Below are 50,756 nucleotides of genomic sequence, written 5' to 3'. Positions count from 1 at the left end.
GGTTGGAGTGAGTAGGTTGGAGTGAGTAGGTTGGAGTGAGTAGGTTGGAGTGAGTAGGTTGGAGTGAGTAGGAATGGTGAGTAAGTTGGAGTGAGTAGGAATGGTGAGTAGGTTGGAGTGAGTAGGAATGGTGAGTAGGAATGGTGAGTAGGTTGGAGTGAGTAGGTTGGAGTGAGTAGGTTGGAGTGAGTAGGTTGGAGTGAGTAGGAATGGTGAGTAAGTTGGAGTGAGTAGGAATGGTGAGTAGGTTGGAGTGAGTAGGAATGGTGAGTAAGTTGGAGTGAGTAGGAATGGTGAGTAGGTTGGAGTGAGTAGGAATGGTGAGTAGGAATGGTGAGTAGGTTGGAGTGAGTAGGTTGGAGTGAGTAGGTTGGAGTGAGTAGGTTGGAGTGAGTAGGAATGGTGAGTAGGTTGGAGTGAGTAGGTTGGAGTGAGTAGGTTGGAGTGAGTAGGTTGGAGTGAGTAGGTTGGAGTGAGTAGGAATGGTGAGTAAGTTGGAGTGAGTAGGAATGGTGAGTAGGTTGGAGTGAGTAGGAATGGTGAGTAGGAATGGTGAGTAGGTTGGAGTGAGTAGGTTGGAGTGAGTAGGTTGGAGTGAGTAGGTTGGAGTGAGTAGGAATGGTGAGTAGGTTGGAGTGAGTAGGTTGGAGTGAGTAGGTTGGAGTGAGTAGGTTGGAGTGAGTAGGTTGGAGTGAGTAGGAATGGTGAGTAGGTTGGAGTGAGTAGGTTGGAGTGAGTAGGTTGGAGTGAGTAGGTTGGAGTGAGTAGGAATGGTGAGTAAGTTGGAGTGAGTAGGAATGGTGAGTAGGTTGGAGTGAGTAGGTTGGAGTGAGTAGGTTGGAGTGAGTAGGTTGGAGTGAGTAGGTTGGAGTGAGTAGGTTGGAGTGAGTAGGTTGGAGTGAGTAGGAATGGTGAGTAAGTTGGAGTGAGTAGGAATGGTGAGTAGGTTGGAGTGAGTAGGAATGGTGAGTAGGATGGTGAGTAGGTTGGAGTGAGTAGGTTGGAGTGAGTAGGTTGGAGTGAGTAGGTTGGAGTGAGTAGGAATGGTGAGTAGGTTGGAGTGAGTAGGTTGGAGTGAGTAGGTTGGAGTGAGTAGGTTGGAGTGAGTAGGTTGGAGTGAGTAGGAATGGTGAGTAGGTTGGAGTGAGTAGGAATGGTGAGTAGGTTGGAGTGAGTAGGTTGGAGTGAGTAGGTTGGAGTGAGTAGGTTGGAGTGAGTAGGAATGGTGAGTAGGTTGGAGTGAGTAGGTTAGAGTGAGTAGGTTGGAGTGAGTAGGTTGGAGTGAGTAGGTTGGAGTGAGTAGGTTGGAGTGAGTAGGAATGGTGAGTAGGTTGGAGTGAGTAGGTTGGAGTGAGTAGGTTGGAGTGAGAAGGTTGGAGTGAGTAGGTTGGAGTGAGTAGGTTGGAGTGAGTAGGTTGGAGTGAGAAGGTTGGAGTGAGTAGGTTGGAGTGAGTAGGAATGGTGAGTAGGTTGGAGTGAGTAGGGATGGTGAGTAGGTTGGAGTGAGTAGGTTGGAGTGAGTAGGTTGGAGTGAGTAGGTTGGAGTGAGTAGGTTGGAGTGAGTAGGCTGGAGTGAGTAGGTTGGAGTGAGTAGGTTGGAGTGAGTAGGTTGGAGTGAGTAGGAATGGTGAGTAGGTTGGAGTGAGTAGGTTGGAGTGAGTAGGTTGGAGTGAGTAGGTTGGAGTGAGTAGGTTGGAGTGAGTAGGCTGGAGTGAGTAGGCTGGAGTGAGTAGGCTGGAGTGAGTAGGAATGGTGAGTAGGTTGGAGTGAGTAGGAATGGTGAGTAAGTTGGAGTGAGTAGGAATGGTGAGTAGGTTGGAGTGAGTAGGTTGGAGTGAGTAGGTTGGAGTGAGTAGGTTGGAGTGAGTAGGTTGGAGTGAGTAGGTTGGAGTGAGTAGGTTGGAGTGAGTAGGTTGGAGTGAGTAGGTTGGAGTGAGTAGGAATGGTGAGTAAGTTGGAGTGAGTAGGAATGGTGAGTAGGTTGGAGTGAGTAGGAATGGTGAGTAGGAATGGTGAGTAGGTTGGAGTGAGTAGGTTGGAGTGAGTAGGTTGGAGTGAGTAGGTTGGAGTGAGTAGGTTGGAGTGAGTAGGTTGGAGTGAGTAGGAATGGTGAGTAGGTTGGAGTGAGTAGGTTGGAGTGAGTAGGTTGGAGTGAGTAGGTTGGAGTGAGTAGGTTGGAGTGAGTAGGAATGGTGAGTAAGTTGGAGTGAGTAGGAATGGTGAGTAGGTTGGAGTGAGTAGGAATGGTGAGTAGGAATGGTGAGTAGGTTGGAGTGAGTAGGTTGGAGTGAGTAGGTTGGAGTGAGTAGGTTGGAGTGAGTAGGAATGGTGAGTAGGTTGGAGTGAGTAGGTTGGAGTGAGTAGGTTGGAGTGAGTAGGTTGGAGTGAGTAGGTTGGAGTGAGTAGGAATGGTGAGTAGGTTGGAGTGAGTAGGTTGGAGTGAGTAGGTTGGAGTGAGAAGGTTGGAGTGAGTAGGTTGGAGTGAGTAGGTTGGAGTGAGTAGGTTGGAGTGAGAAGGTTGGAGTGAGTAGGTTGGAGTGAGTAGGAATGGTGAGTAGGTTGGAGTGAGTAGGGATGGTGAGTAGGTTGGAGTGAGTAGGTTGGAGTGAGTAGGTTGGAGTGAGTAGGTTGGAGTGAGTAGGCTGGAGTGAGTAGGTTGGAGTGAGTAGGTTGGAGTGAGTAGGTTGGAGTGAGTAGGAATGGTGAGTAGGTTGGAGTGAGTAGGTTGGAGTGAGTAGGTTGGAGTGAGTAGGTTGGAGTGAGTAGGCTGGAGTGAGTAGGTGGAGTGAGTAGGAATGGTGAGTAGGTTGGAGTGAGAAGGTTGGAGTGAGTAGGTTGGAGTGAGTAGGTTGGAGTGAGTAGGTTGGAGTGAGTAGGTTGGAGTGAGTAGGTTGGAGTGAGTAGGAATGGTGAGTAGGTTGGAGTGAGTAGGTTGGAGTGAGTAGGTTGGAGTGAGTAGGTTGGAGTGAGTAGGTTGGAGTGAGTAGGAATGGTGAGTAAGTTGGAGTGAGTAGGAATGGTGAGTAGGTTGGAGTGAGTAGGAATGGTGAGTAGGAATGGTGAGTAGGTTGGAGTGAGTAGGTTGGAGTGAGTAGGTTGGAGTGAGTAGGTTGGAGTGAGTAGGAATGGTGAGTAGGTTGGAGTGAGTAGGTTGGAGTGAGTAGGTTGGAGTGAGTAGGTTGGAGTGAGTAGGTTGGAGTGAGTAGGAATGGTGAGTAGGTTGGAGTGAGTAGGTTGGAGTGAGTAGGTTGGAGTGAGTAGGTTGGAGTGAGTAGGAATGGTGAGTAAGTTGGAGTGAGTAGGAATGGTGAGTAGGTTGGAGTGAGTAGGTTGGAGTGAGTAGGTTGGAGTGAGTAGGTTGGAGTGAGTAGGTTGGAGTGAGTAGGTTGGAGTGAGTAGGTTGGAGTGAGTAGGAATGGTGAGTAAGTTGGAGTGAGTAGGAATGGTGAGTAGGTTGGAGTGAGTAGGAATGGTGAGTAGGAATGGTGAGTAGGTTGGAGTGAGTAGGTTGGAGTGAGTAGGTTGGAGTGAGTAGGTTGGAGTGAGTAGGAATGGTGAGTAGGTTGGAGTGAGTAGGTTGGAGTGAGTAGGTTGGAGTGAGTAGGTTGGAGTGAGTAGGTTGGAGTGAGTAGGAATGGTGAGTAGGTTGGAGTGAGTAGGAATGGTGAGTAGGTTGGAGTGAGTAGGTTGGAGTGAGTAGGTTGGAGTGAGTAGGTTGGAGTGAGTAGGAATGGTGAGTAGGTTGGAGTGAGTAGGTTGGAGTGAGTAGGTTGGAGTGAGTAGGTTGGAGTGAGTAGGTTGGAGTGAGTAGGTTGGAGTGAGTAGGAATGGTGAGTAGGTTGGAGTGAGTAGGTTGGAGTGAGTAGGTTGGAGTGAGAAGGTTGGAGTGAGTAGGTTGGAGTGAGTAGGTTGGAGTGAGTAGGTTGGAGTGAGAAGGTTGGAGTGAGTAGGTTGGAGTGAGTAGGAATGGTGAGTAGGTTGGAGTGAGTAGGGATGGTGAGTAGGTTGGAGTGAGTAGGTTGGAGTGAGTAGGTTGGAGTGAGTAGGTTGGAGTGAGTAGGTTGGAGTGAGTAGGCTGGAGTGAGTAGGTTGGAGTGAGTAGGTTGGAGTGAGTAGGTTGGAGTGAGTAGGAATGGTGAGTAGGTTGGAGTGAGTAGGTTGGAGTGAGTAGGTTGGAGTGAGTAGGTTGGAGTGAGTAGGTTGGAGTGAGTAGGCTGGAGTGAGTAGGCTGGAGTGAGTAGGCTGGAGTGAGTAGGAATGGTGAGTAGGTTGGAGTGAGTAGGAATGGTGAGTAAGTTGGAGTGAGTAGGAATGGTGAGTAGGTTGGAGTGAGTAGGTTGGAGTGAGTAGGTTGGAGTGAGTAGGTTGGAGTGAGTAGGTTGGAGTGAGTAGGTTGGAGTGAGTAGGTTGGAGTGAGTAGGTTGGAGTGAGTAGGTTGGAGTGAGTAGGAATGGTGAGTAAGTTGGAGTGAGTAGGAATGGTGAGTAGGTTGGAGTGAGTAGGAATGGTGAGTAGGAATGGTGAGTAGGTTGGAGTGAGTAGGTTGGAGTGAGTAGGTTGGAGTGAGTAGGTTGGAGTGAGTAGGTTGGAGTGAGTAGGTTGGAGTGAGTAGGAATGGTGAGTAGGTTGGAGTGAGTAGGTTGGAGTGAGTAGGTTGGAGTGAGTAGGTTGGAGTGAGTAGGTTGGAGTGAGTAGGAATGGTGAGTAAGTTGGAGTGAGTAGGAATGGTGAGTAGGTTGGAGTGAGTAGGAATGGTGAGTAGGAATGGTGAGTAGGTTGGAGTGAGTAGGTTGGAGTGAGTAGGTTGGAGTGAGTAGGTTGGAGTGAGTAGGAATGGTGAGTAGGTTGGAGTGAGTAGGTTGGAGTGAGTAGGTTGGAGTGAGTAGGTTGGAGTGAGTAGGTTGGAGTGAGTAGGAATGGTGAGTAGGTTGGAGTGAGTAGGTTGGAGTGAGTAGGTTGGAGTGAGAAGGTTGGAGTGAGTAGGTTGGAGTGAGTAGGTTGGAGTGAGTAGGTTGGAGTGAGAAGGTTGGAGTGAGTAGGTTGGAGTGAGTAGGAATGGTGAGTAGGTTGGAGTGAGTAGGGATGGTGAGTAGGTTGGAGTGAGTAGGTTGGAGTGAGTAGGTTGGAGTGAGTAGGTTGGAGTGAGTAGGCTGGAGTGAGTAGGTTGGAGTGAGTAGGTTGGAGTGAGTAGGTTGGAGTGAGTAGGAATGGTGAGTAGGTTGGAGTGAGTAGGTTGGAGTGAGTAGGTTGGAGTGAGTAGGTTGGAGTGAGTAGGCTGGAGTGAGTAGGCTGGAGTGAGTAGGAATGGTGAGTAGGTTGGAGTGAGAAGGTTGGAGTGAGTAGGTTGGAGTGAGTAGGTTGGAGTGAGTAGGTTGGAGTGAGTAGGTTGGAGTGAGTAGGTTGGAGTGAGTAGGTTGGAGTGAGTAGGAATGGTGAGTAAGTTGGAGTGAGTAGGAATGGTGAGTAGGTTGGAGTGAGTAGGTTGGAGTGAGTAGGTTGGAGTGAGTAGGTTGGAGTGAGTAGGTTGGAGTGAGTAGGTTGGAGTGAGTAGGAATGGTGAGTAAGTTGGAGTGAGTAGGAATGGTGAGTAGGTTGGAGTGAGTAGGTTGGAGTGAGTAGGTTGGAGTGAGTAGGTTGGAGTGAGTAGGTTGGAGTGAGTAGGTTGGAGTGAGTAGGTTGGAGTGAGTAGGAATGGTGAGTAAGTTGGAGTGAGTAGGAATGGTGAGTAGGTTGGAGTGAGTAGGAATGGTGAGTAGGAATGGTGAGTAGGTTGGAGTGAGTAGGTTGGAGTGAGTAGGTTGGAGTGAGTAGGTTGGAGTGAGTAGGAATGGTGAGTAGGTTGGAGTGAGTAGGTTGGAGTGAGTAGGTTGGAGTGAGTAGGTTGGAGTGAGTAGGTTGGAGTGAGTAGGAATGGTGAGTAAGTTGGAGTGAGTAGGAATGGTGAGTAGGTTGGAGTGAGTAGGAATGGTGAGTAGGTTGGAGTGAGTAGGTTGGAGTGAGTAGGTTGGAGTGAGTAGGTTGGAGTGAGTAGGTTGGAGTGAGTAGGAATGGTGAGTAAGTTGGAGTGAGTAGGAATGGTGAGTAGGTTGGAGTGAGTAGGTTGGAGTGAGTAGGTTGGAGTGAGTAGGTTGGAGTGAGTAGGTTGGAGTGAGTAGGTTGGAGTGAGTAGGTTGGAGTGAGTAGGAATGGTGAGTAAGTTGGAGTGAGTAGGAATGGTGAGTAGGTTGGAGTGAGTAGGAATGGTGAGTAGGAATGGTGAGTAGGTTGGAGTGAGTAGGTTGGAGTGAGTAGGTTGGAGTGAGTAGGTTGGAGTGAGTAGGAATGGTGAGTAAGTTGGAGTGAGTAGGAATGGTGAGTAGGTTGGAGTGAGTAGGAATGGTGAGTAAGTTGGAGTGAGTAGGAATGGTGAGTAGGTTGGAGTGAGTAGGAATGGTGAGTAGGAATGGTGAGTAGGTTGGAGTGAGTAGGTTGGAGTGAGTAGGTTGGAGTGAGTAGGTTGGAGTGAGTAGGAATGGTGAGTAGGTTGGAGTGAGTAGGTTGGAGTGAGTAGGTTGGAGTGAGTAGGTTGGAGTGAGTAGGTTGGAGTGAGTAGGAATGGTGAGTAAGTTGGAGTGAGTAGGAATGGTGAGTAGGTTGGAGTGAGTAGGAATGGTGAGTAGGAATGGTGAGTAGGTTGGAGTGAGTAGGTTGGAGTGAGTAGGTTGGAGTGAGTAGGTTGGAGTGAGTAGGAATGGTGAGTAGGTTGGAGTGAGTAGGTTGGAGTGAGTAGGTTGGAGTGAGTAGGTTGGAGTGAGTAGGTTGGAGTGAGTAGGAATGGTGAGTAGGTTGGAGTGAGTAGGTTGGAGTGAGTAGGTTGGAGTGAGTAGGTTGGAGTGAGTAGGATGGTGAGTAAGTTGGAGTGAGTAGGAATGGTGAGTAAGTTGGAGTGAGTAGGAATGGTGAGTAGGTTGGAGTGAGTAGGAATGGTGAGTAGGAATGGTGAGTAGGTTGGAGTGAGTAGGTTGGAGTGAGTAGGTTGGAGTGAGTAGGTTGGAGTGAGTAGGAATGGTGAGTAGGTTGGAGTGAGTAGGTTGGAGTGAGTAGGTTGGAGTGAGTAGGTTGGAGTGAGTAGGTTGGAGTGAGTAGGAATGGTGAGTAGGTTGGAGTGAGTAGGAATGGTGAGTAGGTTGGAGTGAGTAGGTTGGAGTGAGTAGGTTGGAGTGAGTAGGTTGGAGTGAGTAGGAATGGTGAGTAGGTTGGAGTGAGTAGGTTAGAGTGAGTAGGTTGGAGTGAGTAGGTTGGAGTGAGTAGGTTGGAGTGAGTAGGTTGGAGTGAGTAGGAATGGTGAGTAGGTTGGAGTGAGTAGGTTGGAGTGAGTAGGTTGGAGTGAGAAGGTTGGAGTGAGTAGGTTGGAGTGAGTAGGTTGGAGTGAGTAGGTTGGAGTGAGAAGGTTGGAGTGAGTAGGTTGGAGTGAGTAGGAATGGTGAGTAGGTTGGAGTGAGTAGGGATGGTGAGTAGGTTGGAGTGAGTAGGTTGGAGTGAGTAGGTTGGAGTGAGTAGGTTGGAGTGAGTAGGCTGGAGTGAGTAGGCTGGAGTGAGTAGGCTGGAGTGAGTAGGAATGGTGAGTAGGTTGGAGTGAGTAGGAATGGTGAGTAAGTTGGAGTGAGTAGGAATGGTGAGTAGGTTGGAGTGAGTAGGTTGGAGTGAGTAGGTTGGAGTGAGTAGGTTGGAGTGAGTAGGTTGGAGTGAGTAGGTTGGAGTGAGTAGGTTGGAGTGAGTAGGTTGGAGTGAGTAGGTTGGAGTGAGTAGGAATGGTGAGTAAGTTGGAGTGAGTAGGAATGGTGAGTAGGTTGGAGTGAGTAGGATGGTGAGTAGGAATGGTGAGTAGGTTGGAGTGAGTAGGTTGGAGTGAGTAGGTTGGAGTGAGTAGGTTGGAGTGAGTAGGTTGGAGTGAGTAGGTTGGAGTGAGTAGGAATGGTGAGTAGGTTGGAGTGAGTAGGTTGGAGTGAGTAGGTTGGAGTGAGTAGGTTGGAGTGAGTAGGAATGGTGAGTAAGTTGGAGTGAGTAGGAATGGTGAGTAGGTTGGAGTGAGTAGGAATGGTGAGTAGGAATGGTGAGTAGGTTGGAGTGAGTAGGTTGGAGTGAGTAGGTTGGAGTGAGTAGGTTGGAGTGAGTAGGAATGGTGAGTAGGTTGGAGTGAGTAGGTTGGAGTGAGTAGGTTGGAGTGAGTAGGTTGGAGTGAGTAGGTTGGAGTGAGTAGGAATGGTGAGTAGGTTGGAGTGAGTAGGTTGGAGTGAGTAGGTTGGAGTGAGAAGGTTGGAGTGAGTAGGTTGGAGTGAGTAGGTTGGAGTGAGTAGGTTGGAGTGAGAAGGTTGGAGTGAGTAGGTTGGAGTGAGTAGGAATGGTGAGTAGGTTGGAGTGAGTAGGGATGGTGAGTAGGTTGGAGTGAGTAGGTTGGAGTGAGTAGGTTGGAGTGAGTAGGTTGGAGTGAGTAGGCTGGAGTGAGTAGGTTGGAGTGAGTAGGTTGGAGTGAGTAGGTTGGAGTGAGTAGGAATGGTGAGTAGGTTGGAGTGAGTAGGTTGGAGTGAGTAGGTTGGAGTGAGTAGGTTGGAGTGAGTAGGCTGGAGTGAGTAGGCTGGAGTGAGTAGGAATGGTGAGTAGGTTGGAGTGAGAAGGTTGGAGTGAGTAGGTTGGAGTGAGTAGGTTGGAGTGAGTAGGTTGGAGTGAGTAGGTTGGAGTGAGTAGGTTGGAGTGAGTAGGTTGGAGTGAGTAGGAATGGTGAGTAAGTTGGAGTGAGTAGGAATGGTGAGTAGGTTGGAGTGAGTAGGAATGGTGAGTAGGTTGGAGTGAGTAGGTTGGAGTGAGTAGGTTGGAGTGAGTAGGTTGGAGTGAGTAGGTTGGAGTGAGTAGGTTGGAGTGAGTAGGAATGGTGAGTAAGTTGGAGTGAGTAGGAATGGTGAGTAGGTTGGAGTGAGTAGGTTGGAGTGAGTAGGTTGGAGTGAGTAGGTTGGAGTGAGTAGGTTGGAGTGAGTAGGTTGGAGTGAGTAGGTTGGAGTGAGTAGGAATGGTGAGTAAGTTGGAGTGAGTAGGAATGGTGAGTAGGTTGGAGTGAGTAGGAATGGTGAGTAGGAATGGTGAGTAGGTTGGAGTGAGTAGGTTGGAGTGAGTAGGTTGGAGTGAGTAGGTTGGAGTGAGTAGGTTGGAGTGAGTAGGAATGGTGAGTAGGTTGGAGTGAGTAGGTTGGAGTGAGTAGGTTGGAGTGAGTAGGTTGGAGTGAGTAGGTTGGAGTGAGTAGGAATGGTGAGTAAGTTGGAGTGAGTAGGAATGGTGAGTAGGTTGGAGTGAGTAGGAATGGTGAGTAGGTTGGAGTGAGTAGGTTGGAGTGAGTAGGTTGGAGTGAGTAGGTTGGAGTGAGTAGGAATGGTGAGTAGGTTGGAGTGATTAGGTTGGAGTGAGTAGGTTGGAGTGAGTAGGTTGGAGTGAGTAGGTTGGAGTGAGTAGGAATGGTGAGTAGGTTGGAGTGAGTAGGTTGGAGTGAGTAGGTTGGAGTGAGAAGGTTGGAGTGAGTAGGTTGGAGTGAGTAGGTTGGAGTGAGTAGGTTGGAGTGAGTAGGTTGGAGTGAGTAGGAATGGTGAGTAAGTTGGAGTGAGTAGGAATGGTGAGTAGGTTGGAGTGAGTAGGTTGGAGTGAGTAGGTTGGAGTGAGTAGGTTGGAGTGAGTAGGTTGGAGTGAGTAGGTTGGAGTGAGTAGGTTGGAGTGAGTAGGAATGGTGAGTAAGTTGGAGTGAGTAGGAATGGTGAGTAGGTTGGAGTGAGTAGGAATGGTGAGTAGGAATGGTGAGTAGGTTGGAGTGAGTAGGTTGGAGTGAGTAGGTTGGAGTGAGTAGGTTGGAGTGAGTAGGTTGGAGTGAGTAGGAATGGTGAGTAGGTTGGAGTGAGTAGGTTGGAGTGAGTAGGTTGGAGTGAGTAGGTTGGAGTGAGTAGGTTGGAGTGAGTAGGAATGGTGAGTAAGTTGGAGTGAGTAGGAATGGTGAGTAGGTTGGAGTGAGTAGGAATGGTGAGTAGGTTGGAGTGAGTAGGTTGGAGTGAGTAGGTTGGAGTGAGTAGGAATGGTGAGTAGGTTGGAGTGAGTAGGTTGGAGTGAGTAGGTTGGAGTGAGTAGGTTGGAGTGAGTAGGTTGGAGTGAGTAGGAATGGTGAGTAGGTTGGAGTGAGTAGGTTGGAGTGAGTAGGTTGGAGTGAGAAGGTTGGAGTGAGTAGGTTGGAGTGAGTAGGTTGGAGTGAGTAGGTTGGAGTGAGAAGGTTGGAGTGAGTAGGTTGGAGTGAGTAGGAATGGTGAGTAGGTTGGAGTGAGTAGGGATGGTGAGTAAGTTGGAGTGAGTAGGAATGGTGAGTAGGTTGGAGTGAGTAGGAATGGTGAGTAAGTTGGAGTGAGTAGGAATGGTGAGTAGGTTGGAGTGAGTAGGTTGGAGTGAGTAGGTTGGAGTGAGTAGGTTGGAGTGAGTAGGTTGGAGTGAGTAGGTTGGAGTGAGTAGGTTGGAGTGAGTAGGTTGGAGTGAGTAGGTTGGAGTGAGTAGGAATGGTGAGTAAGTTGGAGTGAGTAGGAATGGTGAGTAGGTTGGAGTGAGTAGGAATGGTGAGTAGGAATGGTGAGTAGGTTGGAGTGAGTAGGTTGGAGTGAGTAGGTTGGAGTGAGTAGGTTGGAGTGAGTAGGTTGGAGTGAGTAGGCTGGAGTGAGTAGGCTGGAGTGAGTAGGAATGGTGAGTAGGTTGGAGTGAGTAGGAATGGTGAGTAAGTTGGAGTGAGTAGGAATGGTGAGTAGGTTGGAGTGAGTAGGTTGGAGTGAGTAGGTTGGAGTGAGTAGGTTGGAGTGAGTAGGTTGGAGTGAGTAGGTTGGAGTGAGTAGGTTGGAGTGAGTAGGTTGGAGTGAGTAGGTTGGAGTGAGTAGGAATGGTGAGTAAGTTGGAGTGAGTAGGAATGGTGAGTAGGTTGGAGTGAGTAGGAATGGTGAGTAGGAATGGTGAGTAGGTTGGAGTGAGTAGGTTGGAGTGAGTAGGTTGGAGTGAGTAGGTTGGAGTGAGTAGGAATGGTGAGTAGGTTGGAGTGAGTAGGTTGGAGTGAGTAGGTTGGAGTGAGTAGGTTGGAGTGAGTAGGTTGGAGTGAGTAGGAATGGTGAGTAAGTTGGAGTGAGTAGGAATGGTGAGTAGGTTGGAGTGAGTAGGAATGGTGAGTAGGAATGGTGAGTAGGTTGGAGTGAGTAGGTTGGAGTGAGTAGGTTGGAGTGAGTAGGTTGGAGTGAGTAGGAATGGTGAGTAGGTTGGAGTGAGTAGGTTGGAGTGAGTAGGTTGGAGTGAGTAGGTTGGAGTGAGTAGGAATGGTGAGTAGGTTGGAGTGAGTAGGTTGGAGTGAGTAGGTTGGAGTGAGAAGGTTGGAGTGAGTAGGTTGGAGTGAGTAGGTTGGAGTGAGTAGGTTGGAGTGAGAAGGTTGGAGTGAGTAGGTTGGAGTGAGTAGGAATGGTGAGTAGGTTGGAGTGAGTAGGGATGGTGAGTAGGTTGGAGTGAGTAGGTTGGAGTGAGTAGGTTGGAGTGAGTAGGTTGGAGTGAGTAGGCTGGAGTGAGTAGGTTGGAGTGAGTAGGTTGGAGTGAGTAGGTTGGAGTGAGTAGGAATGGTGAGTAGGTTGGAGTGAGTAGGTTGGAGTGAGTAGGTTGGAGTGAGTAGGTTGGAGTGAGTAGGCTGGAGTGAGTAGGCTGGAGTGAGTAGGAATGGTGAGTAGGTTGGAGTGAGAAGGTTGGAGTGAGTAGGTTGGAGTGAGTAGGTTGGAGTGAGTAGGTTGGAGTGAGTAGGTTGGAGTGAGTAGGAATGGTGAGTAGGTTGGAGTGAGTAGGTTGGAGTGAGTAGGTTGGAGTGAGTAGGTTGGAGTGAGTAGGCTGGAGTGAGTAGGCTGGAGTGAGTAGGAATGGTGAGTAGGTTGGAGTGAGAAGGTTGGAGTGAGTAGGTTGGAGTGAGTAGGTTGGAGTGAGTAGGTTGGAGTGAGTAGGTTGGAGTGAGTAGGAATGGTGGCATTGCACATTCTTGTGGCCCACTATAAGGAAAACTGAAAATTATCATACTAAACACATTGAAACCATGATGAATACTTAAACATAGTTCCTGTCCATTGTCAACAACATCTCACTTGGTGAATCAGAAAGATTATGCCCTACCATCTGGTCTCTGGGATTTACATGAATAAACCAAATTAGCTCAGTTTACTCAATCACATTTTAGATGTAATGAACAATCTTTCAAATAGTTTACCATACTTATTGATTGGAACTCAACCACTAAAACATCTGGAAGATAAAAATTATGTACAAGATTGAAATAAAGAGTTTATGATGAAAGAACACTGCCTATTCCAGATATTCTTTGGATGTATTGATGCATTTACTAATTCCAGCTTGTGAATGACAGTAAATGCATATGTAAAATTTCAGATTTGCTCACCATATTTACTGTATTGAAACACAAGAAGCGTGGTTAATTCACAGATGTAAACAACTCTTCCAGAAATGTATATTATTTAATCAGAATTGACATGAGGATTTATTTCACTGCTCTTTGTAGAGCAATAGTGAAAATGTGTGCATACTTCACAGTGCTAAGTTGTGATAAAATTCCACAATGTGGAAATGTAGAATACATTAAATGGTTGCAAACCTCCAACATATTATTAATTATTGTTCCAAGTTGTTCATATTTATATTGTCTTGGTGGTTGGCATCATCTTTTAAGAGTGACCTTCTAGATTTACTCACCAATATTCTGACAATTTTAATCCTGCAACGATCATTTAAAGTGGACAATTAAGCAGAACTGCAGATCATTGTATAATCCATTTAACTTTCACTCAATCAGTGCTTCCCATTAGAAATATTAAATGCAATTTGGCATTCAAGATTCAAAGGATTTAATAGAGCTGAATGGGACCTTTCAGTCTGTCCTTGCAATGATCCTTAATTGTCATGAACATAATATAGAATATTTGTTAACCTTTGCTTACTGTAACGGCACACAAAGAGGTGCCACTGGCCCGATGACCGACCAGTAAGAAAAAGGGAAGCAGAAGAGAGGCCTTTCAGAGATTCACCTCCTGCACTCCCACAACCTCTGTGGCCTCATGATCTCCTGTCCATTCCAGCAGTGAATCCGAGCTCCTGGTTCCAAACCCCTAATACGATCAGGAAGTTGTCAGCACATGAAGCCCTTTGGCAGCCCTACTTGCCATCAGCACCCTCCTGAATTTCCCAGTCTCCATCAGCCCACAACCTGGTGTGAGGTCCTTCTGCCTCCGATCCCATTGCCGCTCTGCTGCTGTCGTCTCCCTCCCTGTAGAGTTCTCTCCCGGACTTCTCCTTCTCGGTTGGGGTGTGGGAAGGGGAATGCTCACCTACTCTGGTGCCCTGTGCTGCTCTGCTAATCCCCAGGAGCCATGACCCTCGTGGTCCACCATCTCCTTGAGCATGGACCTCTGTGGTTAGCTGACAATAAAAATAAATTACAAGAAGAAAAGACCAAGTCCGTGAATGAAGAACGAGTAAGGAATGATCTGCCACATTTCTACCTCACAACAGTGTAAAACATGGAAGTTTTGCTTCATTTTATCTTCTTTTGCATTCATTTTAAGGGTGTGGACAGCACTATGTGCCCATCTCTCAATTATATTTTAGGAGGTGATGGGCATACATGACATCATATACAACACTTAGATTCTTTTTCCTGAGGGTGAGGCAGAATTACCACTTATTGGCATTGCTAAAAATAAATGGACTCAACGAATACATGTAAACAAATAAATAAATGTAAACAAACTGACTGTGCAATTCAGAGAGAGAGAGAAAAAATCAATAAAGTGTAAAACTAAGAGTCCCTGAATAAGTTTGTCATTGAGGAGTCTGATGGTGGTGGGGTAGCAGCTGTTCCTGAACCTGGTGGTGCGAGTCTTGTGGCACCGATATCCCTTTCCTGATAGTAGCAGTAGACCAGAGTGTGTGTTGGGTGGTGTAGATTCTTGATGATTGCTGTTGTACCCAGAAGTAACCCACGTGGGCACAGAAAGCGCCCCAGGTCACAGTTAAGCCCAGGTCTCTGTTGCTGTGAGGAAGCAGCTCCAATTGATCTATTTTAATGTTCCAATTTTTAAGTTTGTTCATTTACATTTTACATGGTTAAAAGTTGTCTTAAAGTCCAAATGCAATATATTCTCTGGTTCTCCCTAATCTATGGACTGGATATTTCCTCGATAAACTCCAGTCGACTTGTTCAGCATGATCCACTTATCGGAGACCATATAACCATACACAGCACAGAACGGGCCAGTTTGGCCCTTCTAGTCCATGCCAGAACAAATCCCCACCCTCCTAGTCCCACTAACCAGCACCTGGTCCATACCCCTCCAATCCTCTCCCCTCCATGTAATTATTCAGTCTTTCCTTAAATGTAAATAACGTCCTTGCTTCAACCACCTCTGCCGGAAGCTTATTCCACATCCAAATCACCCTTTGCGTGAAGAAATTTCCCCTCATGTTCCCCTTATAATTTTCCCCCTTCAATCTCAAACCGTGGCCTCTGGTTTGAATATCCCCCACTCTTAATTGAGAAAGCCTATCCACGTTGACTCTCTCTGTCCCTTTTAAAATCTTGAACACCTCCATCAAATCCCCCCTCAATCTTCTACGCTCCAGAGAAAAAAAACCCAGGCTGCTCAAACTTTCTCTGTAACTCAAACCTGACATCCTGTCAACATTCTTGTGAACCTTCTCTGCTCTCTCTCTATTTTGTTTATATCCTTCCTATAATTTGGTGACCAAAACTGCACACAGTATTCCAAATTTGGCCTCACCAATGCTTTGTACATAGTTTGATGTTCTCCAAAGCTGTGAATGTTTTCTAACTTCCCATGCTGTTAGATACCTTTATCTGATCTCCTCATAGCCTCCTGTCTGTAGCATCACTTGAGGGAGTCCATGATTTTTTTTTACACAGCCACTGCATGCCAAGAAATTATTGCCATTTTCCTGGAACACACGCTGTGTAAAAAGGCTGGAACAGGAATGAGGGTGCCATTCCCGTTCTGATATTTTTTATCTCCAAGACCGCTAGTAAATTTCCTGGAATGCCTGCAGTCTAAAGTTAACTACAGACATTCCCTGAACAATGGGCTAATAAATAGCGCAACTTAGCACTGTGAAGTATGCACACATTTTAACTATTGCTCTACAAAGTGTAGTGAAAGAAATCCTCATGTCAATTCTGATTAAATAATATGTTTCTGGAAGACTTGTTTACATCTGTAAATTAACAACGCTTCTTGTGTTTCAATACAGTAAATATGGTGAGCAAATCTGAAATGTTGCATATGCATTTATTGTCATTCACAAGCTGAAGTTTGTTAACGCATCAGCAGTGGTCTTATATTACCGCACTTTCGGTATGCTGTCTAAACTCGTGTAAGGAAACAGAGATTTCAAGTTTTTGTTGCTCGTGCATGAACGACCAATGCCGAGACACCAGACATTCTTCAGTCCAGTAAAAATCACGAAATGCTATATAAAAGAACATAAATGATGCCTCATGTTTCAGTGTTTCAATAGAAAGACAGCACCACTTTAATGCAGGTCTCTTCGTCCTTTGTTGCTCTTTCTGAAGCTTTGTTGTTAGAACCAGTCACACTTTCCTTGAGCTGAACAATGAGATCAATTAATAAGAATGAAAGGTGGTATATTAAAGAACATGGACTCCCTCAAGTGATGCTAATCCCACACCTGTCCCAAGTCCTGCATGTATCTCTAAGTCACAAACTTATTTAAGAACACTATCTGTTGCTGAAGTATAGAGCCCAAGGCATGGTTTCTGCATTGGGACATGATGTGAGTTTTGAAGGCCACATTTTGGAAGCTCAGGGGTGCACGGGAGCTTCACAGATGGGTACATTGTCCCTAAAATCACTCCTTGCTGGCATGCAGTACATACAGCAAGGTTGTGCACTGTTTTGGTGTCTACTTACACCCAAATCCAGAGAATATTGATACTTCTGGTTATCCCTACCTGTCCAAGATGAGGTCATCACGACCTTTCCTATTCTAATGTCCAGAAAGATGGGACCTCCTGAAATGCAGGACAGGTTACCAAGAACCAAGGGAGAACAGACCTGTGAGAGGTGTTATCCTTTGGTTGAGATGTTGGATTACACCCTTATTTGCTCAAACTTCCATACAATCACAGAACGCTGTGGCACGGAAACAAGTCCTTCAATCAACCGGGTCCATCTCAAGCACCCAGTTCACTAATCATTACTGAGCTGCCAAATTGTTGTCCGCCAACCGCCACAAATTTAAGTAACCCCCACTCCTATCCAGATTTCAGATTTATTGTCAGAGTACATGTATGGCATCACATAACCCTGAGATTCTTTTTCCTGTGGGCAAGGCAGAATTACCACTTATTCGTAGTTCAAAAAACTTGTATACAGCAAATACATGTAAACAAATAATGAAGTAAAGAAACAGTGCACTGCAAAGAGATTTTTTTTAAATCAGTAAAGTGCAATAAGTAAGAGTTCTTAAATGAGTCCCTGATTGTGGTTGAGGATCTGATTGTGGAGGGAGAGCAGCTGTTCCTGAACCTGGTGGTGCGAGTCTTGTGGCACCTGACGGTAGCAACGAGAACAGAGCATGTGCAGGGTGGTGTGGATCCTTGATGATTGCTGCTGCTCTCCGACAGCAGTTTTCCCCGTAGATGTTCTCGATGGAAGGGAGGGTTTTGCCTGTGATATCCTAGGCTGTGTCCACTACCTTTTGCAGGGGTATTGGTGACCCCACACCAGACCATGATGCAGCCAATCAGCACACTTTCCACCACACATCTGCAGAAATTTGCCTGGGTTTCTGGTGTCATAACAAACCTCTGCAAACTCCTGAGGAAGTAGAGGTGTTAACATGCTTTCTTCGCGATGCCAACAGTGTGTTGGGTCCAGGAATGATCCTCCGAGATAATGACTCCCAAGATTTCGTTCCATTGTTTCCATCTCTACCAGCTGCCATCTTCACATTTCTCTCCAACATCCTCCCTCCCCCTCATTGTCTCTTACTCCCCCTATCACTCCACCTCTCCCACCTCCCTCTGTCCAGTACCCCATCTCCTTTTCATCCCACCCCAGCCTCTCCTCATTTTGCCCCTCCTTTTACATTCCCTTTCCCCATTTTAGGCAAGATAGAGCATCCCAACCCAGAACGTGGACTGACCAGCTGCCTCCACAGATGCTGCCTGACCTGCTGAGTCCCACCATCTTCTCTTTGATCACGGATTCCAGCATCTGCAGGTTTCAGTGTTGTCCTTGGCCACCAGCCTTCCCCTGCTGCCCAGGGTGGTACATGGCAGGCAAAAGATGATGACCCACGCTTGCAAATCTCTCTGAATTACCAGTATTATACGTGGTGTGAATGTGCTGTGAAATTGACAGCAACCTTGGAATTTTGCATGTGTTTAATTTATTGAAGAACTCCTGAAGTTGCTCCAGATAATGATTTAGCAATTCCTCCCAGATGGTGTTGGTGAAATCAAGATTCAAGTTTCAAGATTGCTTTATTGTCATATAATAAAAACAGTGCAATATTGCACGGAATTAGCTTTAGTCTGCTATAAGGCAGACAGATTTGCCAACAGCAGAAACTGCCTGAAGGGCCCCTCAAGATCAGAGAAAGAAAAGCAAAAGAGAGTGCCCTCAGGGTCACCAAGTCCATGGATTCACCTCCAATGCTTCTGCAGCCCCTGCAGCCACAGAGTCCATTCCAAACCATCACCAGCCCAAGCTCCAAATCACAACCTCCAGCAGAATCAGAAAACCTTCAGCACCCTCGCACATCCAATACCTGCTACCCCTTCAGCCTGTCTCGAGCCAGTCTCCAGGAGTCCGCCACCTGGTGCAAAGCCCTTGACCTCAGTCGCCAGCATCCTGCGCAGGTTCCTCACCTCGAATCGCCAACAGCTCACCGTCTGTGTTCTTCAGCTGCAGAGCCCCTTGGTGGTCTGTCACCATCCTGTAGGTTCATCTCCTCTGCTTCTCTTTTTCAAACAGGGGTGTGGTCTCCCTGTTACTAACATGAATTCCAGGTATTTTTGAATTGAACCTATGGAAAAATAAAGTGATCTGAAAATCATGTGCTTAACTTTGTGAAATCTAAATAGAATTCTAATCAATATTTAACCATTTTATTTTCCTTGTGTGAATATTCAAAATATGCACTTAAATAAAAGGTAATTTCCAATATTTTACCAATTATTATCCATATTCCACTCTTCATATTGAGAATTGTGCAATGTTTAATATAGTAAAACTCCTGGTATCTTGGACCTCTTGGGATTAGTAGATGCCGGATAAGTGAATTTGCTGGTTCCTTGAGATTATGTGTTGTGTGGATTTGGAAACTGACTGCTAGGGGGTGCCAATTTTAAACTTTTGTATTTTTTTAACCTATTTATTTTTTCACAATTTTTTTTGCCTGTTTCTTGAGCATTTTACTGTACATTAATTGCACGTCGTACACTGGCCCCCAGGCTGTCATCCTTGAGATTACTTTAATGTCGTTAGCAGCCTGCCCAGTGTTACAGTTGCTGGGTGTCAGAGATCCTTAGAACTGACAGGTTGCAGCAAGGAAACATTTCACCAAAGGGTTTGCTAAATCTTTGTGGACAGCTTTCTTCAAGGTCAATGGTATGAGTACAGCTTCTCAAACACATTTAACCAGGTAAACAGACAGGAGAGGTTGAGAAGAATATGGGTCAAAAGCGCTGTTCCCTCAAAGGGCTGCATGTGTGTGCACGCACACGTTTTCTTCAGCTGCAGAGCCCCTTGGTGGTCTGTCACCGTCCTGTAGGTTCATCTCCTCTGCTTCTCTTTCTCAAACAGGGGTGTGGTCTCCCTGTCACTAACATGAATTCCAGGTATTTTTGAATTGAACCTGTGGAGGGGGAGTGGATGTGTGCACAAAAGGGATCAAAAATAATGTAATGATTATACTTATTGAACTAGTTTTATAGTTGAATGAGTTTTGATTTAATCATTTCCAACAACTTGAATATTAATAATCATAATCTGTGAATTGAAGGGTGAATTTGTTAATAATTTATTTAGACATTGCATCACATAAAAATAAGAAATAACCATTGATATTTTATTCAATGGACTACTGAACAAAGTAGTTCAAAGTAGAGAATAAATTCTTTTTTTTAATTATTTTAATTTCAAGACTCATGCAATCCAAGCAAACAATATAGTACATTTTCATTCCGCACAATATAATTCACATTTTCTTCTCTCACTTCCCTTATTCCCTCCCTCCCTTCTTCCATAACTTATACAGATTCACAATTACATAAGGAAAACAACCTGCTACTGACACCAAGTATTAAATAAACAATAATAGGGGATAAACAATGAAAATTCAAAAGGCCATGCAACATCTATAGGAAGCAAAGGGATCTAATCAACATTTCAGGCCCAAGCTCTTCCAAGGGGTCAAGTCCGAAACATTGGTTATATTCCTTCGCTTCCTATAAACTCTGGTTGACCCTGCTGATTTTGTTCAGTACTTTCGTGCATCGCACACTAGACTCTGCTGCTTGTTTGTGATACATACTCCTCTACCTCTACAAGTTTATGCTTATTCTCACATGTGCCTAAGAGCAGTGAAAGGTTTACTACCCAGCAAGTCTATCCATAGTTATGGCAGAATAGATCCGTTGAAACCTGTCAGACCTTTTTCCAATCTGTACTACTGCGTCCCCATCATCACAATCTGGGGTTATTTGATTCTGGAATATTTTTCATTTTTGCTAATGCCCTGCACTGTAGTTCTTGGCTTTTAACCAGCATTCCCACAATTGTGAGGATGGGAAACAAAGATGGATAATAGGTATTCCCATTTATTCTAATACATAGAAGTGGCAGCAATAGTGCAGACAGTCATTTTTGGTGCCTGGGAAGTCCTTAATTTGTGTAACAAGGGGAGGTTCAAGAGCCTGACAGCTATTGGAAAAAAAACTGTTCTTGAAGATATCACTGAAGAGAAGTTGTGACCAGGGTGATGGGGGTCCTTTCATCTTTCTTGAACAGTGCCTCACAGAGATGTATTCAATGAGTGGGAGGTCAGAGCCTGTGTTGGACCTGACTTTGCTCATTACCTTCTCATCTCAACAAAGGAGAAGTGAGTAAACACAACAATGCTTTTACTGAGTTTCTGACTCGTGCTTTCTTAATAATATAGTAAAGGTGAGCACTCAACAGCAATGGCTATCTTTTCATTAAACTGCTATTGAATCAATATGCACGTACAAAAAATGGAACGTTGATACAAGACATACAAACATTCAGGCCCTATGCATTGTAACTGCTGAGACTTGACCTGCTGGTACACCACCAACCTGAAAAAAAAATGCAAGAACAAAGAAAATAGAAATCACTTGTTCATCTCACATGCTGGATCCACTCTCCAACAAGATCATGGATGGCCTTTCACCTCGGCACAACCTTCCTGCATAAACCTTTGGAGAAGATGGGAGCAAATATTCAGCCAGCAGAGAGCCTTTGTTGTGTTTTGCTCATGGCAGCCGTTTGAATAAAGTTGTGTGAAACAGCAATGGCGTCACCCAAGATGAAGAGCTGGTTGATGTCGCTCCCCGCTGGGTGACTCTCTTAAAGCTTGTCCCTGTTTAGTAAGAGTTTCCCCCAGTCAAAGGCTTTATCTGTAAACTTGGGGGAGGGGAGTTAATTATCTATAATGTCAGTGCCCTTTTTTTTTTACAAAAGTTTATTCAAATAATAACATGACAAAACTACACAAACTATACACAGAATACATTTAAACATATTACCCCCCAGTATCCAGATCAGGTCAAGATCAGCGAACTTTATATCCAATGGATGTAAAACCATCACTGCCAAATGCCCATTTTCCTAAATCCATCCCATTAACTTTTAATTAACTTTTACACCTGGTTCCTCCCTCAAATTCTGGCTTGCAAGCACTTGGAAATAAAAGAGACAAGGGGTCAGTTGTGTTCGATATGGGGGCCAGATTAGTTCACCATACTTTGCTATTCTCAGAAGAATAAAGTAAATCTGTGTCTGACATGCACTTCGCTTTAAATAGCCAGACAAAATGATATATAAACCCAAAGAATAACAAACCCAGACACAGACCATGAGATAGCGGAGAGTCTGGACACAAGGATTCAGGAACATTTGCCTGGGTGAGTTCACTCTTAACATTTATATTTCACAATCAGGATAGCAATATTTAGAATATTGTGTTGAAGAAAGTTCATGCGTTAAATAATTCTTGCACACAGATTGAAATATATTCAGTATCAGAATTAAAAACTGCCTCTAAAACCACACAATTTAGTACATTGTAAGTTTAATTTCCAGTTGCTGTTGTTTTTAGTGCATCTTTGAAGGTAATTACATTAATTTCTACTTGCATCAATTGAGCTGGTAATTAATCCAGATTTATTAAATGGGCCACAATCATGTTAAACAAGGCAAACAGATATTTGCACTGAAGTATTAGTGATTGTGCAAACAATATCTGGGTTCAGTGCTTATTAACTGAGTACCATTACGTTTAATCTTTGTGGAGTTCAATTCATTCTTAATTATGTGGTTACAATAATGAATGATCAAATATATCAGTCAAAAGTAGAATTGTGTTACTGGGAGAAAGATACAGGGAACCGAATAAGAAACCAAACCCTCCTTTTTCCTTAAATCATATTTACAAAGGCAATTAAAATAGTCTCAATATTTCTGATTTTAAAATACTGTGAACTAAATCCAGAGTGAAAGATCTAATCATAAACAAATACAACTGTTAACTTCGTTTGTAGTGTTTAAGTAGTGCTATTCTTTTGGGAATAGTGAAGTATTTCAGTTGGCTCAGACCTCGAACATGTATTCTGAATCAGCAAAGTCGACATTGGTAAATCTAACTGCCCCAAGAGTGCAACATTAGGAAATGCTGGCAGCTGAACGTAACAAAAATCCATCGTGGAGGTAAATTAGTCCTAAAATAGGCGGCCCTGATGCAGGTTAAATTACAGATTCCACTAACTCTGGCAGTCTCATTTTAACATAGAGCACCACAGCACAGAACGGACCCTTCAGCCCTCGATGTTGTGCCGACCTATATATTCCTACCAAAAAAAGCTCTTCCTACTTCATAATCCTCGTATTTCTTTCATCAATGTGTCTGTCTAAGAGTCTCTTAAATGGCCCCAATGTTTCAGCCTCCATCATCACCCCTGGCAACAGATTCCAGGCACCCACAATCTCTCTGTGAAAAAACATACCCCTGATGTTTCCCCTAAACTTCCCTCCTTTCACTTTGTACAGATATCCTCTGGTGTTTGCGACTCCCACCCTGGGAAAAAGGCACTGACTGGTTACCTTATCTATGCCTTTCAGAATTTTGTAGACCTCTATTAAGTCGTATCTCATCCTTCTTCGCTCTAAAGAGAAAAGTCCCAGCTCTGCTAACCTTGCCTCATAAGATGGTAAATTCCCTCTGCACCCTCTCCATAGCTTCCAGATCCTTCCTATAATGAAGCGACCAGAACTGAACACAATACTCCAAATGTAGTCTCACCAGAGATTCATAGAGTTCCCAAAGGACCTCTCGACTCTTGAACTCACCCCCAAACTGATGAAGCCCAGCATCCCATAGGCCTTCTTATCTAACCTATCAACATGCGCAGCTAGCTTGAGAGATACATGGTTTTGTTCTAGAGTTCACAAACTTCTTAAAACCATTTCTCCATGGCCTTCATATTTCTCAGTTGGAGTGTAGAAGGTAGAGGGAGCCCTTGATCCCAAGGTCAGTGAGAAGCCCTGGGATGTTGCCTTTCGTTGATTTCAATGTAGAGGCTGAAATTGAGTGGGATCAGTAATGTTACAATGTTGTCACAAGATCACAAGGAGAAGCAGGAAACAGCTCCTGGCCCCTCATTGTTGATCTACTCAAGGCCTCAACTCCTTCTCTATTCCAGATCTCCAGTGTCCTCCTTTCCTCTAATCATCCTCCCTCCACTTTTTATATATCTAATGAGATGGACTCCACAACTTTCATGGTACAGTTAGCCTAGCGGATAGTGCAACGCTGTTCAGTGTCAACAATTGGGACCGATGTTTGAATCCCACGCCAGCGATTGGGACCGGCGTTCAAATTCTGCACCATCTGCAAAGAGTTTGTACATTCTCATCGTATCTGCATGGATTTCCTCTGTGTCCTCTAATTTCCTCCCATTCTTAATAATGTACCATGGGTGTAGGTCAAATGGGTGGCATGGGTTTGTGGGCCGAAAGGGTCTGTTACTGTGCTGTGTCTACATTTTTCAAAACATAAATCTCTCTCAGACAGAGAATTCCTGAGATTCACCAGCCACTGAGAGAAAAAATTTCTACATACATTTTTCTTCTCCATTTTGAATGACTGACCCCTTATCTTGAAACAATGCTCACTTATTCAAGATTCTCCTACCAGTAAGTAAATCTCCCCTGCCTTGCCCAATTATGACTTTGTACGTTTCAATAAGATCATCCCTAAATTCTGTGGAATACAGATCCTCGTCTCTTGATAAGAGATAACATTCATCCCAGAAATTAGCCTGGTGAATTCCTTGGACTAACTTCCAATACCACAATATGCTCTGTAGCTAAGCAAACCACCTCAAAACTGTGTACAAAACTCCAGGTATGGCCTTGCCAGCATCTGTAATAAATCCTCCTGGTTTTTAAGCTTCAAACCCTATGCAATAATAGGTTTGTCTTCTGTGCCTACTAGTTGGATGTGCACGCTAACGTTACAGCATTCGTGCACAAGATTCCCTGAACTTCACTCATCCGCAGCCTTTTTCCATTTAGATAATGATCCACCTTTTGAATCCTCTTTCTGAAATGTATGACATCACTCTTTCCATCATGAATATCCATTTGTCATGTTTTTGCAAAATCCATCTCTATCCCATTGCAGAGTTTCAAAAAAAAACAAAGAACATTACAGTCTAGTGCAAGCCCTTCAGTGCAGGATGTTGTGCTGAGCTATGTAAACATACAGGTGCTCCTCAACTTATGATGGGGTTGTGCTCATAAATCATAAATCAGACCATTGTAAGTAGGAGAGCACCTGTATTCCACAACAATCTAATTTTCTCCACCTTACACCCATTACCCTCTATCTTTCTTACACCCCTATTGTCCCAGCCTCCACCACCTCCCCCGGCAATGCATTCCAGCAGCCACCACCCAAAATGCTCATCTCAACTTGTTTTCCACCCACTTTCATGTCATCAATAAATTAACCCACCTCCTCTGGGTCAATTTTATAAGTAGTTTCCAATGAGTGATTTATAAAATTGCTACCTGGGCTTCTGTCTGTTTTTGTTTTGAAGATCTCCAAAGTTTGATGAGTTTGGAATCTTTGCTACAAGTTCAAGTTATCAAAAGAATGAAGTTAAACACTAAATAAATGGGAAGAAAAATGACTGGGCCAAGTTAAAGTGAGGTTGTGCTGTGGTCACCCATCTGAATATATCAGGTGGTTGACATATTTCACCTCCCATTCAAGTTCAAGTGTATTCACCAGGCTGATTCCAAGAGGGCTGGCCCTAAGAGGACAGGCGTCTGGAACTATACTCACTGGAGTTTAAAAGATTGAGATGGGATCTCATAGAAACATATAAAAAGCCTGGATAAAATTGAAGTAGGTAAGTTGTTTCCTTTGGTGGGGGGCTTAGCCTCAAGATTCAGTAGCAGATTTAGGATGCAGATGAGGAGGAACTGCTTTTCCCAGAGGGTGGTGAATCTGTGGAATTCACTGGGTACCCGTCTAAATGTTACACTTCCTCTATCGGCTCATTCCATAAACCCAGCGCCCTCAGTGTGAAGAAGGAACCCTTCTTCAAAAACGTTCAACCCTCTCATCTTAACTCTGGGAAAAAGTCTGTGACTATCTATGCCCTTCATGATTTTATAAAATTCTAAAAAATCCCCTCTCAGCCTCCTCCACTCCAGGGAGAAAGGTCCCAACCTATCCAGTTTCTTCTCATAATCCAATCCCTCCCCACCCCAATCACAGCAACATTTTTCCTTCAAAATTCAGATCAAAATCACAGGAAACCTCTGCCTTCCAGTTACAGAATCACCTACCCTGGGGAAAGACCGAGAGCATTCACCTTATCTATGTCCTTCACTGTAAAATCTCTATACCATCCCACCTCAGCCTCCTGCGCTCCAACCTCTCCCCCTACCTTGAGCCCTCCCATCCCGACAACACTGATGCAGTGCTGTCTAAGGAGTTTGTTCTCCCCATGTCGGTGTGGGTTTCCTCTGGGAGCTCTGGTTTCCTCCCACCCTTCAAAATCATACCAGGGAGTCATAGGTCAATTGGGTGTAATTGGGCGGCATGGGCCCATGGTCCGAAAGGGCCTGTTAACGTACTGTACGTCTAAATTTTTTTAAAAATTAAACATCCTGATATACCTCCTCTGCACCCCTTCCAATTTAATGATGTCCTTCCTGTCACTAAGCTACAGATGTGGACCTTCTGATGCTTTAGCCTCTACATCTGGAGAAGATTATTGCTTTGGCTGGTTCAAGTACACTCCGGCCCATCACATTCATTTCCACTGAGAAAACCTGTTAAGGGGATGGCTTTCAACAAGAATCTTTCTATTTGTTTACTGTTTTCTTTGTCTTATCTCGGCAGCCACAGATGTATTTTTAACATAAACTCTATCGTTTCCAGAGAATATTCCCTTGTGATTAACCAGCTTCTTGCTGACAAAGCAAGTTGAATGCAGCAAGAGATTGATGATCATTGTGCGCCTAAGTCAAGAATGAACTTCTGCATTGGAAACATTCAACTAACCTCCTGCTCAATAAAAACATAATTCATTATTAACCAACCTCTCACATTATCAATGATCCAATTAAAAGATGCAAGTACAGAGCAAACAATTCACCTAATTCCTCCTCTCCGCCTTCACTTCAGAGCTCTGCTAATATATTTACTCAAGTTTAATGATTGTCAGAAGGTGAATGTCAGGTTGATTGACAGGTAAATTACCCAATCAGCTCCATTCTGAATGGTTATATTTACCTTGCTCCCACCTTGCCTCAGCAGAATAGACTTTTCGTTTTGGTCAAGGACACAGACGTTCATGCTTTAAATTAAAATTTAGACATACAGTGCCGCAACAGGCCATTTCGGCCCACAAGTCTGTGCTGCCCAATTTACACCCAATTAACCTTCACCCCAGTACGTTTTGAATGGTGGGAGGAAACCGGAGCCCCCAGAGAAAACCCACAGACAAGGGGAGAACAAACTCCTTACAGTCAATGCAGGATTCTCATCTTGGTCCTGATTGCTGGCACTGAGTGTTATCCCGATTGTGCTGGCCATTTAGAAATCTATCATCGCCTTAATTCTAATTTAGGGATACAGCACGCCAACAGTCCCTTCTGGCCCATGAGCCCACGCCACCCAAATACACCTATGTGGTCAATTAACCTATTCACCCTGTACATGTTTGGAATGGAAAAGGAAACCGGAGCAATCAAAGGAAATCCACGCAGATGCAAACTCCCTACAGATAGCAGTAGATTCGAACCCAGGTCACTGGTGCTGTCAGTGTTGTGCTAAGTGCTCCACTAACTCTGCCGCCTTGTGTAATTCAGATTCAAACTGTAGGCAGTCTTAGAGCTATAGAGAACAGAAGCAGGCCCTTTTGCCCATGATGTCCATCCTGACCACTGCATTTTGTCTGACAACACACGGCGAAGTTTGTGTTGGGCCAGGTTGTTACATTAAAGACATTGCGCTAATAGGTTGTTGCAGCAGGTAAGCTCTGCTGACGTGAGAGTGCTCAGATCAATATTTCCCATTTCTGGTGCAGCTGATAACGCTCAACTCACCCATATATGCAAAACTTTCTGTTCCCTTTGCTTGTCGAGTCTGGATCCTTAGTGTTATGTTAAAGTATTCGAATGTATTCTGGCACCCAACCTCTATTCAATCCCCAAGGTGTTCTTTCCCTCTCTTCCAACCCAGACATTGATGTCCCATGTCCCAGAGAGCATGCTGAAAAGAGATTATGGAGTCAGAGAATTCTTATTTGTGGGGGGTGTGGGAGGGAGGGAGGGGACAGGTGGCAGGAGGCCATTTTTCCCATTGAGTCCATGCTGGAGCAAGCTTCTCGGTCTGGAGATTGGAGTCAAGGGACTCACACCAGACAGTGGACTGCTGGAGACTGACTCAAGACTCGCTGAAGGAGTACCAGGTATCGCACCAGGATGCAAGAGGGTGCTGAGGGCACTGAAGGGTTCCTAATCGAATTGGAGGTTCGGACCTATAGCTCGGGTTGTTAATAGTTTGGACTGGACTCTGTGTGGCTGCAGGGGCAGAGGGAGTGCTGGAGATAAATCCACAGACACGCCATGATTCTGGGGGAAACTCTCCTTTGCTTCCCTCTCTGACTCGTAGAGTCACTTCAGGCAATTTCTGCTGATGGTGAATCCGTCTGCCTTACAGCAGACATAAGCAATTTCGTTAACATGACAGTTTCTATGACATGAGAATAAATTGAATCTTGAATCTCATTCTGCACTCCCAAAACCAGTGGTTTAGCGATCCCTTACTAAGTGCTATAGGTATTCTGTGGACAGTGAGGGATGTGGAAAGAAAAGGGTTCAGAACATTGTACTAAACTCCCCACCTATCGTTCCTCTTCAAGTGAGATAAAATTCTCTTTTAAAGCCTTGGCTTGATCATTTTTCCAGTGCCTTCACGACAGTCAGTTCCAAGTCAAAAATGTATTCATAAAAACAAATTGCTCACATTTACCCACGGCATAGTGTTTGGCACAGCACCTTTACAGCACCAGTGAATGGGACCGGGGTTCGAATCCTGTGCTGTCTGTAATCCCCGTGTCTGATGGGTTTCCTCCAGGTGCTCCGGTTTCCTGCCGCTGCTTGAAACATACTGGGGGTGTAGGTTAATTGGGTGGCACGGACTTGTGGCTTGAAAGGGCCTGTTATGTGCTGTATGTCTAAATTTAAATTTAAGCCCCCTTGGCCCTCTCACTTGAGAATAGCTTCCTTCTGTCCTCTCCATCTAAACCCCATTTGACCACCAGCACCTTAAATCCTCTCGCCCATCATGAAGAAAAGTCTGTGTTGGTTCTCACGTTGCTGCAACCATCCCTCTCCCCCCACAACCCACTCAACCTTGTCCATACATTGCATCATCTCCGACCATCCAGCAGAGGAAAAGACCATTGGGTTGTATCTCGATCAGGCTGACCTGCAGAACAAATGCATGCTTTTGATTGAACCCAAGGAGCTGAACCTCCTCAAGATTCAGGATTCCTTTATTGTCATGTAATAGTACAGGGATGTTGGTGGAGACAGAAACATTAGGGCATTTAAGAGACTCAGACAGGTACAGGAATGAAAGGAAAATAGAGAGTTGTGAGGTAGGAAAGGTTTAGTACTTTTTGGTAGGAATACATGGGTCAGCACAACATCGAGGGCTGAAGGGCCTGTACTGTGCTGTAATGTTCTATGACACAAAATAGCCTTCTGCCTGCTGTGAAGCAGACAAAGAGCATTGCAAGAGAAATGAAAGACAAGAGAAAGAGAAGTAAAAGAGTCACTGAGTGTCTGTGGATTCGCCTCCAGCTCCCCCGCAGCCTCTCCAGCTGCAAGGACTCCTGTTCCATCCATTGGCATCCCGAGCTCCAGGTCCAAACCTCTGACATAATCAGGAAGCCATCAGTGCTCAAGGCCCTTCATGTTCCTTTCTCACCCTCAGCACCCTCTCGAATCCCAGCTCCAATGCCTGGTTCCTATGTGCAAGTCCTTCAACCGCAAGTCGCCCACAGCTTGTTTGGGTCCTTCAACTGCAGAGTCCCTCGCTGATCTGCCTCCATGGTCACCATCCTCGAGTCACCATCTGCTTCTCCTTCCCCCTGTTTCTGGTGCCCTACGCCAGTCCGCAGCTCCCCAGATTCTGCAACGCAGATCCACGGATGCAGGATTTTAGTTTAAAAGCACCATCAGCTCCTCTAACTGGCCATTTAACACCTGTACAAACCTGCTGTCATTCGGACTGGGCAGTTGGACCCTTTAGTGCAGTGCTGTCTCCCCCAGCAGCCATGCTGCCGTTACAGTAGAATGCCACATGAAAGTCTGCAGATGCTGTGATTGTAGTAAAAACACACAGAAATGCTGGAGAAGCTCAGGCAGTCTTTTCAGCTTCTATAGGAGACAAAGAAATGTTGCCAACATTTTGGGCTTGAGCCCTTCTTCAAAGAATAAGCAGAAATAGCCAGAAATCTCAGTCTCAAAATTCAAACAAATGGTGGGGGGGGGGGGGGGGGGCGAGGAATCCAGATCAACACAAGGTGTTTATTGGCTATGATAAGGGGTAAGGTGAAATTTATCATTATATTGCGAAAGGAGACAGAATGGAGAGACAGATAGGGAAAGGGGAAGGGGGTGTTTAATGAAAGCCAGAGAAGTCGATATTAATGCCATCCGGTTGGAGGGTGCCCAATCAGAAGACGAGGTGTTGTTCCAACAATTTATGGGTGGTCTCAGTCTGGCAGTGCATGAGACCATGTCAGCAAGGGGATGGGATGGGGAATTGAAATAGGTGCCACTGGGAGATCCACGCCATTGCAGTGGACAGAGCCAAGGTGCTCAACAAAGTGAGGTCCCAGTCTGCGTCCAGTCTCTCCGATGTAGGGGAGACCACAGCAGGAGGACCAGATGCAGTTGATGACCCCTGCAGAGTCACAAGTGAAATGCTGCTTCACGGAAGGACTGTTTGGGGCCCTGAATGGCAGTGAGGGAGGAGGTGTAGGCACAAGTGGAGCATCTTCTATAGTCACAGGGAGAGGTCCTAAGGAGACGATTGGTGGGGACGGAGGAATGGACAAGGGAGCCATGAAGGGAGCAGTTCCTGCGGAAGGCAGAGAGAGGAGGAGGCGGAAATATGTCAAGAGGTGGGATTTAGTGGTGGAAATGGTGTGTCTAGTGGTAGGATTTAGTGGGGAAATGGCAGAGGAGGATGCGTTGGATGCAGTGGCTGTTGGGATGGTAGGTGAGGACAAGAGGAATCCTGTCCTAGTTACGCTTGTGGACGGAGGGGGCCAAGGCAGATGTGCGGGTCATAGAGGATATACGGGTGAGTGCTGAATTGATAGCAGTAGAGGGAGAGCCATGCTGCTCTGGCAGCACCGCCATTTTTTCCTGCAGGCTCGATGACACTCTAATCAGGTGCAGACTCCAATACTTCCTTCAATTTACTGCAATGCAGAGGCTTTAAAGGGTTATATTCATCTACAAGTAATTTCAGTCATCAATTTCTTGTTACCTCATAATTCCACAATAAGATGGGCTCGATGAAAGTGCAGCAGGATGCTATCCAGCCACATTGAGAAGGCTCCCTCCTGCTTTCTTCTCTGTTTGCCATGTTCAATGTGAGTTTACCATCAAATACCTGAGTTCAATGTACAGATGGAGCAAAATTCTTACTTGCTGCGCCAAACAGATACGTACAATACACCAGCTACAACATGAAAAAAATGATAAAGTAAGACAAATGCAAGATAGAAAAAGAAATAATTATCAATAATAAGCGTTGTTCAGAATCAATGAATTTCTTGACATGTCCATCATAACAAATTCTGCTTGATTCACCTGAATGAATGGAAAACACACTACATCACCCCGTGGAGACTGGCGCTGCCTTATTTCCATTGCACATGGGGATCATATTTGGTTCAACCATCAGAACACAAGAACTTGGTGGGTCAGGCAGCATCTGTGGAGGCAAACGATTGTGTTGATGTTTTTGGGTTGATACCCTGCACAGGGCTGATCCACTGAATTCTTCCACCATTCTGTTTGTTAGTCCAGATTGCAGTACCTGAAATCTATTTTGCCTTCAAATTTGGCTCACCAAGTCTTCTTCATCTTGATCCCATAGCCAAATTCCCTCTGAATTTCCCTGAATCAATTTTTGTTTCAATCTTCACCATTAAAAGGACAGAAAAGTTTCTGTTTCAACTAGACCAGTGGTTTTCAACCAGCAGGCCATGTTGTGTTCCCATGTGGGTCTTTAAAAATGTTAGATTAAAAACTTTAAATTAGATGAAGGTGTATTTCTTACAGAGCTGCCTTTGACTTGAAAATATTGCTCAATCACATGCCATGGCATGTTAGGTGGGCCTTAGACCAAAAAAAATTGAGAAGCACTGAACGAGACAGTCCTTTGAGTACACGAGCGCAAGTTATTTTTATTCTGGACTAGAACCCAGAAGCCTGGACGTGGGGAATTAAATGAAGTGAGTGAAACCAGAATGAAGAGCTAATCCTAGTAATGGCAACCCAGAAATGGAAAGGTCTTGTGGCTCATTAGAGAGGAACTCAAATGTTATCTTATCAGAACCCCACTCTCCCAGAACTCACAAAATCATTCCACCTACAGTGATCTGAAAAGATTTCCGTTCTTTGAAAGTTGATGACATTTCTTGGAGGTGAAACACAAAAGTTTGCAGATGCTGTGATTGTAGTAAAAGAACATAGAAATGCTTGAGGAACTCAGCTGGTCCTACAGCGTCCATAAGAGGTAAAGATATATTTCCGATTTTATGGGCCTGAGTCCTTCTTCAAAGAATAAGCAAAGAACAGAAAGGCATCTGAATAAAGACTGAACACTAGCTGGGGAGGAGTCCAGATCAACAAAATGTATTAATTGGATATGATAAGAGGAGAGGTGAGAATTGAATTTGGCTGTGTGAAGGAAGACAGAGGGACAAAGAGGAGAGAGAGAGAGACAACAGGCACAAACCTTGCGAAAAGGTGGCAGAGGGAAAAAGAAAGGGGAGGGGTGTTTAACAGAAACCAGAGAAGTCGATGTTAATGCCCTCCGGTTGGAGGGTTCGCAGTCTGGAGATCAGGTGTTGTTCCTCCAATTTGTGGATGGTCTCAGTCTGGCAATGCAAGATCCATGGACAGACATGTCAGCAAGGGAGGGATGAGGAAGTGAATTTTATTGGGGGCCATTTAGGCTTTCGATCTGTGCCAGTCAAAAATGCGCCAACCAGTCTGAACCTTCAAGGGTTGTCATGCTGGTAGTGACATCTCTTCAAGGGCACATCCAAATACTGTTTAAATGCAATGACTCAAAAGGCAGTCAATGTTTCAGGCTCAGGCCTACGGATACTGCATGACCTGTTGAGTGTCTACATGACTTTTGTGTACTGTAATTTGATAGAAGTCTTTAAAATTATGAGGGGTACAGTCAAAATATAGGTTGGCTTTTTCCACTGAGGGTAGGTGAGATACAAACCAGAGGACATAGGTTAAGGGTGAAAGGGGAAAATGTTTAGGGGGAACTTCTTCACACAGAGAGTGGTTGGAGTGTGGAACAAGCTGCCAGCTGAAGTGGTGAACATGGGCTCCATTTTAACATTTAATAAGAAATTGGATGGGTACATGGATAAGAGAGGTATGGAGGGCTATGAAATGGGTGCAGGTCAGTGGGACTAGGCAGAAAAATGGCTCAGCATTGACTAGAAGGGGTCTGTTTCTCTGCTATGATGTTCTATGGCTCGAAGTCCTACCATAAATCTAGCCTCATGCCCATTCCAAAATTTCAAAGCTCCACCAATGGCAGCCATGCCTTCAGCAGTAGAACCCTGGAACTCCTTCACTAAACCTCTCTTTCCCCTATAAGAAGCTCCTAACATTTCAATCACATTTTTTGTCAAATGCCCATTCAAGAAGTGGCTCATCTTTGACTCATGCTGAAAGCCGTCTGTGAGATAAGAACACAAACCATCAATAGTTTAACGTGCTATTTATTCAAGTTCAATTATCCAAACTTACCCAGATTCAAGAATTTGTCTTCCCCAGTCCTCATTTTAAACATAATTAAAAAGAATCACAAATGCACCAATCTTTATCGAACCTAGATAATATACTGCAGGTTAGTCCATCAGCTGCATCAGAAGAATGTAATAAAAGAAATTAAACTATGATATTCTTACTGGGAAGCTTGAATTGTGATTAAATCCAGCAAGATCAGTTAGCATGAGAGTATTACAGCGGCAGCAACCCAGGTTCCAATCTGGTGCTGACTGTAAGGGGTTTCAACATTCTCTCCGTGACTTGAATGAGATTTCCCTGGGTGCTCTGGTTTCCTCCCAACCTCCAAAATGTACTGGGATACTTGAGTGGCATAGGGTCATGGGCTGGAAGGGCCCGTAACCGTGCTGTGTCTCTAAATTAAAATTATATATCTATATCAATTACAGGTCGTCCCCAACTTACAACTGTGATGGGGACGGAAGGATTGGTCGCCAGTCAGGGAATGGGGACATCGGGCTGCCGGTGGAAACAGGGATGTCAGGCTGCCGCTGGGAACGGGGACCTCGGACTGGCACAGGGAATAGGAAGAGGGAAATGAACTTGTACAGTAGTTTTAATAAAGGAATTTTTAAAACATTTTGGTCGTATGTGCGGTTAGACATAATTTGCTTAGGTTGGAAGTCGAGGACTACCTGTAGTTGATTTAAATGTTCTGTTATGGAGAACAGTAGCTTTGGATGGAAAAATAAACTTGTTGAGATGATTGCTATGAAAAGATATTAGCAATTCATCATTTACAAATTAAATTTTAAATTTCTTTAAAATTTAGACATGAAGCACAGCAACAGGCCATTTTGGTCCATGAGTCTGTGCCACCAAATTTACGCCCAATTAACCTACACCCCAGTACTTTTTGAATGGTGGGAGGAAACCAGAGCACCCATGGAAAACCCACACAAACACAGGCACCGTCCCGATCACTGGCACCGTAAAGGCGCTGTCCTATCCATTATGCTAACTGTGCCACCCCTATTGAGATCTATTAATCTTCTCAATCATTTAAGGTTCAAAAATTTCCTGAATTAGCGTATTGATCATCACCTAATAATAGATAAGAGGAAATGAAAGGCCAAAAATAAATAAGCAATAAAAATTCCATCAATCACAGGTTTCAAACTGTAAAGTTTCAAAATTGTATTACCAAACTCTCGTCAGATTGACAAGAGGTACAACATTAGAGGTAAATAGCTCAATGTTAAATGTGTTTTTTGAGAAAGAACACCAAATATTGATAGTACCCTATGTCCTCCCATTCCTTGCAAAACATTAGATGGCAGCTGTTGAAAGAATTAGTGGAGTGCTGGCCAATGGCTTGACAGTATTTGACCTTCAAGGGCTTTATAATTGAGGAGAAGTTCTTGTGATTAGATATAAATAGCCAGTACTCATCGTCTAATGATCTGGTGTTGGAGTTCACAACTCACTGAACCACTCACAAATTCCATCCACAACTCGCTTCAGAAATCGATTAACTGTTTCTAGAGTAGTCCCTCTATCTCGATCTGATCAATGGTCATACAAATTCTAACGCAAGTTATTTGCTGAGGAACAACACATCATATTCTTCCTGTACAGCCTTTAACTCAATGACATGAACATTCGAGTTTTAGGTAACCTCAACCTTTATCTGGTTCCCTTGTTCCCATCTTCTTTACCTGCTCCTGTTCTTATTTTGCAATACACAAATGTAATGAAGAATCTCAGCTGGTCACATAACCATTTTAATTACCTCACTGACATGTTTGCCAATGACCTCGTGTACGGACAAATTGAGGCCAGCTGCAAATCGAAGGAACAACACCTTATAGTATATTGCTTGTCGGCAGTCTCCAGCCTAACGGCATTAATGTTAACCTCCAATTTCCGTTAATTCCTTCCTTGGTCTCTCTCTTTCCTAATCCCCCTGCCTCCTTTATTCCAGCTCCCCAGGCCTTTTCCTTCAATCTCCTGTCAGACCCTTCTTCATCGTTCTCAGTTTCTTTCTCTTTTACCCTCCCTCTAATTACCTATTATAGCCTGTGCTCCTTCCTGGACCCCTCTCCACCCCCTTCTTTTTATTCAGGCATACTTGTTTTTTCCTGATTCCTGATGAAGGGCTGTTGGTGACTCTCTATTTTCTATGGATGCTGCATGACCTGTTGAGTTTCTCCAACAGAGTTCTGTATTGTACTTGACCCCAACACTTGCAGATTTTCTTGTTCAACCCTGTTCTCACTCTCTCACCTTCCCACCCCCCCAAAATAAAAGTGGTCTCCTCCTCATCTCTCTCTCTCTCTTCCCCACCTGCCTCTCCCCCTCCTCAGTCTTCCCATACAAAAATATCTCTCTGCCTTCAGTACATAGTTCTCTGACATCTTGTGATGTGACACCATCACAGTTTCAGTTTAATTTCTGCAAAACCTTCTCCCTTTCTTCAAAACCACTCCATATCCATGACAACCTCATTTCTGTTCCAAGAAAGTTAAGTGGTTTCTGATGCCAGAAAGTCTGATGACCACAAGCAAAAACCTGCTTTTGTTTAAACAGATGGCCTCCTTCAGCAAAAGCAAACACACTATTGTTCTTGAATAATTAAGATCCACTTCAGTTCCATTATGGTTCTGTTTTCCAGATGCTACGACTCCAACTGAACTCTTTCTCTTATTGCAATGGTGTTTCTGCAAGTGGGTTGTGACCTGTGTGTGACCCTGTATCCTGCCCACAATTCCCCCACTAGAAATATTTTTAACTCGATAATTTATTTTTCTAAGAAATAGATGTTTTACATCTAAGGATTTTGACTTGAAAGATTAACACAAATTCTTTACATCACCTAACCCTACCCCCACTATCTCTCCACCTGCCCCCCTCCCAGACTCTCCATTTCCCTCACCCATCCACCCACCTACCTCTGTCCAGGACAATATCACCTCTTGGCCCCTCCTCCCTTCCCCCCATTCCCACTTTTTCTACGATATTTCCCCTTCCCACTTTAGTCTCAATAAAAGGTCTGACCCCCAACATTGACTAACTATTTCTCTCAATGGATGCTGCTTGGTCCAGCCACTCCCCTTCACTCACTCATCATTCCTGCATCTGCAGTTTTCATGTTGCTCTTCATAATTTACTCGTTTTTAATTTGAATACAGACAGTTTCAAACACTTTGGCTAACCCAAAGATTGTGATTTCCTTCATCCAGTGAGGTTCAGGGTGAGAACTTCTTGTGACAGGTCATCAACAAGAGTCAGGGCCTCTGCCAGTGTAATGGGTTGGACGCACTCACGGAATGGCTTTCACAGCCAGTGACATGAACACCCAGCCCCTGCCCAAACATATGATTGACATTGGACTTTTAATAATGAATGCAACAATAAAAATAATATTTAAAACATACATAGAACGGAATACCCCAGGAACAGGTCCTTCAACCCACAAAGTCTGACCTGAACATGATGCCCTAATTAAACCAAAACTTTGCTGCTTGCCCCTGATACATATTCCTCCATTCCGTGCATATTCTCATATCTATCCTAAATGCCAGGGCATTAAAGGTTATGGGGAGAAGGCCAGGTAGAGGGGCTAAGTGGGAAAATGGATCAGCAGGGCAGACGCGATGGGCTGAATAGCCTATTTCTGCTCCTCTGTCATATGATTCTAATTTCACTGACAAATCAGTTTCTTAATTTAATTTTACTGCTTTTTTTTAACCAAAACAAAACATGTTAGTACATTTGATTAATTCCTTCCTAGTCAGTACTGGTCATGAACATTCTATTACTTTGTCCTTGGAGCCGATGCAGGGTGGGTTCGCCAGGTTGATTCCAGAGATAAGCAGGTTAGCCTATGAGGAGAGATCAAGTTGTATGGAACTGTTTATTTTCATTGTGTGATGACATTGTTTAATGGGTTTAATGTATCGTATATGTTGAACGTTGAGTGGGTGGGGAGAGGGTGGGAAGGTGGGAGGGAAGGGAGGAAAAGGGGAGAAAATGACACTGTGTATATTCAAGAGGGAAATTTTTATGTGTATTTTGGTCAATATGGTTCATAGTGTGAAAAATTTTTAAAAATTTAAAATAAAAAAAGTTTTTTGGAACTGTGATCATTGGAATCAATGAAAAGGGTTTGTTTAGAAACATTTAAACTGATGAAAGGGATAGATGATAGAGGCATGATTCCACTGGTAGGTGAGACTATAACTGGGGGACATGGCCTTAAGATTTGGATAAGGAGGAACTGCTTCTTCCAGAGAGTGGAATTCTTTGCCCAATGGCGGGACAGGCCAGGTGGCCTCTTATTTCGTAGAGTCGTGCTATCTTCCATGGAAGCTGTTCGGAACTGATGTCTTTCGTTTCTCCTTTAGCAGCTCAAATCAGAGAGGATGGATCCTTCAAATTACACTGACCAGATGAAGCAGGTTGCCCATGCTATGGGCTCCAGTCTAACGGACAGTGACATTGCTCTCATGCCCAGTGAACTGAGACTCAAGGGTAGGACTATCAGCCTCTGCTTTGCAATGGGGGTTAATTGTTGATTGATGGGAAATGAAATGCTTTGTTACCATCAATCTTAACATCTGGAATGATGGCATTAAAAGGTTAATACTCCCAGGGGAACATGGATCTTCAACTTTATGGCATGGATACTTATCCACCTTACAAATATCCAATATATAAGGAAACAAAAATTCTGCAGTTGCACATACCTTAACCATCCAGTGTGTGTCAGTTGAACTATAATATCATGGACACAAACTACAAGTCATGTTTATTGTCATCTGATCGCATGTGCAACCTGAAACAGCGTTCTCTAGTCCTCGTAAAACACACAGATGCACAACGAGACATAACACACATACTGACAAACAATACATGTACAGCAACCTGAAACAGCATTCTCTAGTCCTCGTAAAACACACAGATGCACAACAAGACATAACACACATACTGACAAACAATACATGTACAGGACTAGTATTCCTAATAAATAAATAAAGGTTTGTAAATATGGGATTCTCAGGTGGTTAGTGTGAGCGTTCTCACTGCCCGTGGGAAGAAGCTGATTCTCAGCCGGTGGTGCTGGCTCTGATCCTCCTGTATCTCTTTTCCAACGGGAGCAGCTGAAAGATGATGTGTACAGGGTGGAAGGGTCCTCAATGGTTTTGCGCGCCCTCTTCAGTCAACGATCCTGGTGGATCACCTCGATGGGGTAGGGACGGAGACTCCAGTAATCCTCTTTGCCACTCCTATGATCTTGTGGATTGAGGTACCTGTGATAGCTACACAGTTCTTGTTCCATGAACACTATAAACACTGCCTGATTGGCTTCTCCGTTCCTACATTTATGCATTCCGTAGCTTTTGTGTTTCTCACTCCCTCACTACACTCATTCACCAACCAAACAATTGACTTCATCAGCATCTTACCACCAAATTAGCAACTCGGACGTTTTCTTTGCCAGCCTCTCTCCAAAGTAAAATTGACTTTATTTCTCCATTTCCCTGTGTGAGGCCAAAGAGCCATAAACAAAATATCAAGTTGAAGATGGCAGAAATATCAGGTAGCATTAACACAAACCTTTCTCCATGATCTGTTACCAAATTTAAAGTAGAAAATCTGCGTATCACAAATACAGATTTACAAATTGTGCCTCAGTTGAATCCCCTTACTTCTGAATCAGTGTGGCCTGCACGTTCTTCTCTCCTCAGATACCGAACACAAAGAATTGGACTTGCATAGAGGGTGTTTGGGAGGTGTTCTTTGATCTTCGTTTCACACCCTTTTTCATTCCTCCAGGTCCATTTAATTACCACAAATTCTTTGAGTACATGGCGATCTTCAAGAAGTCAGAGCAACGGGAAGAGGCAATCCAGAAAGCATTTGAAATGCTGGATAAGGACAAAAGCGGTTACATCGAGTGGAATGAAATAAAGTAAAGTCCTCACGATTTTTTTCTCACACTGCTAAACCTCAAACCTGTGCGGTGCAGACCAAAAGCAAAATATTTGCAGATGCTTGTTGCTTTCAGAATAGGTTCGACGGGTTCAAAGAAAATCAAGGCTAGACACGTGTTATCAACAAAGGGTGGTTTTTACATGCAGGGGAACTCACAAAAGGGTACGCACTCACAGACTAACATAATACCCAAATAACTACGTTTCGGGTGTAAGTAAATCACTGCTAAACATTCTCAACTTCCGAATGGGAATGCAAGGATTAAATACCCAATACCCACCTCCCCTTTCTATCTCTCTCAATCTCTAGTACACTAATAAACAGCAAATTCATTACAAATAACAAGTATATCAAATGAACCTGGTCTCCAGCATTGCCCACGACTTAGGATCCAGGAGGGTCCCATCGCATTCGGCCCTCCGGAGCTACCCGTCGCCTGCAGCCTGGAAGTTCAGTGTTGGTCTCCATGCAGCAGCAAGAACAGAGAGAGCCAGAGAAACTCCATGTGCTGCTTTTTCAATCCAGGGCCTGTCCACATCATCTGTGATGACAAATCGTGCATCAGCCTCGTCTGTGGGCAGATCTAACCATTCATTCGCACCTGAAGGACCAATCACACATCAGCTTCAAGAGCCAACGAGGTATCTGCCTCACAGGTGGGCAGACCTAACCCTTGATTGGTATGTGAGGTGACCTGACTAGGTTCCAGCTGGAGAGGCCACATGGCCCTCCACAATCCACACAATGCTGTGAATAATAAAGTTATTTTGAGGCACATTATTGTACGTAGCAGAAATACTCAGCAGGAAATGGCAGCAACTATTGCAGGGAGAAACAGGATAACCAACCTGAAACATCATCTTGGGCTGAAACATGGAGGTCTGCAGATGCTGTGATTGTAGTAAAAACCCACAGAAATGCTGGAGGAACTCAGCCGGTCTCACAGGGTCCATAGCAGGTAAAGATATATTACCGACAAATCGGGCCTGAGCCCTTAGGCAGACAGACAGGTTCCAGAAGGATATCTCATGGGAAGATGTTATTTTATTGGAGGCAGTTCAAAGAATCCCAGGTATAAAGAGGTTGCTCTGTGAGGACAGATTTCAGATTTATTTTCAGTACATCCATGACATCACATCATTGGTAGTGCAAAACAAATTGTGCTCAATGTACATATGTAAACAAATACAGACATTTTAAACAAACTGACTGCAATGCAGAGAGGAAAAAAAAACCAAAGTGAAAAGTAAGAGTCCTTAAATGAGTCCCTGATTGAGTTTGTTGTTGAAGAGACTGATGGTGGAGGGGAAGCAACTGTTCCTGAAGCTGGTGGTGCGAGTCTTGTGGCACCTAAACCTCTTTCCTGATGGTAGCAGCGAGAAGAGAGCATGTGCTGGGTGGTGTGGATCCTTGATGATTGCTGCTGCTCTCCGAAAGCAATGTTCCTGTAGTTATTCTTGATGGTTGGAGGAGTTTTGCCTGTGATGTCCTGGTCTGTGTCCATTACCTTTTTCAGGGCTTTATGTTCAGGGGATTTGATGTCCCCATACCAGGCCATGATGCAGCCAGTCAGCACACTTTCCTCCACACATCTGTCAAAATGATGGATGCTCCACTCATTGTTTAGAGGAAGGGAAGATGATCTTACTGACTGACTAGTATTCTTGTGGACAGACACTCTGAATTGGGAGAGCCCAGATTCAAAGCGTGTGGCTTCAAAATAGGATTCTTAGAGGACTGAGTCTTTGGAATTCCTTGGTATGGGCAGAGGCCTTGAGAGAACTCAAAGCTGAGGTAGATCGATTTCTGATCAGGAAGGGTACCAAGAATTACGGGGAAGTACAGGAAAATGGGTGAGAAGTATCAGATTAGCTGTTGTCTAGGATGCCTTCCCTAAGGCATGTGCACATGTTCAGCCCATATCCCTCTAAATCAGTGGTTCTCAACTCCCCCCCCCCCCCACACTCACTTATCACCTTGTAATCTCTTACTAACCACAGAGCACCTATAACATAGGATGCCACAGGTGCTCTGTGGTTAGTAAGGGATTACTGAAATGGGTATGTGAGTAGGGAAAAAAGGTTGAGTACCACTGCTCTAAACCTTTTCTAACTATATACCTGTCCAAAACTTTTAAATATTACAATTCTACCTGCACCTCTCACACACCCCAGTGGATCCTTGACTCCAAAAGGGTCCTCCAGGTCTGAGAAGTACATCCCTTAGCTAACTCCACGAATATAATCGTTCAATTGATTGCTGGTGCTTCTATGTTTGGGCTTGGTGTTCAGAGAATGACTGACATGTTGCGTGTTTTACAACCAATTCTAAAGGTGTCCAGAGGGTATAAGTGAAAAAACTTGAATAAATTTAGACATGCAACATGGGCATGTTCCACCCAATTAGATCCAATTGACCTCAGTAAATTTTTGAACAATGGGAGGAAACTGGAACACCCAGAGGAAACCCATGCAGTCATGGGGAGAACATACAAACTCCCTCCAGACAATGCCGGGTATGAACCTGGGTCACTAGCACTGTATCAGTGTTGCGCTAACTGCTACATTAACCATGCAGCGTTATTTTTCTATCATACACTGTATAAGTACAATTGGATGAGACAGCGTTCTTCGATCCTCGGTGTGAAAACATGGAAACACATAAAATGACATAGCGCGCACATGTACAAACAATTTATATATTACAAGTAGCACATATAAAAATACATAAATATTGACAAATAATAGTAGAGCCTTGGAGCAGTTCAATGGTCATTCAGCATTCTTACTGCCCATGGGAAGAAGCTGTTTCTCAGCCTGGTGGTTCTGGCTCTGATACTCCTGTATCTCTTTTCCGATGGAAGTAACCGGAAGATGTGAGCCCTCTTCAGATAACAATCCAAGTATATCACATCTATGTGGGAGGGGGCAGGGGTGGAAGGGAGACTCCAGTGATTCTCTCTGCCACTCTTATGGTCCTGTTGATTGACCTCCGATCCAAAGCTCTACAGCAACCATGATGCAGTCGGCCAGGACGCTCCTGATAGAGCTCCTGTAGAAAGTCAACAGGATGGTGGCCGGTAGCCTTATCTACCTCAGTCTTTGCTGTATTATTACCACACAAATTACATTTTAAGTTTTAGCTGCAAACACGGTCCCTGCACCAACAATTTGGCTCTCATTGCCTTTTGCATTGTGATGAGTAATTAATGCCACTGTTTAATCCATCTTGTGCTGCAGGTATATCCTCTCCACAATCCCCACCCATGTTCACATTGCTCCTCTGTCAGATGAGGAAGCAGATGCAATACTCCAAGCAGGAGACACAGATAATGATGGAAGAATTGACTTTAAAGGTAGGGTTGTTTTTTTTACAGCTTGCAAACAATGTGAGCTAGCCCAGGTGAACAGAACAATGAAGGCCTTGTCGAAATTCTAGGTAGACAGGATTGTGTCCTCCAGGGGATGTCTGGGCAGAACCCTGCATTGCCCAAACTTTGGAATATCTCTCTTAATCTCCACGATTGGGTCCAAATAAATGCATATTGCCTTGTGAGATAGAAGTAGGTGTTTTTAGTCCATTGATTTTATGCTGGTTCACAAAGAAATTCTGTTCCCCCTTTAAATGTCCCTGTAATTAATTTTCCCCAGCCTTCTATCAACCTCCCCCAGATTCAACCACCCACTAACATATTAGGGGCAACATACCTCCCAGTCTGCACATCTCTGGGAAGCACCATGTAGACAGCACCAGAGCTCAGGGCCAAACACCAGCAGGTACAGGTATGTCCTCCCTGTGCTGGCCCAACCTGTGGGGGTCTCATCAACCTGACTTTGGACTTCCCTCCAGAAGTCTTTATCTAGTTTCCTTCCTGACTTTCCTCTCTGCAAAGAAACATACAAGCCAAGACAGAAATAAACACCATGGGCAGTCTCAAACCAGTTGGCATCGATATCGACCGTTCCAACTCCAGACAGCTCCCTCTTCTCTTTCTGACCACATGCCCGCCTCCCACACCTTCCTTTCTCTAGTCCCCACCCCCTTCCTTCCTCCGATCAAAGAGCATCATTCTTAGTCCTTTGTCCCTCCCCCCATCATCTCTTTCATTTCTATTCACCCAAAACCTTTCAGCCTGTGCTCCACCCCCAATCCATCTTTTTACTTGGCCATCTACCCATTTCTTCCTATTCCTGACAGTGTTTTCGGCCCAAACTGTCGATTGCCTTCTATATATGTCGCCTAACCTGTTAAGTTGCTCCAGCTCTCTCTTTGTTGTTCCAAGTAAAGGCTCTATTTGCCCCTTGTAGACTGTTGATACCACCTACACCAGTGTTGGAGAATGGCCACACACGAGCACCATATCCGGGCAGCCAAACCTTCCGTATTTCTCGTGCATTAGCTTGGGAACGCAACAATCTCAGTTGATAGCACAACAGAGGATTAGTGCTGAAGAGTCCACGTACTGACCAGATACACTCAACTGAGTCTCCTTTTGGGTAATCCTACTGGCGAGAAGAATAGCTTCTGATTAGGGGGAACTTTTTTAATCAGAGGGTGGTGAGAGTGTGGAACGAGCTGCCAGCTGAAGTGGTGGAAACAGTTTTATTTCAACATTTGAGATAAATTTGGATAGGTACAATGATGGGAGGGGTATGGAGAGATACAGTCTGGATGCAGGTCATTGGTCTAGGCCAGTAGTCCTCACCTTTTTCCACTCACATACCACCTTAATAAATCCCTTACTAACCACAGAGCACCTATGGCATCCTACAACATAGGTGCTCTATGGTTAGTAAGGGATCTCTTAAGGTGATATGTGAATGGGAAAAGGTTGAGAACCACTGGTATAAGCAGAATAATTGTTTGGCACAGACTAGATGAGCCAAAAGGCCCTTTTCTGTGCAGTAATATTCTATGGTTCTGGTTTGAAAGAGACAGGGACCAAGAGACCAACACACAAACACACACACAAAAGAGACAGCAACTCCAAACATAACTTCTGAACTTTCAGCACCCAAGTTCACTGGGACCAATCACAGCACTTTTGTCAAAGCTGCTGACAAGGACACTGTTATTGGGGCCACAATTGCAGCTTGTACCAAAATTGGCCTGTCCTTATGAAAGATTATTAACATGTAAGATTAACTCAGTTTTTATTCTCTCCACAGATACTACTAATAACTTTCAACATTTTCTATTTTAATTTCAGGATTTCCAGTGTCTGAATGTTTACAAGTCCAGTGGTTTTTCCCTCTCTCCTCAATTTTCTTTACCCTTACACCTCTTCCAGTCAGCTCAGCTGCAAGTAAAACATGGAACAGAGAGCAGTACAGCATAGGAACAGGACCCAAGACCCACAATATCTGTACTAAATCACGTGTTTTCCATATGACCTATACAAATGTTGATCCACTTATTTTTGCCCCCGACCACCCACCCACCAGAGCTCCCAACATCTTGACCGCGGATCCTTGCCCTGACCGCCTGCCCATCCAAGTACCTGACCCCTTGGCTGCCCACCCATCGAAGCTCTCAATATCCCAATTGCAGATCCTTGCCCTGGAAGCCCACCCACCAGAGCTCCCGATGCCCTCCAAATTTGACCCAAAAAATTGGTCCCCCAAACTTCGACTATTACACGAGTATATAAAGAATTTTTGGATCTTTGTGTGAATTTTAGCCCCTCAAAAGCATAACATGTGTAAAATTCGACCCCCCCCCCCTCCATTTGACCTGAAAAATTGGTCCAAAAAACTCAACTATTACATGAGCATATATGGCTCTCTCAGCAACTTGCACGTGATCCACATCCCTCTATTCTTCCTTATTCATGTGTCTGTCTAGAATGTGCTGCCATCATATCCATTTCCACCACTATCCCTGGGGGTCCATTCCAGACACTGTGTATATATAAAAAAAACCTCCCCTACACATCTCCTTTAAACTTTCCCCTTCTCACACTGAATACATCCTCTAGTGTGTGACAATTTTCCCGAGAGAAAATGCCTCTCATAATTTGATAAACTTCCATCAGGTCTCCCCTCAGCCTCTGACACTCCAGAGAAAGAAAACACCCCCCCCCCTCTAAATTAGGCAGTATCCTGGTAAACATCTTCTGAACCCTTTCCAAACCCTCTACATCGTTCCTGTAATAGGGCAACTGGAATTGACACAATACTCCAGGAGCAGCCTCATTAAAGTTTTGTATAGCTGCAACAGGACTTCCTTACCCTTATACCCAATGTTCTAAACAATAAAGTCAAGCAAGAAAGTCTGTGGACACCAGGGTCGATACTCAAATGCCATATACCTTCTTTAACACCTTATCTACTTGCTTAACCACTTGCAGGAAGCTACGGATTTCAATCTCCGGAACCCTTGCGACATCAGTGCAGTTGCCCTGCCATTAATTAGCACACCATCACCTCTAACTTCATTCAGTCTCTGCCCTATCAGTTGCATTCCACTCTAGCCTCTGCAACTTGAAGTCCATTGATCTTTCATTTTCTCAGTATTAATCATTAACACAAAACAGCCTCTCAGTTTCTTTCTCCATGGCCACTTCCTGACCTGCTGGCTACTTTCAGCACCGTTTGTTACCATCTCTCTTCGAATTGTTCAGCTATTTATCTTTTGAAGTGGCATAAGCAAAAAACATGGAAGCACATTTGAACTATTATTTGTCATCCGATTGTAGCAATACAAAACACAGTCCACAGTGCAAACACACGTACAGGCATAACACACATACAGACAAGTATAGTATATGTATACATTTTTTTAATATTAATAAATTATAAGTGGAGTCTCAGAGAGTTCTCTTATTTTACCCCCTTCCAGAGTTTCAAGCTATGATTAAAGAAGAAAAGATTCCAAGGAAAAAGTAAGATCTCGGGCAATGAAACTTTCTACAAGGAATGTGTGAAGCTGCATCAAACTGCGCCTGAAGGGGTTTCTGCATCCTGCTCCCCATCCCTTTAAGCCAGCTACATCTTTACAGAAATAGCCAAAGATAATAATAACTGTCTGCATTAGCTTTGTTAAATAACGCTAACAGTTTGAAAGGGGTCTGTGGTTGTGGTTGGGACCACCGATGTTGTCTCAGTCTTCTGAATATAGCCACCAGATATATTAGCCTGCTGTTGATGTTTGGAATGGAAGAAAACATTTTTTTTTAAGAACTGTTCAAAAGTAGGTTACATAGAACATTACAGCACAGTACAGGCCCTTCAGCTCAGAACGTTGTGCCATTTCCTCAACAATTTAATCTTTTCCTACCTCACACCCATAACCCTCTATTTTTCAAGCATCCATATGCCTATCTAAGAGTCTTTTAAATGTCCCTATTGTCCCAGTCTCCGCCACCAATCCCAGCAATGCATTCCAAGCACCCACCATTGGATATAAAAAAATTACCTGTGAAGGAGCGAGTGAGAGTGCGTACGCATGTGAGAACGAGAATATGTGTGTGCGCATCAATATGAATGAGGATATGACTGTGCGAGAACGAGTGGATGAGTGAATGTGAGTATGTGAGTGTGTGGTCTATTTGAGTGAGGAGGGAGCTGGTGGAGGTTCTGCGAAGGAATGATTGGGCGGCACGGTGAGCGTAGCAAAGGGGGTGTCAGCCTCCTGGGTTTGAATCCGCCACTGTTCGTAGTTTGCACTTTCTCTCTGTGACCTGTGTTGGTTATCCCCAGGCCCTCCAGTTTCCAAAACATATGGGGTCAGATATTAATTGGGGGTAATTGGGCAGCATGGATCTCAAAGGTCGGTATTGGTTTCTACCATGTTGTAAATAAAAAAAAAATTAAATTCTCTTCATCACCACAAGTACTTAAATTGCTGGCGGTTTTGAGAGACCACAGCAGAGTTTGTTAGTAATCCTCAGGTAGGATCAGATTTGGTAGCAATTTGAAGACTTAAAGCTCTGGACTAGAATGAGTCTTTCCATATTAACAGGCGCTTCAGACCCACAGGCCCCTGCCACCCAAATACACCCATGTGGCCCAATTAACCTTCTAATCCTGTACATCTTTGGAACACAGGAGGAAACTGGAGCACCCGCCAGAAATCCACGCGGTCACAGTGAGAACATACAAACTCCTTACAGACAGGAGTGAATACAAACCCAGGTTGTTGGTGCTGCAATAGCATTGCACTAATTGTCATGCTAACTGTGACGTCCATGTTAAATTTAATTTTTTTTTTAAAGTCTAGTCATACAGCACAATAACGGGCCTTCCAGCCCACAACCCCATGCTCCCCAAATACCCCAATTGACCTACAATCCCCATTTGTTTTTGAAGGCTGGGAGGAAATTGAAGGTCTCGGAGGAAACCCACGCAGACAGTGAGAGAATGTACAAATTCCTTACAGACAGTGTCAGATATAAACCCGGGCCATTGGCGCTGTAATAACGTAACACAAACCATGCTACTCAACATGGTCCATTTCACATTAGATTATTATGAGGCAGTGGAAATATATGACCTTTCTTTACTGATACTCTCACTGAGCAAGAGACCAGTCCTAATTTGACATTTTACCTCATGCCAAGTCGAGGCTAAAATCCAAAATAGTCTCTGTAACACATCATGTTATTTCAAATAGCTACATATGCTTTTCTACCACACAAGAGCAAGAGAAGGAACTCGGGGCCCAAATTTAGTGAACTTTAGAAACCCCCCTCCCACTGACCAAGCATGCTCGGTAATCAGTACACCAAGACATTAGATCTTTTTATCCTCTCCCATATATAACGCCTACAATTGTACACATCGAACTACATTTGACATTCAGCCAGGGTGAGATGTTTCAATCATTGATCTTCCACTGAGGAACTCCTCTCTATTGGAAAGAGCTCTGACAATCCAGTAAAGCTAATGGGTGTGCTTCACAGGAAAACTTTCAGAAGAATTTTTAAACTACCAGGTGGCATTGACATGAACTTCTCTGGCTTCTGCTGGACCACTCCCCATTCTCCCTCAATTCCATATCCCTCTGTCTCCTTTCCTCCAACTCCATTCACAGAGCCACCTCCTCCCTCTATTTGCTGGTGCCCTCCCCTCCCTTATCCACCTATTAACTCCTGCCTGTGGGACTGAGCTCCTCACCCCTGCCCATCATTTTGCTCATCCCTTGATGAGGGGCTCAAGCCTGAACTGTTGGTTATGTATCTTTATCTTTGCTCTATAAAGTACACAGTTTGAGTTTCTCCAGAGTTGCATTTTTACTTTTTTCTCCGGATTTGAAACACGATAGGCTGCAGCCGCTGCGATTGTAGTAAAAACACACCAAAAGGCTGGAACAACTCAGCCTGTCTTTTCAGCGTCCATAGGAGACAAAGATATATTGCCGATGTTTCAGCCTGAACCCTTCTGCTTATTCCTTGAAGAAGGGCTCAGGCCCAAAATGTCAGCAATACATCTTTGCCTCCTATGGACGTTGAAAAGACCAGTTACGTTCCTCCAGCACTTCAATGTGTTTTTACTTTTTTTTCTAACAAGCTGGTCCTCCTTAACACCCATTGGCCATAAAGAACAGTCAGGACATTGCAAGAAGGCCTTTGTGGTGTGCAGTTAAAGGAGTGAATCTTCCATTTGGATCTGCTCCTTTCCGAACGATACTCTTTAACATGCCCTGCTAATACAAAGACCAGAGCTGCTGTGATAATGAGAATCCAGCTGTCAAATTTTTGGAACAAAATTCTACATAGCCAGAGAGACAAGTATGAAACCTCATGGGGCCACTCACATTCCAGAGATGATCACCTCAGCCTTACTGCAACTGGTATTGATGACTATTGGCTCATCCAACATCTATTGCTTTGGTTATTTATTTCGGTCAGAAAAAACAACATCACACGAGAAATTCTTTTCCTGTGATGGAAATACACGTATTGTTGGTTTAAGAATGCTCTCCAACCGGACTGTAGAATTAAAGTAAAGCAGTCATGGTTCAAACAAGAAATCTGCAGGTGCCGGGGTCCGGCGCAGTATACAAAAGTGCTGGAGAAACTCAGCATGTCACAAGGTAGTCGACTTTACAGGTCGAAGTCCTTCTTCAGGAGTTCTGAAAATCAGGCTGATGCTCAAATAAGGTTTTGGGGATGGGGGTGGGGGTGGGGGGAAAGAGAGGGGGCAGTGGGCATGGGTCACAGGAAGAACACAGGCCTCGCAGGTGATAGGTGAATACAGATGGGAGGGGGGAGGAGAAGAGAAAGCTGAGGAAGGGGCAGAGGGCTGGGACGGATGCTTTTTCCCTGATAGAAGGAAGAGAGGAGGCTGGGAAGCTGGAGGAAGGGAGCGGGATGAAGGGAATACTAAGTCTGGGGAGGAGGTTTACAGAAATTGGAGGTTTAAATTGTTGACGTATGGTTGGAGCTCCTGAGGTGCAAAGCAAGATGCTGTTCCTCTGATTTACAAGTAGCCTCAACCTGGCAGTACAAGGACGTGGACAGACCTGTCAACACGGCAGAGAGGTAAGGCCCTTCCAGTGGACAGAGTGAACGTGTTCGACAAAATGATCTCCCAATCTGCATCCAGTCTCCCCGAGGTAGATGAGGTCACATCAGGAGTACAGGATGCAATAAATGATTCCAGCAGATTCACTTGGAGTGACTGTTTCACTTGGAAGGACTGATTGGGGCCCCAAAAGGTGATGAATGAGGTGGGGGTGCAAATATAATATTTCCTGCTGTTACAGGTATAGGTACCTGGTGGGGGTGGGGGGCGAAACAACTGGTGGAAAGGGATGAGAGACCAAATTACTCAACTCACTCACCAAAATTGTGAAGCTTGTCTCCATCAGAAGCAAAGTGTTCAGTGTCAAAGTACAGTAAAATCCCTGGTATCAGCACCTATAGGAATTGGCAGATGCCAGATAAGTGTATTATCTGGTTACTTGAGACTTACTCTCATAATGCTTACTCTCATAACCTATATTAAGAATAAACAGTTTAAAGACAAAAATATTATACCGTACTTACACATAATAAACTTCACTTGCATGAATATATAAACCTTAAAGCATTTTACTTTATTTTCAGTCACACATTCTTTGAAAACATTTATCCATCTGCAGGTTCCTCTCCCTCCATAGAGTCACCTGAAAGACGAATAATAACATTATAGATAATTAACCCCCTTGCCCCAAGTTTACAGATAAAGTTTCTGATCAGGATGACTTTAACAAAGGAGGGATAAGGAGATAAGTCACCCCAACAGTGAGCAACATCAAACCAGCTCTTCATCCTGGGTGACGCCATTGCAGTTTCACACAACTTTATTCAAACAGATGCTATGAGCAAAGCTTGACCAAGGCACTCCACTGGCTGAATATTTGCTCCCATCTTCACCAAAGGTTTGTGTTACATTCACTTTTACAATTTTAAACACATATTTTTACCTAATATTTTCTTTTCTTTTTTAATTTCCTCAATTTTTTTTGCCAGTTGCTTGAGGCTGCTGGTTGTTTAAATTCTGTATACTAGGAGTTTTACTGTAACTGCAGATGCTGAGAAACAAATAAAAACAGGATTGTTGGGAACAGAACCAACAAAGTGTCCTGAACCAATACATTCATTTGCTTCTCTTTTATGGGTGTTGCCTTAGTGAGTGTTTGTTTTCATTTCAGACATCCAATTAGCCCATTAGTAATGGTCTATAATAAGGCATTTGACAAGGTCCCACGTGGTAGGCTAATCCACGAGATCCAGGATTCTAATCAATGCCTCTTTACCTATCACAGTGTAACTTGTGCCAATTATATATTGTATATATGTGTGCAATGGTCCAATCTTTTGGGTAAAAT

General features: G+C 44.4%; 1 protein-coding gene across 3 annotated transcripts; it reads left to right on the top strand.

The window, feature by feature from the left end:
• Positions 1-21,188: 21,188 nt before the first annotated feature.
• Positions 21,189-48,159, top strand: LOC138759470 (parvalbumin-like EF-hand-containing protein). 3 transcript variants are annotated; one of them, XM_069929946.1, is made up of 6 exons: positions 21,217-21,265; positions 31,564-31,704; positions 37,352-37,478; positions 38,784-38,919; positions 42,182-42,297; positions 45,783-48,159. In XM_069929946.1, exons 3-6 carry the CDS (start codon positions 37,370-37,372, stop codon positions 45,827-45,829), a joined length of 408 nt encoding a protein of 135 aa, XP_069786047.1. In that variant the 5' UTR covers positions 21,217-21,265; positions 31,564-31,704; positions 37,352-37,369; the 3' UTR covers positions 45,830-48,159. The 3 variants fall into 3 exon arrangements, with proteins under 3 accessions (XP_069786046.1, XP_069786048.1, XP_069786047.1); XM_069929945.1 differs by lacking the exon at positions 31,564-31,704 and having other exon boundaries at positions 21,189-21,265; XM_069929947.1 differs by lacking the exon at positions 31,564-31,704 and having other exon boundaries at positions 21,197-21,265; positions 37,355-37,478.
• The last annotated feature ends 2,597 nt before the right edge of the window (positions 48,160-50,756 follow it).

This window comes from Narcine bancroftii, chromosome 3, assembly GCF_036971445.1.
Source record: "Narcine bancroftii isolate sNarBan1 chromosome 3, sNarBan1.hap1, whole genome shotgun sequence".
NCBI lineage: Eukaryota > Metazoa > Chordata > Chondrichthyes > Torpediniformes > Narcinidae > Narcine > Narcine bancroftii.
This window is presented reverse-complemented; position numbering and strand designations above follow the sequence as displayed.

What these genes read in the sequence shown, in the direction of transcription:
- LOC138759470 (XM_069929945.1), top strand. Translation starts at nt 37,370, where the DNA reads ATGGATCCTTCAAATTACACTGACCAGATGAAGCAGGTTGCCCATGCT. An exon ending in CAGTGAACTGAGACTCAAGG is followed by an intron (nt 37,479 to 38,783) that starts GTAGGACTATCA and finishes TCATTCCTCCAG; the next exon opens with GTCCATTTAATTACCACAAA. An exon ending in ATCGAGTGGAATGAAATAAA is followed by an intron (nt 38,920 to 42,181) that starts GTAAAGTCCTCA and finishes CTTGTGCTGCAG; the next exon opens with GTATATCCTCTCCACAATCC.